The sequence below is a fragment of the Coptis chinensis genome, chromosome 2 (genome assembly GCF_015680905.1).
Source record: "Coptis chinensis isolate HL-2020 chromosome 2, ASM1568090v1, whole genome shotgun sequence".
In the NCBI taxonomy this organism is placed as follows: domain Eukaryota; kingdom Viridiplantae; phylum Streptophyta; class Magnoliopsida; order Ranunculales; family Ranunculaceae; genus Coptis; species Coptis chinensis.
In genome coordinates, this window is record NC_141457.1 from 71,002,943 (window position 1) to 71,064,026 (window position 61,084).

The following is a 61,084-nucleotide window of genomic DNA, read 5'->3' on the forward strand; positions in this document are numbered from 1 at the left end:
TATCAACTGCAATCTCCAAATCAGGACACTCACTAGAGCCGCCAACTCACTAGCGCAAGAAGACTCACTTGGGTCCTGACGCCCACCTAAGTACCACGCTCACTTAAGCTCATAGGATTCTTAGCATCTATAGTTTTTACTAGTTGATGACCTACGACTCTAGGATCAACTCAGGGAGAATGCTCTCCGCGAGCAACAAGCTTTCTTAAACTAACACGCTCTCCGCGAGAAACACGCTTTCTTAAGCTAACATGCTCTCTGTGAGCAACACGCTTTCTTAAGCTAACACGCTCTCCGCGAGCAACACACTTTCTTAAGCTAACACGCTCTCCGCGAGCAATACGCTTTCTTAAGCTAACACACTCACTCAAGCTCATATGCTTCTTAGCCTCTACAGTTCTTACTAGTTGATGACCTACACCTCTAGGCTCAACTCAGCGAGAACGCTCTCCGCGAGCAATATGCTTTCTTAAGCTAACACGCTCTCTACGAGCGACAGTCTTTCTTAAGCTAACATGCTCTCCGCGAGCAATACGCTTTCTTAAGCTAACACGCTCACTCAAGCTCATAGGCTTCTTAGTCTCCACAGTTCTTACTAGTTTATGACTTACACCTTTAGGCTCAACTCAGCGAGAACGCTTTCCACGAGCAATATGCTTTCTTAAGCTAACATGTTCACTCGAGCTCATAGGCTTCTTACCCTCTACAGTTCTTACTAGTTTATGACCTACACCTCTAGGCTCAACTCAGCGAGAACGCTCTCCGCGAGCAATATGCTTTCTTAAGCTAACACGCTCTCCGCGAGCGACAGTCTTTCGTAAGCTAACACGCTCTCCGTGAGCAATACGCTTTCTTAAGCTAACATGCTCACTCGAGCTCATAGGCTTCTTAGCCTCTACAGTTCTTACTAGTTAATGACCTACACCTCTAGGCTCAACTCAGCGAGAACGCTCTCCGCGAGTAATATGCTTTCTTAAGCTAACACGATCACTCGAGCTCATAGGCTTCTTAACCTCTACAGTTCTTACTAGTTGATGACCTACACCTCTAGGCTCAACTCAGTGTGAACACTCTCTGCGAGCAACACGCTCACTCGAGCTTACAGGCTACACGACCCATCACTTCTCGCTAATTGAGTACCTACACTTCTAGGATCAATTCAGTGCAGAACACTCTCTAAGAGCACCAGGCTTCCAGGGGCCACATCGCTCACTCGAGCAGAACGCTTCCATAAGCGCTAAAAGGTCCATTTACCTACGCTCACTCGAGCAGAACGCTTTCATAAGCGATAAAAGATCCCTTGACCTATGCTCACTCGAGCAGAATGCTTCTATAAGCGTTAAAAAGGCCTTTGACCTACTAGAGCAGAACACTTACATAAGCGCTAAATGGTCATTGGGCCTACGCTTACTTGAGCATAACACTTCCTTAAGCACTAAGGGTCCTAGACATACGCTCACTAGAGCAGAACACTCTCAACGAGCCGAATGCGTAATCAAACTAAAACACTCTCATGAGTTCAAACGTTCTCAAGCACCAAATGCTTTTTTGAGCTCCAACAAACATCAGTTCCTCATACAACAAACATCGTCCTACGTAACACGGTTGGTATTTATGATCACGTCTGTTCACCTTTTCACATATGCTAGCCACGCGCCACCATTCTCTATCATCAGATCGCTTCTATATACAACACGACCTAATGAGAAGGGGCTGTGTGAGGGAGTAATATTCACATATAATGAATATTAGGCGCATGTCCAGGATAAACAAAAATATCCTACCGACCTCATGTCCTCGTCATCCGAGCTCGCTTCATAAGCGACTCACCTCATGTAGGTGATCTACTTCGACTCGTACTACAAGCAATAACACCATCACCCAATCTAAAATATTCGTCCTACGAGCTCGCTCCAGGGTGACATAATTTGTCAGTGTGAGGGAGTAATATTCACATCTAATGAATATCAAGAATGTGTTCAGCATAACAGTAATATCACACCGACCTCTGACCTAGTTCCCCGAACTACGTCTGGAACGACCTACATCATCAAGTTACATCCATGAGTTGCTACATCATTCTATAACAGATCGACTCGCACATCTTTACATAGAACGTTCTACCTCATGACTCAGTCTATCTTCTAGAAGCAATCATTACCAAAGCCTTACTGCAAGTTACGAACCACTGTAACTGCTCCCCATCATTACAAACTTCCTACCAACACCATTCCAACACTCCTTCTCAATCTTAGCCCTACATTTGTGTAGATCAGCACACGTGTCAAAGGGATCTTCACTTTCACCAGCTATAAATACCTCCCCTATGAACTACGCCAGACCTGATTCTTCTCTCCCCCCAGAATCGAGAGATAGATACGTAGGCAGTTCGCTCAACAACGAACTTGGTCTTTCCCATTTCTAAACCCCTTCTCCTCCTTCTTATTTGTAAGGGATAACTAAAACGACCTTTACAAAATCGTTATTCAATTGGCAGCAGTTTCCTGCCATTCATCGTTCCTCTAAATCAACTCGCCACAAGCTATATGGCACATAAAAATAACTTATAGTAAATGCATAATATCATAAACATATATAGACATTCAAAGCTTTATCTATAGTCTACACCATATATAAACTTGTTCTACATTACTATCAAGTATCAAGGGCTGATGGTCCTATACTCCTATTACTGAAGAGGGACAAGAATAAATCTCATGCGTAAAAATAGAGTTCTGGACTTCTGGTACTAGGAAGTAGGAAGCACATAATTGAACCGTACGTTTTCATTTTAGAACATTATTCAGTACCAATGCTCCGTCTAGCACCCCAGCCTAATCGACAAGATCTTGTAGTTTCAGGACCAAATTGTCAATGTAAGAGGAATCCAAGCTTTCTTGCGACAAGAAGTCCTTCCACTTGGTTTTATTAGCTTTTATTTCAGTTCCAACCTTGTTATCTTCATCCATCACCATCTTAATTGCCTTGAACACACTTTCCGGATTGAACCACCTATCCTCTTCCCTCCTCTCTATTTCTACACCAGCCTTCAAATATGTACTAATCCTTCTTGCAGACACAAAGAGTTCTGTTCCTTGTGGTAAGAGCACAATCAGACACTCGTTAAGCAAGGCTTCCCATAAAGATGAAGACCCATAGTGGCTAATAAAACATCCAACTGAAGGGTGTCTTAAAATCAGTTGTTGCTGCACCCAACCACCATAAACCACCCCTCTTCCCTCCACCCTCTCTTGAAAACCTTCTAGCAGGGCTTAAATCTCTGATTTTAGCTCCAAATGGAGGTTTCAAAGCCACCAAGAATGGCAAACCTGTCAACTCAAAACCCAACAACAATTCCTGGAACTTGTCCTTCTCTAAGACGCATTCACTTCCGAATGCATAATACACAACAGAACCAATCTTGAAACCATCTAACCAATTAGCCCATCTCTCCTCCAAAGTAGAAGAGGCCGGCTATAACACCCCGGCTTTTTCTTTTGTTTTCCTAGTATCAAAAAATAATAATAATAATAAAAATTGATAAAATGGATAGATGATAACTATCAGTTAAGGATAAAAGTCCCGTAAGTAATAGATAAGTGTTGTCCTTGTTTTTCGGTGAGTTTTCTCACGTAGAGTTTTTGAGGGAAAAACACAGCGAGAATTTTAGAAGAAAAAAAGGGGGGAGTTTTACTGAAAGAAGAAAAGAAAAGTTTTTCTTGTAGCTGGCTGATAATCGGAGAGCGCTACAGGTGAGTAGTTAATTTTTCTACTTCACCGGTATACAGAAATAGTTTTATTGTTCATTCTTCTTCGTCATGTCTCGTTATTAGTAAACTAGTTAAATATCGGTATATTGTTTTGAGTTATTATTTGAACTGTTGCGGCTTATTGGGCTGTTGAAGCTCGAAAGAGCGTCAATGGAGGCGTCGCAAGTCCAACAGCAAGAAATTGCCAGTATTTCTATTTGAACCTTTATTATTATGTTATACTGTGTTGTGTGTGGGTTGGTTTCGGATTGGTGGTCGCGATTTGGAGGAAGGGTACAGACCTAAATCAGGTTGATTGTTTTGGTGGGTGATATGGGTTTAGAATCGGTTGTGAGGAGCTGTTCAAGCTCTGACGGTGCGTCAATGGCGTCGCCTGCCCGTTTTTATTTTGAACTATGGTAGTTGTAGTGATGTTTAATTGGTTGGTTTGAGTTTGGGTATTGAGGTTGGAATGAGGGTCATCGAATGGGTCTTTGGAAAGGGTGAAGCTCGAAAGCTCCATTAATGGCGAAGACGCCTGAGGCGATCCTTGATGATTAATTCTAACCATTTTTGGTTGATTTTGTTGGTTGATTGATAAAGGGGTTGAAGTTGCTAGGGTAGTGTGTGTAAAGGCTGCAAATGGTGGTGGTGGACAAGGCCCAAAATTTTGATATTGGTTAATATATCGGTGTACTAAAAAACCGAGATATATCGGATATCTCGGATTTTTTGGTGACCAGTCCAAAGTTTCTAAAATATCGGATATCTCACCGATATATCTCGGATATCTCGCCGATATATATATGATATTTCGGAAATTTCAATATTAAGTTATTAACAATTGGTCAAAAAGTCAACTGATATATATCGATTATCTCGGAAATATCGATTATATCGGCGATATAAACTTTCATATCGGAAATTCCGATATATCTCGGAAAAAAAGGGGTTCAATATTCGGTGGATATATGTCGGAAATATCGATATCGGTGTACCAATTTACCGAGATATATCGGCGAGATATCGGATATCTCGGCGATATTTTGGGCCATGGTGGTGGAAGCTTGAAAACAAGCTGTTAATGGCGGCCAGAAACATCACAGATCTACTTTGGAAGAAAGGGATTGTTTTAACTAATTGAAGCTTTCGCTTTTGTTAAAGTTGGTTGGGTTTTTATGTGGGTAAAAATCGATATGATGAAGTGGGAGGAGGAGGAGAACCCGATTTGGTAGCTGGTGGTGGAGGAGGTTGCTGGAGCTGGTGAGGGAGATGACCCTTGGTTGGGTTTAAGATTGGGTCGTACCCCTCATAGTGTTGTTTGAGGTCAAACCACGAGTCTTGATAGATGGCCGGTGGTGGCTGGAGGTGGAGGAGAGAGTCTTTGTGAGGAAGAAAGAAGATGAAACAAATGAGGGTTGTTTTGTTTGGGCTTGGGCCGAACTTAGTGGCTGGGCTTGAGTGTTTTGAATTTTGACATTTCAATTTGGGCTTAAGTTATGTTAGATTGGGCCTGTGAAAGACTAAACCCTTTGGGCCTTAGTCTTTGGGGTTTTGACCAGAGTTGACTGTTGACTGTTGATTGTTGACTAGAGTTGACTATTGACTAGAGTTGACCTTGACTATTGACCAGGGTTGACTTTGACCAGTTGACCCAGATTTGACCTTTTAACTCGGATTATGATTCGGTCTATTAAGATAGGTCTAGGGCTATTAGTATGGTTGGCTTTAGGCTAAGACATTTATATATACGTGTGTATGTGTATTAACTACTATGTGATATTTTAGTTTTTATGATATGCAACGTTATGACACTTAGACATCAATCTAATTAATAACGCGTAAACAATTTTGATAATATTTTATTGCTACATTTGTCCATATTCTGAAATATGTGAAAATCTTGAAAAAGTCAACCTTCCACAGTCAACGGTCAAAGGTCAAAGTCAAAATCAACACGTCATGGTCAAAGTCAACGGTCAAAGGTCAAAGTCAAACTGTCATTGTCAAAGTCAAACTGTCGTTTCCATGTTCGACAGGTTCAGGGTCCTAGCCATGGTTCATGGCTAAGGTCAAAGGTGCATGGCTCATGGGCTCATGACCAAGATAATGGTTCGGACCCAACTGACCAAGCCCAAACCTTAGAACCTGAAAGTCTAAATGTTGAAAGACCCATTGGGATCTCTATTTTAAATCCTATGGACTGGCCCCAAACAATATTAGAAACTGGCCAAAAACAGTTAAGTGGTTCTGTCCAAAAATTGAACTGAACCCGGCCCAAAAACTTTAAATTAAACTGGCCCAAACTAAACAAATAAGATCGGGCCCAAAGAAACTAATTGGAAAAGGCCCAAACAAAATAAAATAGAACTGGTCCAAACTTAACAAAACTGGTCTGGCCCAACAACTAGAACTAAAGCCCAACAATTTAAAACATAACCGGGCCCAACCAAACAACCCAAACCCAAGAGAAACCGACCCAGGCCCAAGCCCAGCCGGTCATCTTCTTCCTCATGCTTCTCCTCCACCAGACCACCAAAAATCGACCACCACAACCTCCACACACCACCCTACACAAACCCACCGATTTTAATCCCCATAATAAACCAAACAACATTAATAAAAACAAAAACCCCAAATCATTCAATCCCTATACTTCATCAAAACTAGATCTACAATATTTCGATCTCCATTAATGGTTCCTCAAGCTTTAACAGCTGCCCCCTCACTCTACTATACTCCCCTACTTCAACCAATCATCAATTCACCACACAAACCATCGAAAAATAGTTCAATACATTTTACTGGAGTGTTTGGGCGAGCCGCCATTAACAACTTCCAAGGTTCAGCAACCCCCATCCTTCAGTACACGACCCAATCACAGTTTAAACAACACGCTTCACCCATCCACCCCGACAGTTTCACCATCGATTTCAATCTCGACAGTTTAACCATCGATCACTCACCCTCCACCAAATCGCGAAGACGCCATTGATGGACCGTGCAAGCTTCACAGCCACCCCCAATATCAATAACCAACCTCAAATCCACAAAGTAAAAAAAAACCTAAAGACAAGGGTTCAAATAAAAAAGGTCTGGACAGGTAACGCCATTAATGGCCCATCAGCTTCGACAGTTAAAAGTCGAGTTTCCGAGTCTCAATAGAGTTTAATCTAATAATATGACACGACGCCGAAAATAACCAGAGAATGAACAGTAACAATGGACGGAAACATTTGACAGACAAAAATGTCTGTATACCCGTAAAACTAAAATATATGTTCGATGAAAAAAATAATAACATAACTACTCACCTGTATTAAAACCCGACGAATCCCTCATCGTCCGAATCGTCGCGCTCCACCCTCCAACAATCCAGCTTCTATCTCTGCCTCCATTTTTATTATATTTTATTCTCTAAAAACCCTATTCTCTAGAACAATGTGATTATATACTTGGGTTTGAAACCCAAGCCCAACACAGACTCGGGCCCAGAAACCAGGCCCACATATCTCAAATCCAATCCAGCGAATTTAATATAAATAATTAAATAAATAAATAAATAAATACGTATTTTAAATACGGGCGTTACAATACACGTACACCGTTGGAGTGTGATCTAGTGTGCATACCACACATTGTTGGTGTTTGATCCTATGTGATGGTAGAGAGTTAGTATGCATCGTTGGTGTGTGAACCAGTGTATACTTGCATATCGTTGGTGTGTGAGCAAGTGTGCATGCATCACATTGTAGGTGTTTGATCCTATGTGATAGTGGACATAGTATAAGTCGTTGATGATATGAATCTGTTGAACTATGAAAGAATGATTTTAATTAAGTGTTGGTAATTGAAGAAAACTAATTACGTTACGTTTATTCCTTTTAAGGTGTGTATACTTGCGTATACACATATGTCTCATTTTTATATGGGTGTACTATGATTATTGGGTGCTAGCTGTAAATGATGTGTTTAATTTAATCTCCCTACAAACCTGTTCTACATTATTAAAGTTTAGTTGTGGGGATATAATTAATATATTAACTTTATACTCTATAAAGATTTATTAGTTGATGTACTGTTGTTTGGTTAATCTACACTCTACCTTGAATCTCGGGACGAGATCCTTTTAAGGTGTGTATATTATAACACCCCGGCTTTTTCTTTTGTTTTCCTAGTATAAAATAATAATAATAATAATAATAATAATTGATAAAATGGATAGATGATAACTATCAGTTAAAGATAAAAGTCCCGTAAGTAATAGATAAGTGTTGTCCTTGTTTTTCAGTGAGTTTTCTCACGTAGAGTTTTTGAGGGAAAAACACAGCGAGAGTTTTAGAAAAAAAAAAGGGGGGGAGTTTTACTGAAAGAAGAAAAGGAAAGTTTTTCTTGTAGCTAGCTGATAATCGGAGAGCGCTACAGGTGAGTAGTTAATTTTTCTACTTCACCGGTATACAGAAACAGTTTTATTGTTCATTCTTCTTCGTCATGTCTCGTTATTAGGGTTTAGGGTTAGTAAACTAGTTAAATATTGGTATATTGTTTTGAGTTATTATTTGAACTGTTGCGGCTTATTGGGCTGTTGAAGCTTGAAAGAACGTCAATGGCGGCGTCGCGAGTCCAACAGCAAGAAATCGCCAGTATTTCTATTTGAACCTTTATTATTATGTTATACTGTGTTGTGTGTGGGTTGGTTTCGGATTGGTGGTCGCGATTTGGAGGAAGCGGTACGCACCTAAATCGCCGATTGTTTTGGTGGGTGATGTGGGTTTAGAATCGGTTGTGAGGAGTCGCTCAAGCTCGACGGTCTTGCCAATGGCGTCGCTCCGCCGTTTTTTTTTTGAACTATGGTGGTTGTAGTGATGTTTAATTGGTTAGTTTGAGTTTGGGTATTGAGGTTGGAATGAGGGTCACCGAATGGGTGCCGAAAGGTTGTTGAAGCTTGAAGCTCCATTAATGGCGCACGCCTTGCATCGCGTCTTTCGAGATTAATTCTAACCATTTTGGTTGATTTTGTTGGTTGATTGATAAAGGGGGTTGAAGTGGCTAGGGTAGTGTGTGTGAGGGCTGCAAATGGTGGTGGTGGAAGCTTGAAAACAAGTCGTTAATGGCGCCAAAACATCACAGATCTACTTTGGAAGAAAGGGATTGTTTTAACTAATTGAAGCTTTCGCTTTTGTTAAAGTTGGTTGGGTTTTTATGTGGGTAAAAACCGATATGATGAAGTGGGAGGAGGAGGAGAACCCGATTTGGTGGTTGGTGGTGGAGGAGGTTGCTGGAGCTGGTGAGGGAGATGACCCTTGGTTGGGTTTAAGATTGGGTCGTACCCCTCATAGTGTTGTTTGAGGTCAAACCACGAGTCTTGATAGATGGCCGGTTGTGGCTGGAGGTGGAGGAGAGATGCTGTGAGGAAGAAGAAGATGAACAGTGAGGGTTGTTTGGGCTTGGGCTTGGGCCGAACTTAGTGGCTGGGCTTGAGTGTTTTGAATTTTGACATTTCAATTTGGGCTTAAGTTATGTTAGATTGGGCCTGTGAAAGACTAAACCCTTTGGGCCTTAGTCTTTGGGGTTTTGACCAGAGTTGACTGTTGACTGTTGACTAGAGTTGACTGTTGATTGTTGACTAGAGTTATTTGATTTATTGACCGAGTTGACCTTGACTGTTGACCAGGATTGACTTTGACCAGTTGACCCAGATTTGACCTTTTAACTCGGATTATGATTCGGTCTATTAAGATAGGTCTAGGGCTATTAGCATACTTGGCTTTAGGCTAAGACCTTTATATATGCGTGTGAATGTGTATTAACTACTATGTGATATTTTAGTTTTTATGATCTGCAACGTTATGACACTTAGACATCAATCTAATTAATAACGCGTAAACTAAAAATACAAGAAACAAGATACTCCTACGTTCTCTGAAATAGGATATGCAATAAAGTTCAATAATGCGTAAACAATTTACCGCACTCTTTTAGAACTCTCCACGCCTCAAGTTTTGGAATTGAGTTTTATGACCGTTGATGTCATATGTTAGGTGGGCATTTATTGAATGTGTCATAAATGGCCCGTTATCGTTATCTATGGGTATTCATTGAATGTGCCATGAATGACCATATTCTTTGAACTGCCCTAGAGAGGAACTAAGGTATTCGCCTTGTGGGTTAGTTGTATTCTTTGATTATACGAGTGTTTGAGTTTACTTTTGAATACCTAATATAATATCTACATATGTTATATAGAAGTTCTAACTTTCTTTTGCAGGAGGGTAGGACTTAATAACATTTTGTGCAGGGACGCGGTCCTACTCTTATACAGCAGTGGATATCGGTAAGTTTTAATTCAATGATTTAGATATTAAAACGAATTATTAGAATGAGTTAATATAATGAAAGTTTTGCTTGGGAAGAAACTATGCCGGTTGAAATGACGGAACTACCTGTCTTCCAAACTGAGAATGATTAAGTTATGGGAAAATATAACGTGATTGTTTGGATAATTAAAGTATGATAATGGTTTTATGTGGTTAGTCTACTCATACCAGCAAATTCCATTTTTACTGACCCATGTTTGCTTTGTTTTGGCAACGTGGGTGTGTTCTTGGGAACATAGGTAGAAGGCAGTGGAACCGCGGCGTTTCATTTGGATTTGATTTGGAGCAGTCCGTTAGTTCTTTTATTAGGTCTGTTCTTTTTGAAAGTATGTAATAACGTAGTTTCATATTCATCATGGAATGAGAATACGATGTTGAGGACCTATTATTCTTAGAATGTTATATTGATGATTTTTGGATGGAAGATAGACTTTCATAAAATAATAAAGAGAATTTTTGGAGATTATTGTTGTTGTTAAGATTCTTTATGATGTGGGTTTTAGGTTTTGACATGTGTTGTATCCACTCCGTCATAGTCTGGATTTTTAGATAATTGAACCGAGTGATGTTTGATATATTTATATTTCAAATATTCATTTTTTTTAATTGTTTAGAAATTCGGACTGTGACACCGGCGGAAAGTCTATAACTGGGCCGGCTAGTACAAATTGTTTCTCATAATGGGTCTCAAGGCAGTCAGAGAAGGCTCAATCAATCTCTCGACAAGTCCTAAAACACCAAGCATCACACTCTTTCACACACTTCCTTACAAACTCAAGAGTCGTCATGCCGCTTATGAATTCCTTGTAATATTCCAACAATTCACGAGCTTCGTGAAGATGGAGGTATATCGAAGAGTCTGGAAAACAAGGTGGTGGTTGCAATAGAAAAGTCTCATCTAAATTTTCGCCTTTCGGGAGCTGAAGCTCCCGTACTGGAAGAAAAAGGTAAGCAAATGCTACTGGGTCGAGAATGGTATATAAAATGGGTTTGGCACCAAGGGGGCGCGCTAACGACGGAATCCAATGAAAGAAGTCGTAGAAGACAATATTAGGCTTAAGATCGCGTAAAACAGCTTCGACCTGGTCTGACATTTTGTCTATCACTTTTAAAAACAAAGGAGCCATGGAACGCGATACATCGGCCATAGTCTCAGTACCTAGTGGAAGTCCATCTGTGTGAGGAACAGTAAGGGGAATGAAAGTGATGAGATTTGGGTGGAGGTTATATGGTTCAAATTTGAGCTTGGTTTTGTTGGTCAAGAGAAAAGAAACTCTGTGACCTCTCTGTGCTAACTTGTTCGAGAGTTGTAGGAATGGTATTTGATGACCACCAGCCAAAAATGGGAACATAGCAACATCAAGAGCAAGGTTACTGCTTCTCTGGGAACTAGACATCTTACAATATAATAATAATGTGTGTCCGAAGTTCGAAGGTTCATATATAAGAAAAAAACAAGGTAATATTTTTGGGATTTGATTTAGGAGAACCTACTGATATCCGCATAAGTAGGACCGTTATGTTGTGGTGAATCTAACAGATCCCATACAATTGAAATGAGGCATGAAGAAGACGACCGGAACTTGTTTTTTTTTTTTTTTTTTTAGTAACTTACGATATATTATATATTAGGATGTGAGCCTGTACAGGTGGGGGTGGTGCCTTTGTCTCCACTAGCCACAGAGGAGGATCTCCCTCCCATTGATTGATTGATAGGGGTCTTTTAGCAGTATGGTTTTATGAGATAATATGTCACTTTTAATTTTTTCCCATATTTTCCCCTTTTATTTCCCTTCAGTTTTTTACTTTTTTATTTGTATGCAGATCTGTACTCACCACAATCTAACTATCGGTTGTCCTATGCGGAGTTCGGCAGGAGAGAGAAAATTGGGGAAAAAAATCAGTAAGGATGAGTAGCAATAGTAGGCCTAAGGCTGAGTCCAATGGCTCCCTATCCCTTTAAAAGTAGAGCTAAAGTCAATAAAGTAGAGCTAAAATCAACATATTTTACTCTCTATCTATTTTACTCTCATATATAGAGAGTAAAATAGAGATAGAGAAAATAAAATCCTTTCAGATATATACATAGAAAAATAATGATAGAGTAAAATATGTTGACTTTAGCTCTATTTTGTTGACTTTAGCTCTACTTTATTGACTTTAACACTACTTTTAAAGGGATAGGGAGCCATTGGACTCAGCCTAAAACGGTACAGTTTTTTGTTTTGGGGAATTGGGAGGGACCAAGCGAAATAAATGGGAAAATGGCAACGAGCTATCAGGACCATTTCTAAGCAGAAATTGAATACGAATAGAAGTATATCGAATTGTTTTCGATGAGAGGGAGAGGTCCGTCTTCCTCCGCACGTACACAGTGGTTCATCTTCGTCCTCCTCGCACTGCCTTCCTATTTGTTTTTAGGTTTAGTTTTGGTTTGTCGGTTATCTCATTTTCTTTTGTTTTTTTCTTTTTATTATTTGGAAATGATCGTTTTGAGTGACGAAACCAATCCGCTGACTTTTTTAATCTAACTTCAGACCTTCAGCAATTTCTAGAAGAAAAAACAACTAAAAAAAGTATCAAACTTTACAAATTTTGACAATATGGGACCAAACTTATTTTCTTGACAGTTTGTTTGATTTTTGCAATGTAGGAACTTCCGTCAAATTTCTCTAACACCGTTTATAATTTGTATTAATTTTCATTTTATAAATTAATACAAATGAAAATTAATTTGTAATGTTGAAAAAAAATTAATATAAATTAATTTGTAATGTTGAAAAAAATTAATATAAATTTTCTAATTTGCAATGTTGAAAAAAATAAATTAATTAATACAAATTAAAAACGGTGTTAGAGAAATTTAATGGAAGTTCCTACATTGCAAAAATCAAACAGTTTAGTCCCCAAACTGTCAGGAAAAAAAGTTTGGTCCCCATATTGTCAAAAAGTGTAAAGTTTGATACCCTTTTTAGTCGTTTTTCGTTCCTAGAATTAAGCTCTTGAAACAATATAGATATTTGAATAGAACTACCTCTGTAAACCAAAAATACTACTCCCTTTTTGTCTCTAATTATACAACCAAATCCTTATTTATCTGGTGACAAAACACCATCAAAGTTTAACATCGCAGCAGGTAGTAAAGGCTTATTCCATATGCATTGTTGCAATATTTGTGGCTTCATACGTGTTTGAACACCAAGATGCTACAGAAAGGATTAGTAGAATTGTCAGAGGCCTCTTTTACAACTTTCTGAAGATATACCTTCATCTTTCTCAAAATGTCATTTGTAGCTTGCAAGGTGGTGTGACTCTTATGCTTGAATCTCCTACAATTCCTCTCATTCCATATAGCATAGACAGTTGTATTTATCATTGCTCTTAAAATTTCAGAATCAGTTGTAGAACCTCTGGTCCTTCTCATAAGAGTGTACCATTAATGATTAAATTCCTTAACAAAAGGATCCAATCCCATATGCCTCTTGACTTCAGATCAAATGGTGTTAGTAAACTGACAGTTAAAGAATAAATGATGAGAATTCTCTCTATCATTATTACATAAGCAACACTCTGAATGATGTAAAATATTCCTCTTTATAAGCCTGTCTTGAGTAGATAGACAACCACTAAACAATTGCCAAGTAATAAAAGAGTGTTTTGGAATGGTAAGCTTCCCCATACCAGTTTGTACCATTTAACTTTCTCTCTTATCTTTTCAAGACTCATGTAGGCAGATTTAATGGAAAATAACCCAGTTGAAGTTTCAGTCCATACCACAGAGTCCTCAGTAACCAAATCATTAATCACAACACTCATAATGAGATTTTTCAGCTCTCCAGAAGATAAGTTTAGAACTAAATCATTCTAGTGCCCATCCATGATCAGTTCACTAACCTTTGCATCATCAGAAAGGGGAATAAGATGTTTTGCTTAAGAGTTGTTCACTAGAAGCTAGCTCCTCATAACACTAAGGATGATGCCACACACTAGTCTTTTCACCATTTGCTATAGTGTACCTCATAAATCTAGCCGCAGACTTTCTTGTTTCAAGATACATCTCTATACCCAAGAGCAATCTTGAGGAATCTTCATAGACCAGAAGTTCTTACCTCTAAGATGATATTCCCACACCCATTTAGTCCATAGAGTGTCCTCCCTTGATGCAACTTTGAAAATCAAACCACAGTAGGCAGCCACATTCCAAACGTTTAGATCCACAACATTCAATCCACCCTCCATCTTGCTATACCTTATAGTTCCATGACTAGCCTTGTGCAATTTTCTGTCCATACTAGGACCAGACCAAAGAAACCTATTCGTTATCTTGAAAACATAATTTACTACTCCACTAGGCAACATAAAGGTTTTTGCCCAATAGGTATGTAAAGAAGAAAGATTCGATTGTATTAACTAAAGTCTACCAACAAAAGTGAAGACCTATTCTTCCAATTTGTTACTCTACCTGTAATCATTTCTATCAGAGGTAAACAGTCTTGAGGTCCAATTCTTGATGCCGAAAAAGGGATCCCAAGATACTTAACAGGAGGTGTAACATGTCTAAACCCAAGAAAATTTGAGAAGGTTTTACTAACATCAAGGCTAATACTTCCCGTGAGCAAGGTAGTATTTGAGACAATTAGTTTCAGACCTGTGAGATTTGAGAAAGAGTTCAGTACTTCACTAATACCTTGCAAAGAAGCTCCTTCCCTTTTACAAAAAATAAGAACATCATTAGCAAAGCACAAGTGCGTAACTAGCACTCTCCTACACTTTGAATGGTAAGCAATACTTTTATCAGCAACTGCTTGCTTCAGAAGACTGCCTAACACCTCCATTATGAGTACAAACAAATATGGTGACAGGGGATCACCTTGTTTGATACCTTTCATACTATCAAAATATCCTTGAGGGTAACCATTAACAAGTATAGAGAAACAAGGAGAAGTGTAGCACATTTTCACCCAGCCTATAAACTTAGAAGGGAATCGAAATCTGAATAGAATATTTTCAATAGCATCCCAACTCAGAGAATCACATGTTTTATGAATATCAATCTTAATAGAGCATCGAGCAGCACCATGTACTATATTATAACCTATAAGGAGCTCATGAGCAAGAAGAAGGTTATCTTGAATTACTCTACTGAGCACAAATGCAGATTGATTTAAGCCAATTAGAGCTGCTATATGAATCTTCAATCTATTACTGATCACTTTGGAGATGCATTTGTAAATTACATTACAACATGCAATGGGCCGAAATTCATCAATCCTGGAAGGTTTATGCAGTTTAGGAATGAGACATAAAAAGGTAGAATTAGTACCTTTATGAATGTGGGTTTGCATAAAAATAGAGACTTGACAGCCTTAATGAAATCATCACCTATGATATTCCAAACTTTCTTGAAAAAATATACATTATAACCATCAGGCCTTGGTGAACTATTCTCCTTCATAGAGAATAAAGCTTCTTTTATTTCTTCATTCCTAATGTCTTCACATAGTTCCCTTGCCACAACTTCATCCACTTCATTTCTCAACTGTAAATCTTCCAGTTGAGCATAGTCGCATATAGAATCTGAAACCTCTCCCAGAAAAGACTTATAATAACCTATGAAATCTTGAGAAATATCTTCCTGGCCTTTTAATCTATTGCCTGAGAGATCCTCCAGTGCTCATATAAAATTTCTATGCTTATTCTCTTTAATAGTATTGTGGAAAAAGACATTACATTTGTCACCATATATCATCCAATTATATTCAGTTCTCTATTTAAAATCCACTTCTTCCATCTCTAAAAGTAAAGTCATCTTGGTCCCAGACTCTCTTTCCTGAAGTACAACGCTGAATTCAAAGGTTGTTGTTGTATCATATTCTGAATTTGCTTAAGGTCATCTCTTGCAACATCAAACCTTTTCTGCAAATCTGATAGGTATCTCCTCGCCCACCCTTTCAATTTGGACTGGACAATTTTCAGCTTATGAGTTAAAACATACATATGATTACCATAAACTTCAGTGTCCCAACACAATTGTATAGTCTGTAGAAAATCAGGGTGTAATGCCCAATAATTGCAAAACAAAAAAAATATAAAACAACAAAATCTGTTGAACACCAAAACTTACTCACGTCCCACCTACTCCCCGTTATACATGTGTCCACACCTATTTACATCTCCCAAAACATAGAGACCCACCATGTTGATAAATTGCCAAAAAAAAATATATTTTAAAGATAAACACATGAAATGCAAATTCTTATTACCATTTTCTATATAGGTTATTCAAGAAATTGGGTTGAACGCCCCTCGATTTAATCCTCCTACTCTAATAGGACACGGGTATACTTTTTTTGTAAAGCAGGTCCCTATAATTAATTTGGTTTCCTCGTGCCATCTCTTCTCAATTTGTTTAAACACGTCACTTGACCGCGATTTCGATTATTTCTCTTTCTACTTTGCCCTTTCTTTTGTTTCTCTTCCCAATTTCCTATTTTGTGCAGTAGATTCGAGGACCAACGAAATCAATACGAAGAAAATAAAGAAGGAGAAGAAGATTCAAATTTGTTAATTTCTTCATGATTTCAAACTTTTAGATATGTGAATCTCCCTATTATTTTAGATTTGTGAAGAAGAAAAAGTTTGGTGCTTGAATTTGGATCTTCGTTTGAATTTGTCTTTAATCTTCGTTTTCAAGAAAAAGTGAAAGAACAATGCAATTTAAATTTGTTCTTCTTTGATCTTTGAATCTACAACCGCACATTTATGTTTCCACACTAAAAACGAATCTTATGTTTACATTGTATTTAAGTAATTGAAGTTGTAGATTGATATTTTATGAGTTTGGTTAGATCAAAGTTAGAATTGTTTTTAGTGGGGTTTTGTTTTTTCATATGTTAGTTAGTTGGGTTTCATTTATTTGATTGATTTATATGTGGATGTTGTTGTTTTCATTGATTTAGCTTGGTTTTGAGATTTGTGTGTTTGTTTTGTTTGAAATTATTATTTAGTTTTAGGTCCTCCCAATAATAAGGGCATTTGCGTTGGATCTTATTTTTTTTCGTTTATTAGTTTTAGGTCCCTTCTACCGTTTTGACCCCGTTTAGTGTCATTGACCATATTTGACCATCTGTTCTTGTGTGTACGGTGTCACAAACTTTCAAAATGCCCTAACTACCACTCAGGCTTTGTGCATACTGTCTAAGTGTCCACACAAAAAACTCAAAATCTTGATTCCGATCAATTTACCTGGGCACGTATTGTAATCCTAGCTCCCCAATCCAATGGCTGTTAAAATTCCAAAGAAAAAAACATAAAATTAAATTAGAACAATTTCATAATTGAGTCGACTCAACTCGTCATCTTCTCCAATTGAAAGAATTCAAGGACCCATGAACAACACCATTAGTGTGGGGTGATCTAAACACCTATAATCGATGATTAAATCCCCGAAATCACATTTATATCTAATTCCACAACTCTAAATAATCACATCTCGGCTCTAAATCAACATAATCCGGCAAAAAGAAAAAAGTCGTTTTGAAGAATGAACGGATTGTTGAAAGTGGTAACCATTTTGAATTGATAAGAATGGAGTGTATGCTACTCTAGTGAGTCTACAGGTATCATTAAATAACAATGACCCCATCCAGAATATATATTCTTTTTGGAAAACAAGTTTTATCACAGTATCACACCCACTAATACAAAATAAAACTTCTCCTGAGTAATAACAAAAAATGTAGAAATAGTAGCCAAAGTATGTTCCTAGTAGAGGCCTTTCCTCACTCCTTTTCCTCTACTAGTATGTTCAACTCAATTCATTCTTTGTGGCTTTGTGCTGCTTCCTGCGCTATGAGCCTTTCCTTTGCTCCAGCTCCCCATTTCTTGTGGTAGTCGTCGTACTTGTCATTAAAGTTGGCCTTAATTGCCTCCACAATTTTGCTGAATTCCATCTTATATATCTTCATTTTTCACCGATGTTAAGCACATAACTGATGCTGCTTTCTTGTGGACAATCGATCCAAGACAAGCCTTCCCTTCACAATTGCATGTATAAGGAATCTCCATTTTGCAGGCAACCAAACAACTAGCTCAATCGGGCCCACATCATGAGCAATAACAACCAGCGTTTAGAAAACCGGAACGGACCGGTGGTTGAACCGGGGTCCGACCGAACGGGTAAATTTTCGGTTCAGTTAAAACTTGAGTTTTTGGTTGGACCCTCGGTCTAAGCTTAAACCGTGGTTGAACACTAAACCGGATCACCCATATTATATATATATATATATATATATATATATATATATATATATATATATATATATATATATGGGTGGGGATACAGCCACAGGTACTGTAGCCACATTGTGGACACAGCCGATCCAGACCACCGATCTCTTACCAATCCAACGGATATGAGATAGTCTTTGATAGCCAAATTCGAAATACATGAAATTTTGGGAAATAAAATTTTTTGAAACATAAAAACGAAATAAACAAAAAATCGATTGAACCTTCTTCTCCAAAATTAGATCGAGCAAAATTTTCTCTGAAACACTTTCTCTCCAAAATTCACGAGTGGGTTCTCTCTTTCGACTGTGTGCTTCTTTGAGGTAATTTCTCTCCTCCTTTGTAAGATCTTTTTGTCAGACATTTTCTTGATTTCTTCTTTTTGTTAATAATGGTGGGATAAAGAAAAATCAAGAAAATAAGTCTATGATAGAGGTTACAAAAATGGAGGCCGAACCACTCGTGTAGCCCTCGTGGGTGGAAACCACACTGCTTCCAGATTTGGTACCCGCTAAAAATTCACTAATCTGCTTTGATTATTTCTCTTCTTCTTCTTGATTTTTACTAAATCAAAGATCGATGATGGTACTTCTCTATTAACGTATTGTTACTAAATCAAAGATTGCAGTGAAGTTTTTGGAACTTGGGCTAGTGTTGTTTTTAGTTATTATGGTGAGAAAAAGTTTACTGATATATGATTTGGAGTTGGAAATTTGAGGATGGTGTCTGTTATTTTACTAGTTTAGAGCTTCTTTTTTTGAGTTTCTGAGCTACTTGTTTGTTTCTTTGTATTTGAAATAGGGTCTATAAGTCAGATTATTGTGGAGCCTTTTGTATTGGATTGTTTTTGTTTTTGGTATTAAGGTGAGAAATTTTGAAATGAGTGTCTGTAAATTCTTTAGTTGAGTTTATGAGCTTCTTATTCATTTTCAAAAGAGAGTTTCTTTGGTTTGTGTTTGACAGAGAATCGGTTAAGTTGAAGCTTATCGCAGATGATCATTGCTGTTTTAAATATTCAAGTGAGAAAATTTGAAATTTCGCTTAATTTCCCACTGTTCTGGTTTGATATGTTTGTGTTTATATTTTTTTGGTGATTGTTAGAAATGTTCATATGGAAATATTGACTGATTCTTAGGATTGTTCTTTTCACTTCTTCAAGGTTTTACTTCAAAAAGTTAGCCCCCAAACTACTGAAACAGAAATATGTTTCTAATTTATCTATCTTGGAATAGTAAATGTGCATTTCTATTTTGCTTTTAATTAGATAATAATAACCCATATCTGATAGGAGTAGATGAGTTGTTGAAGTAGTCGCTGAATCTCGAAAGCAAAGATACTTATGGTATAGCAAACCATCGCTTTGTGATATATGTCCACAATATTTGGATAGATCAGATTATAGACTGATAATTTGGATATTTTGAACCATCCTGGTGGGGAACGTTTAGATGATTGCAGGTTATCGATTTTAGAGAAAGTTTCTGGTCTTGATGGTATAAAAGCTGCCGACATTACAGCTAGAGCAGAGTTATGACGATGGTTTTTAGTCTCGTTCTTTTCCTTTTCTCACTAACCCCTGAATCTTGTTTCTGTTGTATCAGGACTGAGAAAGATATTACTCCCATTTGTGGGCTCCCTCATTATGGTGTGGTGAAGGAAGACTATCTGCTGATCAAGGCATGTTGTGTTAGGCCCAAAAAGAGGCTCTCCGTCAATCCCAAATTGAAACAAGGCTCTCCGTCAATCCCAATTGAAGCAAACATCTCGTCTTGCCTTTGAGGTTGTGGCTTCTTAGTTAATGAGCATTTTGGTTTTCTCTAGCTATATTATTATAGAATTAGAATCAATTGTAATGCTTGTATAAGGTAAATGTACATTTGAGTTCAGTATAAGGTAAATGTACATTGGAGTTCTGATGTAATTTAAAGTGCTTGTTAAGAAAATGCAATCTCAGTTGTCGCATCAATAAGGCACTCAATAAGTTGAGAAAGGAAAAATAAAATGAGTATTAAGCAGGTATGTAGTCAGGCACTGTATGTGAAGGCCAACAACTTAAGCGTTTGGAGTAAATGTTTGTACTCTTGTTTGTGTGAAAATTAAAATGGGATACAGCTTAATTTGTTCATATTAGAGGTTGGGAGGTCTTTCCCATTCATGCTTTGGACTTGGGAATAGATGGCATTCTCGGAATTCTCAATCACATAACGAAATTTATTTCGACAAAGTTAAAATGAACAAAATTTCTGACAGAACTTCACATAACAAAATGAACTTCCATTTTCCTCACAAAACTAAATAGAACAGCCTATGAATCCTGCTCTCAACCAAAGTCAACCAAAGTCAGAGAATAAAAGCTAAATATAAGCTGTCAGAGAACTAAGCACAGAATCAAACCGAACAATTTTAGGCTACAATATCAAAGAACTAAGCTACCACTTTCCAACCAACCACTAAAACCGAACTAAGCTACAATATAAAAGTTGTCAGAGAACTAGCAAATTTGACGGCATTTACCATTTTATTGAGAGTACAGGGAATGCATATTATTTATTTTGTTCTTGGTAGACACTGCGATTATTAGTATTTAGCTTAATTATTAGTATTTAGCTACAATATAAAAGCTGCGATTATTAGTATTTAGCTTAAATAAAAGCTAATTAAGCTAAATAAAAGCTAAATAAAAGCTGTCACAGTTCCTACAACTTAAATAGTTTTGCTGTCATAAACATAAAGATAAACAAGTTTCTACAAGCTGTCAGACTTCCTACAAGCTGTCAGAGAACAAGTTTTGGTTCGAAACATTGGTCCGAAACATAAACAGTTCCTACAAGCTGTCAGAGTTCCTACAAGCTGTCAGAGTTCCTACAAACTTAGTGGAGTAATTGTTTCCACTCCCTGCTTCAAGATCGGCTTCTCCTTTGATAATCGGGTCCTCCTCAACAAGAACTTTGACATGTTCCTTGCCTAGTCCTGGCATATCAATCTTTAACTGCATTGCTTCATCCTCATCCTTTCTGCTCCAGTTCTTTCCCCGTGGTTGATCGGCGAGCTCACCCAACATGCCAAAAAACTCGCCTATGCTCCTAGGTGTGGAGACAGGCTCAATGACATCTGCATATAGTAAGGAAGGAGATTTATAGAGTTCAAATCTTACACAAGAAACAAATATAATAACTACCCAGAAGCATAACAACATAAGCCATAGATGTTGAGAAACAAAAACATTTGAAGTAGATAAAAACAACCCCAACATCAGAAAATATGATACAGCCCCACCGTCCCCACATAATCAAAATCAGAAAAGAAGCATTGATGAAGTCAACCCCAAACACCCATCAGCATAGCAAGATGACAGATAGAGTTGCTACTTCAACAATGGAGAACCAGATAACTAGTCCATACAACTCTTTTTTATGAATAATTCAGATATTCACATCAATTCTAGTTCAAATAACTTCTTTTCGCGGTATATAAAATATTCAAGGCAATAGATATGAAACAACATCACTTAGACTGCACTGCAAGTCTTCGGGGATGGTTGTATAAGAACCAAGAAAAAAAGGGGTGTTTTTTTTCCGACAGATCTGTTAAAAGATTAGTAAGTGTATAACTATTCTCATTTAAGATCCGATCGATAGAGTTTAGATTAATAATGTGATACTGAAATCAGCACTAAAGCCTAGGTGATCAAGACAATCGGCTTTCAAGAAATGTTAAGTGGTCATAGAGTCATCCGACAGTTTTTATCTTGTAGAAGCAAACTTATATCAATGAGTTCGCCACACACACACACAATCGGCAGAAAAAATCAAATTCCCCTTCAGATTGGGTTTCATGTTAAAAAAATCATTAATGAGCCATTAACCAACCAATCAGTTACAAAACGTTATCACTTAGTTAAGTTAAACGCTAAATTGTCTCACTACATATATGAATTTTCCATGGCCTACAAACAAGCTATACTGATACAACCAAACAAGCATGTGACTGCTAAACCCGCACATGACCCTAATAGCATGTAACTTGTGTAGAATAATGCCACTTATAATGTTCATAATAATGATTATATAAGCAGCCTATGAAGCTAGATTATCAACATTTACAGTGACATCAAGGACATATCACATAGGTTTGATAGAGATTCTCACTTATTACACGCAAACTAGCAAATTCATAACAATCATATGTCCTCACAAAGCACATAACAATCATCACAAAGCACAAAGCACATAACAATCATCATAACAATCATCATTATATGGAGGCAAAACTATAAAAGAAGGCTTGACTTTGAAAAGTGGAAGCGAAACAATGAAATGAAGATAGATTCCAAAGTTTGGGCTATTCCTTAAGTTTTCTATTTTTGGTTAGCCTTTTTATCTCTCTACGTTTGTCTAGCTTTGATTGGGTACACAGAAAAGGCAAAGAACATTTACAACCAATGAGAGAATGAAACGTGGATACCTCGTCAGAAGCAACTATTGGTCTTATACTTTCTCTGTGTAATTTAATTATCTTCTACTTTGCATTGTCATTTGACTCATTTCTAGGTGGAAAGTAAGAAAGACACGGGTTGGGTAAATCCATGCCGTCGCGCTTTTTCAGTTTGTTAAAAGATTGGAAAATTCCGCTTTTGGGCTTTATTCGAACTCTTCATCCGACTTTTCAGGAATCTTTAGACCTCACGGGTTTGCTCAATTGTTTACTAGTCTGTCTACTAACAAAAGCTAGTCGATCACAAAGATAATGCCAGCGGTTCAAGTTGTATTAGGTCCGTTTGTTTTGAAAAGCCACGATCTGCACCGAAAGAATAACAAAGATAACCGTAACCTAATATAGAGATCAAGATCGGACAACTTACCTAGCTTGGGCATGAAGTAGTTCCACCAATCACGGGGTTGTCTTGCTTGAACCTTGAGTCAAAGTCACCTGCCGCCATTCAACTTCGTGGCTTCGTCCTTAATAATCTTCATTGCAGTAGAAAATGGACCAGGCCGGTCTTCAATTTCAGGCAATTCATCCGTGCTTGGAGCTGCAACATTAATCTCTTCCTCTTCCTCCTCTGCATGGAAATGAGCAAACTTAGGACCACTATGTTTGGCTACATCTTGGAATCTATTCCTGTCTCCCCTTCTTCTATGTGCTTTTGACCGCACACTCAACCTTGCACGCCTTTGCGCTCGGATTCTCGCAGCTTCCTGCAACTGAATAAGACTAGTAGTCGATCCCGTGGTCGAAGTCCGAAAAATCTTTTGCTGGATTTTCTTCCACAGAAAACAAGTTCAACTCTACAGGATCTACACCGAAGTTTAGGTTCCGGCTGTTCTTCCGGTGGCAAGTTCAAATCCAAAATCCCCTTCCCTTTTTCCTCTCGACCGCTTCCTTCCTCGCCAAGCCCAAGACTAGTTTCCAAAGCATCACCATCTCCGGTTTCACCCGACAAACTAGGCTTAGTTTCTTTATCAACCTCATCAGCATCTCTAACATTAGAAACTAACTCCTCACTTTCATTTTCTTCAACCCTCACTCTTCTTCGCGTGGATCTCCATCCACCAATACTCAAACCCAACGAAACACTCTCAGAATCCTTGTAAGATTTACTAGATATGGTCGATTAGAAAGAGAAATGGTTGAGAAATTTTGGTGAATGAGAAATTGTCGATTTACTTTTCACTAACATCGATCTAATTTTGGAGGAGGAGGATCGCCAAAATATTTTTTCCGAAATTTCGCTAATTTCGTTTTGGTAGTTGAGAATTGAGATGGTCGAGATGGTCCGTTGGATTGGAGATAGATCGGTGGTGTGCATTCATCATGGGCTAATGTGGCTACAGTGAATGTGCCTCTATCCTAACCCTATATATATATATATATATATATATATATATATATATTTTTTGAAATTGATAATGTGGGGAGTTGAACCTAGCACCTAAACAAAGATAGTCCAAACTCCAAACTAGGGTTGTCAATGGGCCGGACTTGAACATTACTCACCTATGTTCAAGTCTCGTCCAAATTATGTTTACATTTAGAAGGTCCAAGTTTCGGTCTAGATCCCCTTATGGACATGATCGGATTCTTTATTATTTCTCTAAAAAAACTAAAATAGAGTGTAGTAAGACGCTAACCCAAGCCTTATATATATGTGGCATTACAATACTAATCCATCAAGCCTCTTAACATTTTATGTATATCAGTAGTTACAAATTTAATAGTACTTATTTGAAAAACTAAAAAAATAACCTTAATTAGTTTTCGGGTCTGGCTTTTATCAGGTCGGACGGGGATATGTCCATAATTGGCCTAATAGTCTTATCGGACAACATTTAAGTTCTAAGTCCTTATTTTATCGGTTTGGATTCAATCGGGCTTCGGGCCTGGCCCGGCCCATTGACAAGCCTCTTAAAGACAAAGGTAGAAAGATCCTACAAACTCTTCTTCTTCGTGAATGCTTATATACCCAACAAAAACAATAATTGTTTCTCATGGTATTTGGTGGAGGCTACCTCTTTCCAACTTTGTCTAGTATCTCATGGGTCAGGCATTCTCAAAGGCAGTTACCTTATTGACTAGAACAAAACCCAATTGGTTGTTATCAATGTTTTGAAAACCGAACCAGTGATTGAACCGATTTTTTGTTAAAATGGTTCAACCATGGTTCGACTCGGTCAGACTGATTAATGTTTATATAGCAATTTTTTTAATAATTACAAAAATAAAATGAATAAATACATGTTTAATTCAATATTAATTGGTAATATATATCAAAATGAATTTTTTATATAATAAACACATAGTAGGATATTGCTCCAAACCAAGCTGCTTGCTCTCATATTTTTATCTTAAGAATACATTCCAAGCTTGCTCTCTGTAGACATATGTTATATAGCCTCTTAAAGACAAGTGTGTTAGGCTTAGAACAAGTAGCAATTCAATATGAATAACCCAGCTCCAGATCAAGTTTATGGATTTTCTAGCAATTTCACAAACGGGGTGCGAGAGCATGTGAAGTTGGGTTGGGACCTAAGATATAAAAAACCATGAATAGAAAGTTGAGCTTGAGTTCTAGGATTGTTGAATGAAGGTGGTAGAGTGCACAAGGTCTTTAGACAATTATTTAGTGTTATTGAAGAAGAGAAGTTGTTGAAGGTTTCTCAAAGCTATTTCTCAACCACAACAGGTGCTATAGCTGGCTTCATCTTTATCCAGCATTCTAGCTCCACTGAAGAAGTTGCATTTTGTAGTGAGAAATTGTTACGTATGTGATTGATGGTATCTAATTTGAGCTAGTTAGTGTCTCCTATTTTTTAGGCATTATATCTAAGTTAATAATATTAGTGGGTTAGTTATTATGAAACTATTAATAGTGGTCAGGTAATTGTAGGTAGGGAATGGACGTAAGGTAGTGGGCAGTTCCTTGTAGTGGTTGTAAGTTACATGGTTACATGAACTTGTATTTAAGACTTGTGAGTTGATAAAGAAGGTAAGCTGATTATTGTAATTGTTTGCACAACAATGTGAATTGGAGGTGGTTCCCTCAATAGAACCAACTGGAGTTTATGGGGTTTTCTCGAATTAATCCCATCCTATCTACCAATTTTCATTTCTTGCATTTTAATTTCCTATACAATCTAGTTTGATTGTATCAAGCATATCGGAGCCGTTTGATCTTTGGCTTGTGGTGATAGAATCTCATTGTTATCTTGTATTTATCGCGGTTCTTGTATCTAAAAAAAAAAAAAAAAAAAAAAAAAAAAAAAAAAAAAGTGAAGAGGTTGTGGTACGGTAGAAATTAGAAGTACATTGGCGAGTTTGAATGAAATCTTTGAATGTTATTGTACTCAATTTAAGGTGACAATGAATGAATTTCGTAAGCAACGATGTTGGTACTTAACGGATTTCATGAATGTTTTCGATGAAAAGGTCGTGGTGATCCGTACCAAACTTCTTAGTTCTACAACATACAATCTATGTGATTTCTTTCCAATTTTTCATGAAGATATTGCAGATTTTGTGGAGCTTGGTTCATATTCAGAATCATCTTTCAATTATTGTTTGTTGCAGCTACAATTTGTGGGTAGGAATTTCAAATCATTTGTACCTTTCATCATCTCACATGTTGAACCGGTTCGAATGGAATTTGATCAACAATGTAATGTGCTTGATTCAATTCCGGATTGTCGCTACTTATGGGATAGTGGAAGATCGAAGTGCAAATATTCAACCTTGAGGACAAGGTTCTTTTCAAGAGGGATGGAGTTGTTACGTACGTGATTGATGGTATCTAATTTGAGTTAGTTAGTGTCTCTTATTTTCTAGGCATTATATCTAAGTTAATAATATTAGTGGGTTAGTTATTATGAGACTAGTAATAGTGGTCAGGTATTTGTAGGTAGGGAATGGACGTAAGGTAGTGGGCAGTCCCTTGTAGTGGTTGTAAGTTACATGGTTACATGAACTTGTATTTAAGGCTTGTGAGTTAATAAAGAAGGTAAGCTAATTATTGTAATTGTTTGCACAACAGTGTGAATTGGAGGTGGTTCCCTTAATAGAACCAGTTGGAGTTTACAGGGTTTTCTCGAATTAATCCCATCCTATCTATCATTTTTCATTTCTTGCATTTTAATTTCCGATACAATCTAGTTTGATTGTATCAGAAATATCTTCTATTGACTTCACCATTTGGAGAGTTGGTTAAAACCCCTTACAAGGTAATCACAGTTTGTTTATTACATTCACCAAACATTTCTTTTAAGTATGGTGCATGTATAATTTGGTAACTTTTGGGCAACCAAATTATTATTTCATTGACGCTCATTTAAGCTTTTGTCATTCCATTCTCAAGTACTTATAATCTCTTTTCTCCCTTCATTTGCATTGAATCCATATGTTTTGTGGATATTGGAAGGGGACATGCCAAGTGACATCGCATATCAACACGGTGAACCAACCTCACACGGATTATTATCGAAGAAAGAGTACTTCTGCAACTACTAGACCATTAACTCGACCTCATCTATATAATTTACTTGCCACACACCTTTATCGTTCATAGGCCATATAATTAATTACTTGTGGAATACTAAGCATGCTATTGATTTGAAAGAATTCTTGATTAACACTAAGAGATTCAAAAAATTCATGTTGCAGTTCTAAATACCAGTGCAACATCCATGTTGCAGTGCTTGATACCAGTGCAACTAACATCCATGTTGTAGTGCAAAGTTCCACTGCTAAATACCAGTGCAAAAATCTGCAACTCATCCTTGATAACTCATTCTGGTCTGTGGGTGATGATTCAAAAATTTCATTTTTTTATGACACATGGCTCTCTCTCAATGGAAAACCTATGCCTTTAGATGATTTCAAACCATATGATACCACCCTTCAGATCATCACCTTTATGTCAAACATCTATCTCATCCTTCCATACTTTATGTCTTGTAATATAATCTTACTAGGATTGGAGAACTATTTCCAACCTTATTTATCAAAAACATCATTAGTAGAATTCATATTAGGCTCAGTATTTCCTTTGATGGTTTAAGAGAGTTGGGCCATTGGAAATGTGAGTTTATAGTTAATAGTGATTACTACCTTATTAGAAAGAAGCCTAATGTTCCACCTTCAATTATTAAATAGTGAAGCAGATTTGGAAGCTCAAGGTTGAAGCTAGTTTGCAACTTTCATTTGGAAGATATATCTCCAATACCTCTCTACTGGAGAAAAACTTCTAAACAGAAATTTTAATGGTGATCGTACTTGTTGTTTATGATATAATCATTTGAAATCAGATGATCACATTTTCTTTGAATGTGAGTGTATTAAAGTTGTCTGGTATGCATCTATTGTTTTTCTCAGGGTTGCATACCACATATACACTAATTGCAGGTAATGGATAGAACTTTTTATTAATTGGATGGAAGCAAATTGTAAGGATCTCAATAGAAGAGGATTGTTTTGTCTTTGTTTTCTATATGATATGGAAACAGAAGAACTATGTGAAATTTGAGAGAGGAGTTCTCAATATAGGGACTATTTGTAACAACGTACACATATAGTACGTGCTTGGAATATTAATATGGTTGCATCTATCTACAAATGAGGAATTTGTAGATATTGTTTATGTTTCTCAGCATAACAATACATTTACTAATTCTTGGACACATATTTTCTATGATGCTGCTAATTCTGGAGCTTTGTGCAAAGATTATCAAGGAGCTATTTTGGGAGCTAGCATTACAAGGTTCAAAGCAAACAATACTATTAAAGCTGAGTATATAACTGTAGAACTCTGATGCAAAATGTTGTAGCAACTTAATTTGTCCCTGTAAGCAATTCTTATCAGTGGAGATAGTAAGATTGTTACAGAAACTATAAAAAACAACCTAACACTTACTGGCTGGAGTTGTAGACCTATTTTGTAGAATATCAATGTTTTAAAAACTTCTTTTGATTTCTTTGTATTTTTTAAATGGATTAGTATGAATTTGAATGGTGAGGCCCACTTAATAGCTAAATGAGCTATGAGTTTTACAGGAATGGAGTCTCCACCACCTTGTCTGTTGAATAAACCTATGTACTTTGAAATTTAATTTATAATAAAGCAGTGATTATCGAAAATAAAAATAAAAATGGATAAAGATGTGGGTGTTAACTGTTGAGTTGAAGAATGGCTGTGGATAGAGAAGTTTGGATTGATATAATGATATTTAAAAGGTGGTCAAACGAGTAATTTAATATAAAAGAGAGGGGTAGTTTAGTAATTTTGAGTAGGAGCCATATGAATTTCTCCTATTCACCAAAGCTCGCTCATTAAAGAAATTAGATTAGATGTTATGCATAAGGGAAATGCGTTTATTTGAACTGACTTTTAATGAGCACCAAAAAAGTGCGAAAGAGACTGGCACATGTATAGATCGCGCGTGCCGGAATACTAGTATGTATAGATGGAATATCATATATTGGGGTGGGGTTAAGTTACAGACAATGTTCTAAAAATTGGTATAGGTGGTCTCTAGGCGCTAGGCGGTGCCCAACGTACCAACTCACCTAGGCTTAAGTCGTTTAAAAATTGGTGGACCGATTAGGTGGGCAAGAGGGACTAATCGGCCTCTAGGAGGTCCAGTCAAACTTTTTTTTTGAATGATTAAATGTCAAAAATTAAAGGCTCAAGTAGGCTTAAGATTTCAATGAGTTTAAAAGACTAAAGTCTAATGTAAATTATATGTCACTATAAGAAATAATATGTTTTTATATGAAGTTGATATTCTTAAACTATTACGCATTTTTGTAATAAGCATTTTTATTTGTGTTTATTTTTTGAGTTATGGTAAATGATTTTCTTCATTTCTTGTAGTATAGGTATGTATTACTATATATATTATAAGATATATTAGAAGAAAAAACTGCCTAGCGCCTAGCCCGTCTAGGCAGCCTAGAAGTCCCAGGCGCTCTCCCACTGCCTAGTGTTTTTTAGAACACTAATTACAGATGTGGGAGATTGGGAAGGGTGGACACAAGCCAAGGGCTCCACCTTTGCTGGCTATGGCCCATGGGGAATTGTGCCTAGTTAGTCATGAGTAGTGACGTTTCTTTTAGCACCTAGGTGATGGTGAGTGGACTATGGGTATTTTTTTTAGGTGAACCATTGTGTGAACCATTGTTTTCTGGCATAGGGAATAGGGATATTGCTTGAGTCAGTAGTTTGGCGCCATTTGCCAAGTCCATGATTTAGTGCTAAACCATGCTTAATATTTTTTAAATTTGCTAGGTAGGATTGAAATTCATTAATGAGAAAAACAGATCGAAAAGAAAAGAATTGCACAGTGTTGGAGAGTATGGAGTGCTAGCCTCCTACATCACCAGTGCACACTTAAGCAAACCTATAGTAGATTTCGTATGGTACATCCCATTTATAGACCCATGGGGGTCTACCATGACATATGTAACTGTTACCGGTACCTAATTCTACTCCAAAATTTGTGGCTTTATCTTTGTTTCAACTGCCATGGAATCACATATGTAACTATAGTACAAACGGTCAATTTGGTATGCAGTTCTCTCTATCTTTGTTTCAACTGCCATGGAATTTTGCTAGAATTTAATGCGGTTACCATTGCCCTTGAGTCGGATTCGACCCAAATGGATGCTCGACCTTTACTGACTGTAATCTCCATGCCTTCAAGTATAGTAGTACACTCGCCCGTGTAGTTTGTTGCAATGCCAATGTTTCTATTGTAGACAAAGGCAAACTCATCATTTGAGTTTCTACCAACAACACCAACAACAGCTTCTCCAGGCCAGGATTGTTCTTTGTAGCTCCATCTGTATTGACCTTAGTCACATTTGCATTAGGCAAATTCCATCTACGTACATGGCATAATGTGTGGAGCATTTCTTGTTTTACCATAAATTCCCCAGTTGTGGAGAACGTCCTTGTCTTGTGGCTTCCTGAAGCTTTTGGAAAGAGAGGCAGTTGTGAGAATCTAGGGGTGGCAATGGGTCATGTTGGGTCGGGTTCGTGTCGTGTCATATATAGCGGGTTTATCAAATTACTTATCGTGTCGAGTTTATCAAATCCAAACCCAGCGGGTTACCCAATGGGTCAATTTCAGATCAATTTTGGATCGGATTCACAGACAACTTGTATGCAAAATATTTAGTATATATATATATATATATATAGGGGTAGGTTCCGTTTACAACACTTTTTATACAACATTTTATACAATACCCCTTGAAAATATGAATTAAGCATTGATTCCTTGTAGATATGATATTCACACCATGGAGATCATCTCCACAAAAATTCAACTCATTTGAAAACTCCTAACGATGAGAAAAATTGCTCTCAACCTATGAATTTTTATCTACGGCTCAGAAATATCAATTTTGTAACCATTTTTGGGCAAACTTAGAAATGTTCAAAGGACCCGATTTTTTATGGAGGTCATATCCATGGTGAGAACATCTTATCCACAAAAAATTAGCCCTTAAAACATATTGAAGGGTCCGGTGGGGGGTATTGTATAAAACGTTGTATAAAAAGTGTTGTAAACGGAACATATATATATATAGCATTAATTCTCAAAAACCATCCATAATTTAATTACATATTAATGAAAATTGAATAATGAAACATATATTTTTATTTTATTGGCAAGCCAGTTTTAAATGAGATAAATAACTCTTTGATGTTGGCGAGGTTTGAGCCCCAGACCTCTGGTATCATCACCCAAAGGTTTTACCGATTTTACTAGTCGATACCTGCATAATGAAACATATCTTTATTGAATGAATCAATATGACAGCTAATCCTTCTCTTTTTAGTCATTTACTGTAGGTAGTTGGGATGATAGATGAGATTTTAGATCAGTTTTAGATCGGATTCACAGACAACCTGTTTGCAAAATATTTAGTATTTCACGATTTTATTTATCAAAAAAACATATTTAAAAAAATATATATGTATTAATTCTAAAAAACCATCCATAATTCAATTACATATTAATGAAAATTGAATAACAAAACATATATTTATCGAATGAATCAATATGACGGCTAATCCTTTTCCTTTTAGTCGTTTATTTTAGGTTGTTGGGGTAATGAAACTTATCTTAAAACAGGTTATACAAGTCACAGGTTGATGACCCGACCCATTAGACTCGAGAACTAATTGGGTCTACTAACGAGTTACTTGGGTTAACATATGTGACCCTAACTCAACTCATTTATTTGACGGGTTCGGCGGGTCAACCCTTAAATGACCCAAAAATCTTTTTTCCCAACCCAAACCCGCTAATTTCGTGTCGTGTACAAAATTGCCACCACTATGAGAATCTGCCTTCTTACACAACTCTTAGAAAAATTGAGACTACTTTGAGAGTTCTCATGAAAAATTTTGTTTATGTTTTTCCACAATGCCACCATACCCCCTAGTATAGCCACCAACCAAATGTTACAAATTAAAGAACTTTAACTATTCCATTTGTCTATAGCATCATTGAAGTTCCAGAAATCTGTTGCGACATGAAATTTTGTTGCTATCCAGTTCCACAACTCGCGAGCCAGGGGACAAAACCACAACAAATGATCAATGTCCTCAGCATAGCACCCATTTTTTTTTTTTTTGCTAGGTAAGCAGAATATATTATAAGAATAAAGAATTACAAGGTTTGTATATATTCACTAGATCTCCCTCTAGTGCAATAGATAACAGCTTAGTCGAAATGAAAGTACACCGCATTTGGGTTCTCCCATTTATGCAAATATGGGGGGATGCCCTCGTACATTAAGACCTCATTCATTTCTAAAGATGCCCCTATTTTGGCTACAGCATCTGTGGCAAAATTAGTCCCTTGCCAAGTGTGAGAGAAAAGAAGTTGTGTAAACATCCTCTTACATCTATCCCCTCCATCTATTTTGCATTTGCCATGTGATGTTATATGAAGTGAATGCTTTGATGGCAGCTTGCGAGTCAGATTCAATCCATAAGTGTCTCCAGTTCCTCTTGATCGCCAACTCCATACTGCCCAGTATAGCCGAGCATTCTACAAAGTAACTATCACTTATCCCAAGGCCTTTACTATATACCAATTTGAAAGCTCCTTCTGCATCTCTGAATGTAGTTCCCCACCCTGCTCAACCCGGGTTTTCCAAACTAGAGCCATCGGTATTTGCTTTCATCATATGGGGGAAAAGGGCTAACCATTGACAAGGCTTTATCTGTGGCGCGTGCCCAAGTTTACAATTGATTCCTCATGAAATGAGAAGCCTTTTGTCTTGGTCTAAATCCCTCAAAAAGCCTTTCGACATATGAGCTGCACATTTAATCTGTGAAAAGACATACCCTTTACAAAACCTCAAGTTCACTTTGGCTTCTTCAAAGTAAATCATGTTCCTGTGTAGCCATAGACTGACTACTCCACCACAAACCGCTGATCCCAAATGTGTTGCATAAATGAGCTTCTGCTTCTAGCCATTTTGATAGCTTGATTGAGAGAAGTGAAATTGTGACTGACCTAAAATTTTTCTGCCATCCAGATCCATAATTGTTGAGCAATATTTGGTCACTCCCATATTAGATGCTGCAGGCTTTCACATGCGTCTAAACATACACAGCACCTCGTCACAGACGAAATACCAATTCTCTACATTTTCTCTCAAGTAGCTGCACAATTGTGCATTAGTTTCCATAAATTCGCTGCTGTTTTTGGGTGGATATGTTTACTCTAGAGTGTTTTGTGCCATGCTATCTTGTTTCTCTTGGCTCGAATCTCCTCGTGTGCTAAAGCAACAGTGAAGTCACCATGTTTTCCAGGACACCACACTCTCTGATCTAGCATCATAGTCACAGGATTGCTGAAAACATCCATTGGTATATTATGTGTTTGTAGAAGCTGAATAAAGTCTGTAGGAAGACTCCATTGTCCCTCATGAATGAGATGGTTCACAGTAGCAGAAACTCCCTTGATAGAAGAGTCGGGTAGATTTATCTTGTTGAATAGACCAACTCCCCATCCAACAGTCTCTCCATAGATCGATACTTTTACCATCTCCCATAATCCACTGTGTTTTTTGGTAAATCTCCTCCATAGCTTATTTCACCCCTGTCCATATCGAAGAGAAGTTATAGTATTCTATGCCTCTGCCCGCTTTGGTGAAGTGTTTAGCTCTCATGAATTATGCAAAAGCATCTGTACCATTCAAAACTTGCCACACAAGCTTCATATTCATGCTCTTGTTGATCTCCTTCAGTCTCTTCACTCCCAATCCTCCCTCATCAGTTGGTTTACAGACTTTATCCCAGCTTACTGTAATTGCCTTTGTTTTGCACGGATCCCCAGTCCATAAGAAATTTCTTAGTAGAGTTTCTGCTTCTTTAATGAGAGAGGTTGGCCATCTGTAAATGGACATGTTGTAGATGGGTATGCTCGACAAAACTGATTTTACGAGGATCGATCTACTTTGAAAAGATAGATGCCTTCCAGCCTAGCTCGTGATTCTCCTTTTTATTTTATCCACCACACCAGATAAGGTGCTCTTAGTAACCCTTCCTTGCACTATAGGTACTCCCAGATAAACTTCAGGAAATTGTCCCACTGATATACCGAGAGTTTGTTGTAGTCTCTCTAATCTTGTCTCAGTAATACCACCTACTAGAATTATGCTTTTCTCTTTGCTGATACATTGCCCTGATGATTTTTCATAAGCTTGGAGTAATTTGGCTAGGTTTCGCACTCCTCGAATGTTGCCATTGAGAAATATGAGAATATCATCCGCAAAAAGAAGATGGCTAGGCCCTCTTAAATTTTTTACCATCACCATAGGCTTGGTATGTCCACTGTCCATCAAGAAATTTATGCCTCGACTAAGAACATCCTCAGCTAAGGCAAAAAGTAATGGGGACAAAGGGTCTCCTTGCTTGAGTCCTCTGCCAATACCAAAATAACCACATCGACCTCCATTTATCAATACAGAGAATTTTGCTGTATTAATTGTAGTAAGAACCCATTTAATCCATATCCTTGAGAAGCCATACCTTATCAATACTGCCTCTAGAAAAGACCAATCCACTGTGTCATATGCTTTAGTGATGTCTATTTTTATGTCAAGATTTCCCCCATGTCTCTTCTTTCGCATCTTATTTGCCATCTTCGACGCTAAACCAATATTACTTTGGATGCATCTGCCATGAATGAAACCAGCTTGTTCTGGGGAAACCAAATTCTCTATGATTCTGTTAAGCCGAAGTTGCATGAGTTTAGTTATCACTTTCATAAGAAAACTGCTGAGACAGATGGGCCTAAACTTAGTGATATTTCTGGAATTCTTGTCTTTGGGTATCATTGTAACGCCCGTATTTTTAAATACGTATTTTTCTATTTTATTAATTAATTAAATTATTTATTTTCAAAATTAAATTCGGACCGGACCGACTCGGATACGTGGGCCCGGTTTTTGGGGTCCCGAAGTTGGGCTTGGGTTTCGACCCAAGTATATAAACACTTTTTCTAGAAAATAGGGTTCCTGGAGAATAGAATATATTAAAAATGGAGGCAGAGCATGAAAGCTGGATTTCTGGAGGGTGGAGCACGATGGTTCGGACTACGGGGGATTCGTCGGGTTTTAATTCAGGTGAGTAGCTATTTGGCTATTTCACCGGATTTATAATTTTCGCATATCTGTATACTGTTTAATATTTCTGTTTTACTGTTCATTATATTTGTTTTGATTCGACGTCGTGTTGTCGAGTTGGTATAACTCTAGTGGTTTCGGATTTGTTTTTAAACTGTTGAACTGTGCCTTAAAACTGTCAAAAGCTCGACAGAGCGATAATGGCGCTGAGCCAAAACAAAAGTTGTTGTTCGTATACCGTTAGAACGGTTTGTGGATTATTAAACACGGTTGATATATTAAATCTTGTATGGGGTCGTTGGTTGATGTCGGGCTGTCGAAGCTCTTTCGAAGCTTCGAGAGGCGCTAATGGCAGTGCTGGTCGATCCAATTTATAGGGTAGTTGTTTTGGTTATATGGAAATGGATCGTTAATTGTTGGAATTTGGGATGGGTGCTGTTATTAGGTGCTATCAAAGCTTAGGAAAAGCTTGGATATGGCAGTAATGGCGGGCTTCCCAAACAACCTCCTCAGATAAAGGTCAGATAAGGGTTGGAACTATTATTTGGTTGATTGTAATGGTTGATGGACGATTGGTTGTAGTAGCTAGTGTAGTGCTGCGATGGTGGGCTGTCGGTTAGAGCTTGGTGGAAGCCATTAATGGCGGCAGAAAACTCTCAGATCTAGTTTTGGGTCGATATGTGAAGTTAAGAATTGGAGTTTTCGGTTTTGTTAAAGTTGTTGGGTTTTTCTTTTTGAGTAAAACCGATTGGTTTGTTTGGGTGGACGATTAGAATTTGGGGTGGCCGGATTTTGGTGGTGGTGGAGGAGAGAATTGGGGAAGGAGAAGCACTGTTGACCGAATTGGGCTTGGGCTTGGGCCAAAGCCAATGGGTTTTGTTTTGGTTGGACCCGATTTGTTTTAAGTTGTTGGGTCAGACCAGTTCCACTAAGTTTTGGACCAGTTTAGATTAGTTCTTTGGGCCGAAATTTCAAGGGTGGTTGGGCCGAAATTTCAGTTTTAGTTTTTGGGGCCGAAAACTTAGTTTTATTGTTTTGGACCAGTTTAATTAGTTTCCCTTTGGGCCCGATCACTTAACTGTTTTGGGCCAATTTCTAATATTGCTTGGGACCAGTCCATAGGACTTAAAATAGATCTACTTGGGTCTTTAAACGTTTAAACTTTCGGGTTCTAAGGTTTGGGCTTGGCCTGTTGGGTCCGAACCATTACCTTTGGTCATGAGCCCATGAGCCATGCACCTTTGACCTTAGCCATGAACCATGGTTATGACCCTGAACCTGTCGAACACGGAAACGACGGTTTGACTTTGACAATGACAGTTTGACTTCGACCATGACGTGTTGATTTTGACGTTGACCATGATGTGTTGACTTTGACCATGATGGGTTGACTTTGATTTTGATCATGATGTGTTGACTTTGACCATGATGGGTTGACTTTGATTTTGACCATGATGTGTTGACTTTGACTTTGACCATGATGGGTTGACTTTGGCTTTGACCATGATGTGTTGACTTTGACCATGATGGGATGCCTTTGATTTTGACCATGATGTGTTGACTTTGACCATGATGTGTTGACTTTGACTTTGACCATGATGGGTTGACTTTGGCTTTGACCGTCGACCATTGACTTTGACCGTTGACTGTGAATGTTGACTTTTCTAGTTTTTCACATATTGGACTATATGGACAAATATAATAATAAAACGTTGTCGGATATTATATAACTTGGTTGGTCATTATCTAATTTAGATTTGACGTGAGTAGTGTGTAAAGCATATATATATATTGGGCTTTGATTGTGGACTGTGGACTGTTTATTTGTGATACGTTTTATGTGTATATTATATGGACACATATAATAATAAAATGCTGTGGAAGCTAGTATATATGTGGTTGTCAATATCTAAGAAAGATTTGACCTTGATGTTATGTATTTTTGACACGTGACGATATTGAGATGTTAGGAGATATTATATTCCTAATACGTTATAATAAAAATGTATGCGATACGTTGAAGCATTGTGACATAATATAATATGTTGAGATAGTTATATTACTGCAATATCATGGAAAAATGTATATACACTCCATTATTTTATATGTGAGATGCTAATATAGTATTGGTGAATATTTGCCCACGGGAGTGTGGTGTAGTGCAATAATAATATATTGCACGTGAAAAATGAAAATGGTTATGAGGTAACTGAGATATTTCTATGTATTGTGGCTTAGTGCAATAAGGTAATTGACCTGCACGTGGTATAGTAGAAATGCTTATGAGTCATAAACGTATGACACCTGAATAAATTACGTAACGAAAATCCTAGAACCTGACTACCACAACTCATGAGATTTGCCTTGTGTGGGCTTATGTGATATGATTGACCCATGTGTTGGGTGTATATATAAGATGTGATTGACCCATGTGTTGGGCAATCGTAGCCGAATAGTGGCTTGATTATTCCGTTCGCAAAATAGAACGATGATGCGCAATATTTTATGCCGCCGAATAGTGGCGCTTGCTTACATAGATTTGGCTTCCGTGTGAGGATTTACCTGGTGTGCGGCATCCCGCTCAGGGTGGTTACGCACGGAGTGGCTCATTATGTAAGGGAGGCATGTGGATGTACATGTTCGGCGTTGGGTTTGCGATTGTGGTAGCCAGGGAAACTAGGTAAGACATAGATACGACGTGATTTTAGGGACACACAAAGAAAGCCTGAAATAATCTAATTATGGTAATATGTTGGTAAAGGATATATCTCTAGATAGATGATTTGTATATGGTTGGCTGGTTATAGTTTAGTTAGAACCTAAGGCGCCTCGATGGAGGAACTACATGCCTTATTTATTATGAGTATAGTTGTTGTGTGGTTAGTGGGAAGTTAAGGCGCCTCAGTGGAGGAACTACCTGCCTAGATTAGTGTACTTAAGAATGTTAAGGCGCCTCAGTGGAGGAACTACCTGCCTAGATTATTGTACTTAAGAATGTTGTATTAGTCGTTGAAAGTTAAAAGCTCGGTGGTGGAGGAACTAACTGCCTTATGGATTGTGTATATATGTGTAATATTATAGGTTGTTTTTAAGGCTACTCACACCAGCATTGTTTATAATGCTGACCCGATTTGCATGTTTGCTTATCGGGTGTGTTCATTAAATGAACATAGTTGATAAGTCTTGACAGGTTTAGTGATGAAGAAGATTGGTTGCTGCTTGGGGTTTGCATTAGTGTTACATCTCCGGATACGTTTTGTTTTTCCCTTGAGGTGATATAGATTTTCAGTTGAGATAAGGTTATTTGCATTTTCATTCATAAATTGTTTTTGGTAATGAAGATGACTGTTGTTTAAGTTAAAATTTTTTATTGGTTTTAATTATCCGCATATTTTAAACTGTTTATGGGCTTTTGGAAGTGGAGAGTGCGTCACACCTCGGAGATCGAAGAGTCGGGGACAAATAATGTTTTTCCCGAATTCTGTCGAAATTCGGGGTGTGACAGGACAATCATGGTAATGAAATTTGAGTTTAGGCCATTCGGTAAAGTACACTCCACAAAGAATGATTTAACCACTCTACAGACATCATATCTTATCACCTTCCATGTGTGTTGATAAAAGGAACCCTGGAACCCATCTGGACCTGGGCTACTGTCTTTGTTCATAGAAAAAACTACTTGTTATATCTCCAAAAAGGATGGCAGTGAAGTGAGCATATCATTATCTTCATCAGATACCAGCTTTGGAATTAAGTTCATCATCTGCTCATCCAGTTCAACATCTTTTCTTTGAAATCTGCCTTCAAAAAATTGAACTATGTAGGCATTGATTTCATTTTGATTCTTCATGAGTTGTCTATTCTCCAATTCCAATGTTGTTATGAAGGATGCTTCTTGTCTGATTTTCAGCATGCCATGGAAATAGCTAGAATTCCTTTCACTCTCTTCATAACCTTTGATTTTACTTTTTTGGTGAAGTAAGGATTCCCTAGTCACTAGTGCATCATTTAATGCCAGTTCCTTATCAATGGACTACAATTATAATCCCTCATTCATCGGATCTTGTTCTGCCAGTGTCTGAGCTTCTAAGAGTTCCTTCTGAGCTTTATAAATGTTGATGTTTATGTTTCCAAACACCTTTCTATTCCAGACCTTGATGTCTTGCTTCAGTCTTTTGAGTTTCTGCATGACCAGATAAAGAGGTGTGCCATATAATTCCTTGTTCCAGCTGATTCTAACCACTTAAGAAAGGATTCATGTTGTAGCCAGCAGTGATTGAATCTAAATGGAATATTACTTGGTTTCGGGACAGAAATGCATTTGCCGAGGATTGGGGCATGATTCGAGTCTAATCTGGCACCCACTTTGTAACTCCAACTTGGGAAAAGATTCTGAAAAGCTTCGTTGGAAAAAGCTCAATCCAGTTTACAGTACCTTCTCCTCACACCTTTTTGGTTATTACACCAAGTAGTGGATAGCCCAACATAGGGACTTTCAAAGAGTTAACAAAAATTTATTGTTTCAAAGAACTCTTTGACAGCAATTCTAAGAGGGGGTTTGCCTCCTATTTTCTCTTCCCCTCTGAATATGGCATTAAAATTGCCTAGGATCATCCATGGGGCAGAAGAGTGAATAGCTTTCATATCTGTCCATAATCCTCTTCTAATGTTGACCGCACAGTTAGCATGCACAAAAGTGATGATCACACCATTGAAGAGAAGTGTGATATGCTGTTTAGAGCTGAAGAGGTGTCTGATTTGCACTCCTTTCTTGTACAAGATCCAAAAGTTGCCCAAGTGCTCATCAGAATTATTGTGTAAAATAGAGGCCAGCCTGCAAATATTTCTAAAAGTAGGTTTGATCTTCGGTTCAGCAATGCATAAGACTTATGGATTATGAACTTTAACCAACTCCTTTATTCTATCAACGGCTACATACAAGTTTCCTTATACCCCTAGCATTCCAAAAGAGTGTATTCATTTATGGAGGTGGTCTTTAAGGTGCACCTTAAGTTTGGATCTAGTACCAGTAGATTGTTTTACACTTTGCATTGGGACTAGTTTCACCTACCTAGCTCAGTTGTCTCACTGCAAGGATTAGTAAGATTAGCCCAACATTTGCTCAGGAATCTTGCCTCCTTACTCACTTGATTAGGTTCCTTTGAAGAATTCATTAATGCCGCAAATGAATTTGAGGTCACCAGGGGATCAGGAGGTTGCTCACAAATGTATGGCATCTGATTTGGTGCTACATCTTTTTCTGCCAATGCATCCTCGAATTGTTCTTCATCAGATTGTTGCTACTCACAAGACTCTTCAATATTGGCTTGAACTGCATTTTGCTAATACACTTCAGTATTCTATTCCTTATAAATAACCATTCTATGATCTGTGACTTCATGTTCTTGTGGTGCTTCAGGTGTACTTCCACTAGCCTCCGGTTCCAAATTGATCACTTCGTCCACCTCAGCTTCTTTAGTTTTCTCTTTCCATGCCTGAGTTGGAGCTTGAGTTCCTTCTGAAAAATTTTCACATTGTTGCTTCCTAAGATTTTTCTTTTGTTTTCTAGACAAATTTGCTTCTACCTCTTGTGCGTTAACCTATTCTGTAGCATTCTATTTGCCTCTTCCTTCTGTTGCCATATCTTTTCTCACAACTCTCCATTCGGAGATAAGATGGCCCACAATTTTGCAATGGTTAAAAAATTTGGGAGTTTTGCCCAGCTGCAGTTCTTGCCATAACTCATACCATGTTTCTTCGATCTCAACCAATATTTGGTCTGGAATATCATGTGCCAAATCAATGTCAACTAATACTTTGGCATAGTATCCATTATCTCTTTCTAAAGAGTTTTCATCAACTCTAATTGGGCATCCCAGAGTTCTACCCATTGCCATCAATATGTCAACTTCCCAGCACTCCAGAATGAGTCCTGGGAATCTTACCCAAACTAACGCCGTAGTTTGTCTGTGTGATTCTATACTGAAGTTTGGTGTCCATTTAGTGAATCTTAGTAGCTGGCCATCAATGAACCACGGCCCCCCCAACCATATTCTGTGTAGATCTTCCTCCTTGACAAAACGGAACATAATGTATCCCTTACCCAAAGGAGAGATCATAACCTCATTACCAAGATTCCATTTTTCTTTTATTTGCTTCCTAATGTCCTCCAGCTTAATTTTCTGCATATCTAACCTTGCTACCAAGGCATAGTTGCAGCCTTCAATACCGTTTCCTACTGATTTCATTAAGATTTTGATAACAGGGGTGTCACCTCGTTTTGTAGGAGTAGGAAGTGAAAAGATTTCCACAGATTGCTTCAGCCTCTGTTTGGCCTTATCTACATATGACGGCTTCGTCGTGGTGGCTACAGGAGCAAGAGTTCATTCCTTTGTGTTTGGTTGCCCAATAATTACCCTTAAACCCCTAGCTAGGGTGGGGTAAAAGGCTTGATTTCTGCCGTTACCTAAACCTATCGGAGTGTTGGTCATGAGAGCCATCTTGTTTTGGTTTCCTTTTTGAACTCAAAGAAAGAGGATTTTACCACACTACACCATAACAGGCATTTTGTAACATCCAGAATTTTACAACAGTAACGGATATTTCTGTTACAAGCTTACTAACGGTTGTATCTGTAACCTATTACTATATTTGTTACTAAATATCGGACAAAAAACTTAAATTATTTGCTAACAATTGTTTAGGGCCTTAAGTGACAATTACTTCCGTAACTAACACTAACAATGAAATATCGAAATATAAAAGATAATGGAATATCGTGTTTCAAACTTTCGATTCGATCCAAAAAAAAAAGTTCCAGCTCTCTTTCTCCTTCTCCTCACTTTGTTAGGGTTCTCGGAGAACTCAAAAGATGGAGACAAACCCGTAAGCCCGACCGTTCTCGCTCCTTTCTCTCTCTCTCTCTCTCTCAACTCAACTCAATACAAAATTTATTTTTCGTAATATCTACGGTTTCTTTTCACTTCAAATTGTTCAACTTCGTTTGGTTGCAATCGCTGTGGATGCTGATGGCTCTCCTGTTACAGTTTCTTGGAGTGGTGATGCACGGAGAAATATCATTGTGTGGATGGATCATAGAGCTGCAAAGCAAGCTGAACGAATTAATTCTAGTAACTCACCTGTACTGCAATATTGTGGTGGTGCTTTATCCCTTGAGATGCAACCTCCAAAGGTACAATGTTCATGTCGTTTAACCGTTCAGTACCTAGCTGTCTCTGTTTGTATCTTTCATCCTTTTGTATGCTGTCCATTATGGTTATAGCTATTCAAAATTGTAAATCAAGGATATCTGTGTTTGAAAAATTTATGTTTGCTTGTACCTGTGTTTACTCTGGTTTAAGGAATTATATGCATTTTATGCTTGGAATTTAGTGATTTAAAAGATAATGGTTGATGGAAAATTCCTGCCCTTGCTTTGCTTTCTCGATTGGCTAGAGTTGTCTTTCTAGGTATGTTCTTACTCCGTGTTTTCCATGGGAACTTATACAGTTTTAATTATGGGTTCTTGTAGTCACCCATTTAAAGAAAGGGTACATGGGATAACTGAGATACTGACTTGGGTTGCTTTGCTTTTAGCTATTTCTCTCAGAGTTGTCATTCTGATTAACCAGTACTTTGGTTATAGCCTGTATTGATAATTTAATTTCACCCATTGTAGATTTATCTTCTACTTTTTTCCCTCCTTAATTTCCTTGTGCCTTAGATGAATGGAGGAAATAGTGAGTTGTTTACAACAGGAGTTGTTATTGTGTTCTAAAAGAATGTTTCTTCATGTTTTACTGATTGAGGTTGTAGTATAAATGAGGACTATTTATTTGATTCTTCTAGGGATAATCGTTGTCGACTTGTTAAATTGTGGAGGTTAAGAGTGCATTTAAAGAGTTGCTTCTATTGTTAGTAAACCGTTGTGTGCCTGTGTATCAATTCTAGTTTTCCTTCATTTTGTTTTTCTTGTAGTTTTATTGGAAACCCAATTAGTTGTGATGGCCTGATGGGGACATTTATATTGGTAGATTAAAATTCAGTTAGCTAGTTAAGGTGTCTTCCGATTTCTGATTGAAGGACAAGTATATTTCATTGTTCGTAGTCATTTTACAGTTTCTTATATATTGTTGTCTTTGTTCAAATACACAATTTATGAACCAATTTTGAGAGAATCATTGTGATCCTGCAGGTATTGTAAAAATATCATGAGAAGACTATCCAAGTTTTTTGGGGTTCTCGGCTGCCAGGTGTGTGTCTATTTCTATATGGATTTGCTAGGGTTGTTGCCCTTTTTTTTATATGGTTGGCAAATTAAGAAAAGTTCTTACTTCTTCGGAAACTTATGTTACCAGGGGATGGGATACCTATGGGTAAATCTTATATACAGTAAGTGGAGATCTTTAATCTTAGTCACTGAGCATTCTCCTTCACTTATATATTTGAAAAGGCTAACCTTAACAAGTGAAATGACCTAAGCCGAAGTTTGCCTCTCTTGCAACTTAGTTTTGACTTAAGTTATTACTGTTATATTTAGGTTTATCATTGTGGATATATGCTGTTTATTCCTTCATTTGTGTCGTGCTTGCTATATTTAAGTTCACCATGGAGTAAACTTAAATAAATAATGAATAATATTTTCTAAAGCAACTATCTTATATGCTTGTGAGCTTCTGGATGAATCTAAACATAGGGGCAAGTGGGCAACAACTGGTTGTTAGATTTGGACACAAGAATAGGTATTGTTAGTATCTTTTACTAATTTCATATGTCACTGATATGACACTTGGTTCCTCTTTCATTAATTAAGGATAAATTATAGGGAAGGGCACCGTGGAGTAAACTTAAATAAATAATGAATAATATTTTCTAAAGCAACTATCTTATATGTTTGTGAGCTTCTGGATGAATCTAAACAACTGGTTGTTAGAGTTGGACACAAGAATAGGTCTTGTTAGCATCTTTTACCAATTTCAGATGTCACTGATATGACACTTGGTTCCCCTTTCATTAATTAAGGATAAATTATAGGGAAGGGGCAATTGGATACGTTTAGTCCTTTTTATATAAAAGGCTTTTAGTACTTATATCTAATACATGTTGCTCTTTTCCTTTTACCAGCAGATCTTACCACACTTCTCGTTGGCCTTACTATATATTGTTAGTTTTTGGTTTCATGTGTTCCACTTTGTTTCGACTTAGTTGCATTTTTACATTGACCGTGTTTGAATGTTCTCTCTTTTGGATAGGTTTTGAAGAAATTTGATAAAGTAGTGACAAGAAAATAGTTTCTGCCCATCTTTGTCAAATCATAGAGATTTATATCTTATGTTCTGTTAAGGTAAATTTCTTCCCTTCATTTTTTCGTTTGTCTATATTAATAACCAATTGTGTCTGTATTTCATAATTTATAGATATTAGAATGTGAGCTTTACCTAATGTAAAGTCCATGATAGAACCATTAGGGATTATTTTTTTTTTCTTTTACATCGATGTTTTGTCACCTTTAGTTGGACTAGCGTGTAATTCTTAGCATTCTAACCATTTTCTTGAAATTTTTGTGCTTAACAACATGGTTTTGTAGTAGAGTTTAGATGTAGCATGTTGTTTAGAGGTGGGCATGTATCTTGTATGGTGAGATTACAAATATAATGGGAAGATAACTTTAAGTGAGTAGTCAGCTTTATGATATTGCTACCATTCTTAGCAAGGTATTGCTACCATTACTTAATTTGGTTGCAAGGTTTAGTTTCAAGTTTCCTTGAGTGGCCAGAAAAGGAAAAAAGCATGAAGAAGGAAGGGATAAGATGCTCTCTCCTAACGAGTTTAACTAATTTGGGAAAGAAAAAAGACATTTGATCACAAAAGTAGTTTAAGTTACGTTACAATTGGTCGCCAAGAATTCGCTCATCAATAGCACCAGTTGGCTTGTATTTGACTCTAAAAACCTATTTTGCTCCAACAGGATTCATGAAAGGATCATATGATACAAGAATCCAAGTGTTGATATTCTGAAAATCACTAAACTCCTCAGCCATAGCATTTCTCTAGTTTGGGTTTTTGATGACTTGGGTATAACAAGTTGGAGTTGAGATAGTATGTAGTGAGAGTGGTGTTCATCACATAATGACTGAGAGGGTATTTTGTAGTTGGTTTGATAATATTATTTTTGGCTCGTGTTTGCATGGTGTGAGCAGCGGATTGAACTAATAAATTGTTGTTTGAATGGCTTGAGTTGGAGTTTGAAGTTAATGCATTTGACGCAGAGGAGGAGGGGTTTAATGAAGATTGGGGACTGTTATTAAGAATAGGTTGGTCTGAAATTTGAGGAATAATAGGTTGTAATACTTCAACGGGAATAGAATGTGTAGTAGAAACCATGGGTGCAGGAAGAGTGGTGACATGTTGAAAAATACGAACAACAACAGGGACTGAAGTAGAAGAATTTGGAACTGTAGAAGGACTTGAAGAAGTGTGACAGGGAAAATTATTTTCATGAAAGACTACATGTCTGAGATGTATACTTTGCCAATTTTAAGATCAAGACACCTATATCTCTTATGGTTCTGGTTATATCCAATGAAAATACAATGCATACTTCTGTTTTGGAGTTTATTTGAAATTTATGGTTTAATCCATGGATAACAAGAGCAGCCAAAAAATTTGAGAAAACTGTAATCAGGTTTTTGGTTAAAGAGTTTTTCAAAAGGAGAAGAATTTGAAAGAACTTTAGAGGGAAATCTGTTAATGAGAAAGATTGAAGTGTAAAAGACTTCAACCCAATACACAAAAGGGACATTGCTTTGTGCAAAAAGTGTTCTGCTTAGATCAAGGATGTGTCTATGTTTTCTTTCAACAATGGAGTTTTGCTCTGGAGTATGAGGGTAGGAAAACTGGTGAAAAATGTCTTTAGATTTCAAGAAATTTATAAAGACATGACTAATGAATTCACCCCCTGCATCAGTTCTCACTATTTTGATGGTGGTGCTTAACATGTTTTCAACCAAAGAAGTAAAAACCAGAAAAGCATTATAAAATTGAGATTTAGATGTAAGAGGGCAAATCCAAGTATACTTGGTATAGTCATCAACAAGACTGACATAGTACCTATATCCAGAAATGGAATAGCAAGGTGCAGGACCACGTAACTACCCTAATAACCTTGACTTACAGTGACTGAGTCAATATTTAAACTAAGGCATTAAGCATTACAGAGTTAATACTCGATCGATCTATTAAACTTAACTATCCAAGTTTCTGTGTTCTGCAATGATATTGATGTCTGCGGTTTGCCGAGATTTTAAAATGGTTATAGTGCAAAATTGCAAATAGACCCATGCAATTTTAACATATATATGGACATGGTATATAATACTTAAAAGACAGAAATATCCACAATACCAAATATAGTAGAGCATTCCCAATACAAGCAACAACTTGTTACCTCTACATAGGCACCACATAGGACTATTTTCCCTCATAGTTACCTTTTTGGTGAGAAGTTATTAGGGGTCGCCCAATACAAATGTGACTTTAAAATTTAGACAGAATGTTTTATTCCGACTGAATGTCAAAAAAAAAAAAAAAAATCGAAAAAACACACAAGACGGAATAAAAGGTTCCGTTCGAATATCACAAGTCGACAACTATCTTAGTAGCAAGTGCCAGGGCCAGCTCTGAGGGCAGGCCAACTAGGCAGCCGCCTAGGGCCCCCAACTAGAACTTAATAGGCTAATACCCAATGGACTACAACCAAAAGTGTTACCCTCATTGTAACTTAGTGAAAAACTACCCTCAGCTCATTGTAACTTAGTGAAAAACTACCCTCATTGTCACTATTGCATTGGGCCATTGTTTTTGGCTCATAAGGGTGACAAGTTGCTATTTCCCCTCAAAGTTGCTTGTATTGGGAATGCTCTTACTAAAAAGAAAATTGGTTGCGAAGAATAACAACCAATTGTCCATAAGGGAGCTATGAATTGGAGTAGAGGTGTTACTTTTAGTTTTAGTGTAAATTTACAGATTTCACTCTAAAACATATTGAAATCAATTGGGTGGAAATTACCATATCCCCTATATACACCCAATATCAACAAATGAGAGGTTTTATTCTATGGACAAACGAGACAATAGTGAGTTATTGGTCAAAGTTTTTTACCAAGCATGTAACAAGTACATACTAGTAGCATTTTTTCTGGTTGGAATCGAGGGTGAGCCATGGCGTACTCTGGACCCCCTGGCTCCACCACTGTTGATAGGCCTCACGATATAGAAGAGAAGTTTCATCAACCTCTAGCACAAAAAAATAATTTTTTTTTTAAAACTAATAGAAAAACAAATTTATCAAATGAATACTTTTTCACACTATCATCCATCCGTCAACGGAGCAAACCTTTTAGGGGTGTAAGAATTTGTTATTTATCTTCTGATCCCTCTCACAATAAAAAAAAATGAGATTGATATATATATATCTGCCGAAATTTAAAAATGATTACAATGCAAATAGACCCGTGATATTTTATCATATATCGACATGGTTTCAAAGAGACAAAATTTCAAGACCGAATAATTATTTTTCTCGTGTTATAATAATTGTTTTTTTTTCAAAAATTATTTTTCTCACATAAGGAGAAAGGATGTATAGAAGGGTGATTATAGGTTAACTTGGATTTTTTACACTTTTGAACTCCATTTCTCTAAATGATTTAAGTGGGTTAAAATTTTCGATTTTTTTCCTTTTAAATTGGAGATTATGGATAACAATGTATTTTTTTTCTCAACTATGCTCCTATACTAAATTAATTTCATTTATGAAACTAATGAAACTCTATGGAGATCAAAACTAAAGAAGCCATAGCATACAACATCCATAGCACACAACATGTATAAATATATATATATATATAAAATACTCTATTAAAATATGAGTCCTATTAGTGACAGACCCCATATTGTGTTGGGCAGATCCCAAAAAACAATTATTACAAGTGTGTCATTGGTCCCAAAAAAAAAAATTATTACAAGTGTGTCATTGGTCCCAAAAAGTTGAATTCCAAAACCCCAAACTTAAACGACCCAGTTAGGTTGTTCATTGTGCAAAACTTAACGATATGGCCACATCGTTTGGACTAAGTTCAAATGATTGGCCACTTACCGTTTGGGACTTAGTCAACGATGTGCCCATTACCACCAAGAAGAGGCCAAAAACGAGGAACTTTATATTTTTTCTAAGTTCAAATCCCAAACGGTGTGGCCATATCGTCGTTGGGGACTTAGTCCAAACGGTGTGGCCACATCACTTGGACTAAGTTCCAAACGACTTAGCCACACCGTTTGGGACTTAGTCCAAACAGTGTGGCCATATCGTTGGAGATTTAGTCCAAACGGTGTGGCCATACCGTTTGAGATTTGAGCTTTGAAAAAAATATAAAGTTATGTTTCTTGGCCTCTTTACCGGTGTGGGCACATCGTTTGGACTAAGTCCCAAACGGTGTGGCCAAGTCGTTTGGAACTTAGTCCAAACGGTGTGGCCATATCGTTGGAGACTTAGTCCAAACGGTGTGGCCATATCGTTGGGTTTCCACAATGAACGGTCTAACCGGATTGTTTAAGCTTGGGATTTTCGAATTCAACTTTTTGGGACCAATGACAGACTTGTAATAATTGTTTTTTTTTAACTTTTTGAAACCAATTACACACTTGTAATAATTGTTTTTTTTTTTTGGGTCTGCCCAACACAATATGGGATCCGTCAATAACAAATATCTAAAATATTAGTAGTAAATTAAAGCTGTTTATGTATAGTCAAAAAGTTTAGGTAAAAAATGGAAAGAATTTTGGAGGGAAAAAAGGGAAGTTGTTATAACTAGCTAATTTAGTAAGGAAACCTTGATTTATTTGGTTTCAACTAGAGTTAGCCAAGCTGTAACATGGTAGTGGTTAAAAGCAAGGGAATCAAATTAGGAGCTAGACTTTTTGGTCCTTTGCGCCACAGAGCGAATTGAATTTTTTCTCAGATGGTTGTGTATTACTCTAAAACCCTCTTGCTATCGCATTTCCTAAAATGAGTAGAATTTTTTTTCCGATAGTAGAAAATGGAAACTAAACGTGTTCACATATAAAAGTTTCAAAAATGGAAAATAAATTTATTACCGAGAAAAGGAAAAGGTAAACTAAATGGAATTTCGGTATCAAACTTAAACGGTAAAAATTAACAATCCCTGGGAAATAAATACAACAAGACTGGCAACTTTTAGGAAAATGAATATCGCAACCACGGAGAACGAAGTTATTAAGGACCGCAATTTAAATATGTTCACTGTGTATCTTGGTTATAAAGGTTACTAGACGATTTACAACCTTCAATCGGGGATTACATTTCTAGTGGTTTGGTGCTCACTAGTATTCCGTTCTTCAGTCCACTACAATTTATCTTGTTCTTTGCCTTGCTCTTGCTCGAGGATGGCCTATCTGAAGTGGTATAAATGTTGCAGCCACCAGATTCCACTGATCCCACAAACGAAATCAATTGTGTGGGCCAATGTTTTGAAAACCGAACCGGTGATCGAACCGATTTTTTGTTAAAATGGTTCAACCAGGTTCAACCATGGTTCAACTCGGTCGGACCGATTGATGTTTATTTAACAAATTTTTTAATAATTATAATAATAAAATGAATAAATATATGTTTTAATTCAATATTAATTGATATTATATATCAAAATAAATTTATTATACAAGAAATACATAGTAGTATGTTGGTTTGGAGTTTGGATTATCTTGTTTAGGTGTTAGGTTCAACTCCCCACATTATCAATTTTTCAAAAAAAAAAAAAAAAATTATATAAGGGTGATCCGGTTTAGAGCTGACCGGTTCAACCGGTTCGCCGGTTCAACCACGGTTTAAGCTTAGACCGAGGGTCTAACCATAAATTCAAGTTTTAACTGAACCGAACCGAAAATTTACCGGTTCCGGTCGGACCCCGATTCAACCACCGGTCCGGTCCGGTTTTCTAAACACTGGTGTGGGCTACCACGGATTCAAACGACATTTTTTTTTCCCGCTAAAAGAATAAAAGATGGTTGCATTCACAGCGAAAAAAAACAGTAGAGTACAAAGTTGTAGTGTTGCAATTTACAAGTGTTTTTTTGAGACATTGCTTTGCATTTATGAGTATGTCAACCTATTTACATCAGTTTAAGAATCTTTAGTAAGGTCTTTCCTTTCCACAATTCCACTCTTTGTAAGAAGTCTGGTTTATTTGTTGCTCCACCATTTTGGCATTCCAAGCACACTCATCAGCTGCTATATGTGCTTCTCACCATGAAGCTAAAATGTTGATCCATTGAGCTTTGGTCCTGAGTCCTGACATTGTCAGTTTGGCCTAGCAGAATTTGGCCTTCAAATGCACTGCATTGGAGCTGCTATATGTGCTTCTCACCGTGAAGCTAAAATGTTGTTCCATTGAGCTTTGGTCCTGACTTTGTCAGTTTGTCCTAGCAGAATTTGGCCTTCGAATGCACTGCTTTGGACTCAAAATATTTTACTGCTGCCGTAGAGTCTGAGATGACCCTTATATTCAGCTGCTTTCATTATACCATGAATAATAGCAAGTATTTCTGCCACATAATTGGTGTCCCACCAATGCCTCCAATGTAGACTCCTCCAGTGCTACATCAGTTGTGGCTAAGCACAACTTCCCAACCTGCAATAATTCCAGGATTACCACCAGGTGAACCATCTGATTTTATTTTGATAACTCCTGGTGGAGGAGGATCCCAGTGGACGAAGGTACATAAGTTGATTGAAAACCACAGTAGCAAAATCAGATGAAGATAACGATCCTCATTTGCTCAAACAAACGTAGTCGAAGAACCAAACCAAGCAAATAAAGCCTGAAGTCCCATCACTGCAGGCTCTGAGACTTTGCATAAAAACTATCAAACAATTGTTTATTAGAAATTATAGTTGATTGAACACTACAGACTTATTGGACGATTATTGTTTTTATTTGTGCTGTGCAGTGACAAAAATGCTGCAGAACATGATATTTGCTGAAACTTCCCAATTATCCCTATATTGAGGTAGTTAATATCAAGCATAGTTTCTTAAGCCAACTCGTGAAATCTCAGCACACATTGATATGCTAACACCACAAAGGCGATAGTAGGCTTTTCCACATATCACACGCCCACATTAAAGTTCGCAAATCTCTCAGATATTACAATATATTAACGAGGCAACGACATACAATTCACCCAAGGGACAAAAAATACAAATGGAAATGCATAAAGAAACCAACTCTTTTGCATGCAATCAATTAATTTAATTTCTTCATCTCTTCTACTCTCACCTCTCTTATCTAGACTCATGAAGTCGTCCTTATAGCATATTATTCGATCAAAACACTAAGATGATAAATAATAATTTTAAGGATAATAAGTCAGAACTATCACAGAAAAATGAACCTAGTAGCAGACAAAGCTGCTAAGAGTTTGGAGCAAACCTGGATAGCAATGACATGATAGTTGTACTAGGAAAACATACATGGGCGAACTGATGGGAGATACCCTATCTAACCTCTTATAGGTTTACTGACAGGTAGCATCTTGTGTGGAGTCCTGATATGTTACTGTGGAATGCACCTGTAAGCATTACCCAATAGGTGAGTTTTATGTAAGTAGCTAACAATGTATATCCTTCTTTACTAATAAATATAAAATTTGCTGCTGACTTGGCAAAAAAAAAGTCAGAACTATCACAAGAACCATCACCAATCATCAGTATAAGACATATCTTTGATACTGAATATACTTGACTATTTGATAGCAAATGATGGGAAAATTATAAATTGGAGTTTCTCTCAATATAGCCAAGTGATACACCTCACTGCGTTCCTTAGTAGCAAAACATGCACCCTGACAAAACTTTTACAATATAATTAAAACAAACTCAACAGTGCAAATTTAGTAGTGGACTTCTCTACCACTATAGTTAACTGTAAATTCAACTTGAAAGTTTTAAATTAGTAATAATTTAATAAAATAATTTGTGTATCCACTATCCATTAGTTATAGAGGTTCAACGATCAAACAAAAGCAACTGGCCTGGTTATGCAGAACAACACTAAATTGAGCAATGAGAACTGTCAATTAAGAGAGTACAGAGAGTGGAAGAGCGTTACACAATTAAGAGATACATCTAAATGCAATGTCGCAGCCTCATTTATTTTATTTTTTCTGAATGAGCAAAATATATTATTGGAAAAAACATAGTTACAAGGGTTTAGTACTAGGCTGCCATGAGACTTTCTAGACTCGTACAAATCTAAAATAGGTAGCTCCTGGTGTCTCCCATTTGGTTATCCATGGGGGGCCAATAAATTAAACACTGAGAAGGAAGTCTTATAGCATGCCTTATTACCTGATCTGCAGAGAAGTTGGCTACTCACCATGCACTTCAAATGAAACAATGCCCCAGTTCCTTCATACACTTCTCCCACCTTGGTTTCACACTCCAAGGGAGTTGAGATGACCCAAATACTGTGACAGCCACCACTTAGTCAGACTAGATCCACAACCTCTTCCAACCTTTCTGAATTGGATGCTCAATGCTTTCTAAAATAGCCATGCACTCTGCCCAGTAACTAGTATTGATACCAACAAACCTGCAAGTGACTAGCAGAATCTGACATGTGTCGTCTCTACATACTGCTCCATATCCTGCTCTACCTGGATTAATCAGCATGCATGCATGCATCATACACAATGATGTAGCCAGTTTTTTTTTGAATGATACACAATAATGATACACATGCATGCATGATGTAGCCAGTTACATAACCACCAATCCATCATTAAAACTCCATGGATGCTGCAATTAGTATCATTATTTAGAGGGGGAAAAAAATACGATAAATAAGAAGAAGATATCTTCCAAGTTCTATTTCAATTCATAAGTAGGAAGAAGATAGCTCCAATAAATTCATAAAAAGAATTTGATGAAAAACATAAATAAAAGAAAGCGGCTTATAAATATGTAATGCATTTCAGCCCCACTTAGAATCCTTTAGCTAACTAATGTACAAATACAAAATCAAAACCAAAAAAAAAGTAAGTGAACAATCTACAAATTATTTCAAAAGCAAAAAAAGAGTTTGGGATTGAATACGTACCCTTTTCAAGGGAAGTTGCAAAGATACGTTAATCAGGTAAAACTTCTGCTGACCCGAAGAACACCAACTGCACTAAAGATTCCCCCAAAAAGAATCATAAATCAAGGACTAGAAAAGGGGGTTTAGACAATTCATGTCATTGAAGCACGTTAAAACTAAATAATGCATCTATAATTCTAGTAATCTTCTCTACATGTCAAACTTTTGCTGTGTTAGGCAGCCACACAGCCAGTTGTTTCAACTTTCAAGTCCCATCTGCACTTTCATTAACCGCTAGAGACAACCACATAGTGTTACCACCAGTACACAGACTTATAAACTTCAAAATTGTTGTTAGGATATGCTTTGCTGAAGCTTATGTCCCAGAAACCAAAGTAAAGGCTATGGCAATATCACTTCTCTTATCCATTATATTTGTCTCTTCATAGGTGTTCCATTTTGGGTTCCTCGCATGACACGCCCCTACCGCTAAATAAGCAAGCGAACACCCATTAGAACCAACCAAAGGTACCTCAGGATTATCTATGTTGTCAGGGTCACAAAGATAGGTTTATCAACAAACACTGCCTCCCTTTCACGTTGCCTCAGGACACCTTTGACCGCCTTGGTGTCACGGACACGCTTGGATGTAGTGCGTACCGTGCGGCACTTGGGCATAACTTGTCCCAAACAAGCATGTTATTTGAGTGAGTAGTGCAAGCTAGTGGTGTTTGAGTAAATAGTAATCAGATCACAATTGTACAAAGTGAGTGGAAGCGGTTCATAAGAAGGCAACAGTTCATAAGAAGGCATCAAATAACTTTCATTCAAGTAATCAACAGTACAATTGTGGCAAGCGAAGGCAACAATACAATTCCTACAACCAAGATTGTTGCCTTCGCTAACCACAATTGTATTGTTGATTACTCGAATGAAAGTTATTTGATGCCTTCTTATGAACTGTTGCCATCTTATGAACTGTTTATTTATTGCTTCCGCTCACTACGTACAATTGTGATCTAATTACTGTTTACTCAAACACCACTAACTCGCACTGCTCACTCAAATAACATGCTTGTTTGGGACAAATTACGTCCAAGCGCCGCACGGTACGCACTACATCCAAGCGTGTCCGTGATAGTTAGTATCAAAGCCAAATTTGGCTCCCTTGATATTTGTCAATCATGGCGAAAGGAAAAGAACTGTTGTCCCTGAGATCGACAAAATGGATCTTGACCTAAACACCATGCAAGCAAACAAAGAACGCCTCCAGGCATTGGGTTAAGGCACATGGCTGCCATTGCCAAACTTCCATATGGTATTAGCGGATTGGAAGAACAAGTTTGCAGCATGATGGATGATCATGAAGAAGTAAGAGGGACGGTTACCTCCCTCCAGCAACAAGTGGAGGATCTCACCTCCAAGTTGAACCTAGTTATGAAAGGTATTGGTTCACATGACCACGCATCATCAAGGGTCAGGGTGACAGTTTGGATGAATACAAGCTTGTTTTTCAGATATAAAAGAGTTGATCGCTTGAAATGTTTGAGTCAAGTATTGAGCCAATAGGTGGCAGATATGGATGAACCAAGATGGAACACCTGTACAATAAAAGAATTGTTCTCTCGATGAGGATGTCGAGAATTAAGTGGGGTAGAATGTGACAGGGTCGCAAAAGTGAACTTATATATGCCAAATGGAAGGTCCAAACCTATCCACACATCACAGGCCAAGAAAAGTCAACAAAAGTCAACTCATGGTCAAACCATGAGTTGGGTGCTCCCAATTACCATTCCATCTTTTAGTACGTTTCGATATAGATGGTCAAATGTCTAATTCCGAGCACCAAGCTAGGAGTTATGCCTGGGATAAGTTTACACCTGGATCTATGTTCCCTTTTGGTTCTAGTGGAAAATCTTTATTCACTATATTAAGGAGGTATGAGTTCCCATCACTCCTCATAGTCTCCAGACTATCAGCTAGGAACTTCCTTGGTGCAATACCAGGGCTAGTTCATGACGACACTGAAGGGTGTGTCATGGATTCTTGACGACTCTAGGACGGGTCTAGAGACATCGCATTGGAGCATGCATACGTGGTACCATTGGGAAAAGAGGTTGCCAAATACCACGTCCTAGCGTTTTGCGCTACACTTAGTTGATTGATTGTGGGAACATCTAAATACTCGTCCCAATGGTGTATTCAACTATCCAGTCTCAAAGATATGGACAGGTGTGCTTAGTCTCCTCTCGGACATATCCGAGGATCCAACTGTGGGAAAACGGAGTAACCCTCAGTCTTGACTATCCGTGAGCTACTCGAGTATCGAATGTTTATCAGGCTTTGTGCATAATCGAGGTGCACGATCATGTATACTGCACGGACCCCTCTCAGCACATGTCCGTGACACATGGCCACTTTGGGCATGAGGTGCAGCCACTAAGTTTGATTATGTCAATTGCTTACAAATTGCCACAGTGAATATAAATATTCTATTTACACACTATACTCCTAATAATAAGAACGAATACAAATTTATTGGAATAGTTTTACTGTTGCAAAGATTTTAAAGAAAACAATCAACAACCTAGAAGATTTTAGAGAAAATAATGTTGCATCATGAATCTATCATTAAAAAGTTCAAAATTAGCACCTCAAGTACATTTACAGGTGAATTGACATAACTGAATTTCACAAACATGAATCTGCTCAATCTTATCCAATAAAAATGACATTGTTAAGATTCGTATGTAGATATATATAGAAAGGCAGTATGCCATTTCTATACTTTAGAGTACTTTAACACCATTACTAATCGATCTATTTATAAGGTGGATGCAATTTCATTACTTTACACAGCTTTAGCAGTTTAACAACAATACTTCTCTTTTTACGTTGCTCCTTACACATTAAAACCTCGGCATAGTAAATGTAGCTAGGGATTCTCTTATTTAATTTACTGTCTGTTTCACCTTAAAGTCTATCTTTGTGGGTTTTATATAAGCAAGTTCAAACTTATAATAACTTGTTCATCCACCAATTCTCCTCCAATAATAATGGTCAATGACATTACCAGAATAATTGAATAAAGCGTCACAAGCAATGAAGCAAGTATTTTTTTTTTTAATCCACACTAGCATACTGGCATGTAGATAACAATCGTGATTTACTAGAAATAGAGCTAAGGAGCCTCAGAGCCATGACGTCCCAACGTACTAAAATAAACAAACCAAGCAAATGAGACTTAATCTCAGAGTCCCACCATCTGAGACTCCGAGACTGCATAAATATATGACATGGAACAGTTTTTTTAATATAACTAGTTAATCAAATGAACCGTACAGACTACAGACTCAAGTCTGAAATATCTAATCAAGGTATAAGAAAAAGTAGCAAAACAGAACAAAGGACCTCACAGTTTGAATCTGCAATTGTGCCAAAGGACCTCACTTCTTCGCAGTAGAAGTTCACCAACTGTAATCTGCATTCAAGATTGAGAGAGAGTATAATGCTTAGCGTAGCTGTGTTGATGGAGAGATAGGTGAGAGAGAGAGAACAGAACTGTAACTATCTAAAGCTAAATTGTTATAAGAGTAGTGTCCAATTTTAGATTTTTTCTTGTTTATAGATTCTATTGATCTGTTTTTTCATTAGTGGTAAGTCTTTATCCTTTTTAACAGCAATCAGCTATCATACTCACATATTGTTGTTATTGGTGCTGTGCAATGAGAAAAATGCTGCAAAATGTTCCAAACATGATAGCTGCAGAAAACTCAGAAATTGACATCTATATATCGATCGAGGTAGCAATACGAAGCATAGTTTTTAGATGCCAACAGGCCGTGAAATCTCATCATACAACAATGTGCTATCACTACAAAGCCGAAAGTACGCATTTCCAATAGATTGCCACTACAAAGTATGCATTTTTCTAAGATTTGAGCAGATAATACAACATATTACAGCATTTTGTATGTACTACGATTATTAAGAACACACAGTTTAAACAATTGATTTCTTCATGCACCTTCTATTCTCACAGACTCCCTTTTCAAAAGTGTTGTTTAGCATACTATTTGATAAAAACACTAAGATGATAAATTGCTTCACAACTTTAGTATTTGTCTTGAACTCCCTTGGGCGAATCTTGTCTTTTCGGCTCCTCTCTCCCAAATTCCCCCATTTTTCCTATCAATTTCATCCCACCATTCTGTTTGACTGGAAGTCAGATCCTCTCACAATTTTTCTACCTTCCACTTTTCACCATCCTTCCCACTGCAACCCCACCTCTCTCTCTCTCTCACTGCCACAAATCATAATCCACAATGACCCGGAATCCGTTCATGCATTTTTTTTCAATTAAAATGTTTTGATCACAAACACAAAACTTACAAAAGAGAAGAAACATTATCTAAATTCCAACGTTTTTTCTCTTAGATATAGGACTCCTCTAGCATCCTCATCTATTATCCTTACAAGTTCTATAGGAAATTCATGGGGGTGTAGTATTAATTCCTCATCTACAGATATTCTAGATAAGAGATCAGCCGCCCTATTCGTCTCCCTAAAAACATGCTTAACATTCCACCCTAAAAATTGTCCTAATAGAGTCTGAATATCAATAATACAATCCCTTACTATTATAGGGCAATAAGACGCAGTAGAATAAATGTAACTTACAGCGATACTAGAATCAGTATCGACATTGATGAATCGGACACCATTAGATAAAGCAAGCTCCAATCCACGCCGAATTGCCCAAAACTCCACTGCATAGACATCCATATCAGGGCATATATTAGCAAAAGCTGCTATAAGGGATTCACCAATTGAATTTCTAATTATCCCTCCAATTTTAGAACCATTCTTAGAAACAGAACCATCAGTGTTTAAAGTAGAATAACGGGCTAATGGTTTAGCCCATCTGTAGTAACGGTTTATGTAATAGGGACCACTATTAGAGCATGTAGGTGGAGGAGGTGGTGAAGGTAATATTGGTAGTGGACGCTGGTTGTTAGGGAAATATAGGAGAGGAGGTGGTGGTGGTCGGTAGGGAAGTGGAAGTGGAAGTGGAGGAGGTGGTGGTGGTCCCTATGGAGAAAAACTAAAACTAAATGGAACTGGTCTTAGGAAACAACCTTCCATGATTAACAAACCGTGTTTTGTTGATAGAAGGAAAGTACCCAAAAAATCACTGAAGGTAAAAAGGAAAGTTTGCTTTGTTTATAGATGGAATCGAAGTAAACTTGTGTGACTTGAGACATTTGCCTTCGCTCTTTATATAAAAGGTTATCCTGTTTTAGAAAGAGTTTCGGAATCGGTAATCATAATATCTTTAGGACTCAGATTACGCGTTGTTTCTAATTCGTTGGGTTTTCAAGAAAAAATGTGGACACATAATGCTGCCATCAAAATGAAAGAACAAATTCATCTTAGGAAGTGCGCGTACTAGGATGAGAGATCTTTTAGGGAGCGTTGAACGTTGAACGTTGGAGCTTGGATGGTCATAGGGGATTTCAACATAGTTACTAAACTCTCAGAAAGAAGAGGTGGTAGATTTCCTTGTAAAATCGTCATGAATGAGTTTGTCGAATTTATAAATGCCAATGCTTTGCTGGACTTGACAACTGTTGGAATGAGATTCTCTTGGACTAGCAGAAGAAGCGGCGATAAGAGAATGATTCAAAAGATTGACAGAGTTCTTGTTAATCAGAATTGGCTCAACTCGCCGGGAGTTTGGAAGAGTAGAATTAATAAAAGGAAATTTTCAGGTCATTCTCCTGTCGTTGGGAGTTTGGGAGTTTAAAGCAGTTTGGTGCATAAGCCATAAAGAAAGTCGTGGAACAGAGTTGGTAAGAGCCATTGTACAATGTGCCTATTCAGAAAGTTGATGAAAATACTGAAAAGATTAAAAGCGGCTCTGAAACATTGGAGTTGGGAGGTCTTTGGCAAGCTAAAAGCGAACATGAAGCTGTTAGCAGTGGAGCTGGAACAGGTTCAACTGGACTTGGAGGAGGATCCTTTTAACAGAGTCATGCACCAACAAGACTCTTTAAAAGAGCAACAGTTAACAGAAATGAAAGAGATTGAGATGGAGGGTGGAAATAGAAATCAAGGGTGAAAGACGCATTTGAGGGGGTAAGAAATACTGCTTATTTCCATGCTCTTACTAAGAACCAGACGGCTCAAAGCCCAGATTGTGGAATGCAATGATGAAGTTGAGCTTTTGAAACAACAAGAAGATATCAAATCATTCATTTTCTCAGCATATGAAACCAAGTACCAGCACCATGAGGTACACTTGAATTCTGAGCTTATGAGTTTGATCCCCCAGCTGGTGAGGGATGAGGAGAATATTGTGCTTACAGCTGTTCCGACTCATCAGGAGGTCGAGGATGCAGTGTTCAGCATGGAGGCCAACAGCTCCCCTGGACCTGACGGATTCCAGGGTATATTCTATCTTACTTTTTGGAGCATAATAGGACAAGATGTGAGTAATGCTATTGTTTCTGTTTTCAAAGACAACAAGCTGCCTAAGGGAATGAACTCAGGTTTTCTTGTTCTTATTCCTAAGGTCACTAATGCTATAAGGGTGAACCAATATAGGCCTAGGGATCCCATAGGCCTATATCTCTTAGTAATTTTCTTTTCAAAATTATTACTAAGATTTTGTCCATGAGAATAAAGCATGTTGCAGATAGATTGATCAGTAATGAACAGCTGGCATTCATACAAGGCAGAACTGGGCTCACTGGTATAAGCTTAAGGTTAGCATCAGAAATAATGAATGAGCTGGACAGAGAAGAGGGGGCAATTTAGTGTTCAAGCTGGATGTAGCTCAAGTTTGGTTTCAACAATTAATGGTGCTCATGGATGCGAACTATTCTTAGTAGTGCAAAGATGTCAGTTATGATCAATGGAGGACTGAGCGGATTTTTTGTTGTTGGTAGGGGTTTATGTCAAGGAGATCCTCTTTCTCCAATTTTATTTGATCTAGCTGAAGATGTTTTGAGTAGAGGAATGAATTTTTTGTTCAACAGTGGAGCAGTAAAACATATGGCATTGGAAATCAGGTGCACAGGACCTTCTCATCTGCTTTTTGCCAATGACATCTTCGTATTTGCAAACGGGCATATCAGAGGACTAAGGACGTTGTGGGACAAGCTCTATATGTACCAGCAGGCAGCAGGACAATTGTTCAATACTTCCACGAGCAAGTTGTTCTTAGGAAACATGGATAACCAAAAGGAAGCAGCCCCTGGTGGATCTAGGATTGCCACTCAAGGGGGGTTGTTATTACTAACACACTACTAATATTTTTTTTTGGGTGAATTATACACTATTATAACTACTATTTTTTTTCCGTCGGAAC

The 61,084-nt window shown here is 37.4% G+C and overlaps 2 protein-coding genes and 2 long non-coding RNA genes across 48 annotated transcripts in view; 2 read left to right on the forward strand and 2 right to left on the reverse strand.

The window, feature by feature from the left end:
• Window positions 1-2,771: 2,771 nt before the first annotated feature.
• Window positions 2,772-11,961, reverse strand: LOC147517547 (cyanidin 3-O-galactoside 2''-O-xylosyltransferase FGGT1-like). Its single transcript, XM_086593630.1, has 2 exons — window positions 10,851-11,961; window positions 2,772-3,259 (listed from the first exon to the last, which is right to left on the reverse strand). The coding sequence occupies exons 1-2, from the start codon at window positions 11,521-11,523 to the stop codon at window positions 2,835-2,837; spliced, it is 1,098 nt and encodes a 365-aa protein (XP_086449756.1). The 5' UTR covers window positions 11,524-11,961; the 3' UTR covers window positions 2,772-2,834.
• Window positions 11,962-18,475: 6,514 nt separating this feature from the next.
• LOC147517548 (uncharacterized) lies at window positions 18,476-20,403 on the forward strand. The gene is made up of 4 exons (XR_015213897.1): window positions 18,476-19,087; window positions 19,217-19,279; window positions 19,379-19,434; window positions 20,017-20,403. It is a non-coding gene; the product is annotated as an uncharacterized LOC147517548 (long non-coding RNA).
• Window positions 20,404-42,486: 22,083 nt separating this feature from the next.
• On the forward strand, window positions 42,487-46,164 carry LOC147517549 (uncharacterized). The gene is made up of 3 exons (XR_015213898.1): window positions 42,487-42,749; window positions 43,752-43,809; window positions 44,809-46,164. It is a non-coding gene; the product is annotated as an uncharacterized LOC147517549 (long non-coding RNA).
• Window positions 46,165-50,601: 4,437 nt separating this feature from the next.
• Window positions 50,602-61,084, reverse strand: part of LOC147517550 (uncharacterized) — a 12,668-nt gene continuing 2,185 nt past the window's right edge. For 9 of the 45 annotated variants that reach the window (XM_086589728.1, XM_086589726.1, XM_086589724.1 and 6 more), the window contains 6 exons: window positions 58,393-58,481; window positions 57,129-57,193; window positions 53,734-53,800; window positions 52,983-53,290; window positions 52,066-52,204; window positions 50,604-51,321 (listed from right to left, as the gene is read on the reverse strand). In XM_086589728.1, coding sequence (XP_086445854.1) covers window positions 53,237-53,290; window positions 53,734-53,800; window positions 57,129-57,193; window positions 58,393-58,481 — 275 coding nt within the window. In that variant the 3' untranslated portion in view covers window positions 50,604-51,321; window positions 52,066-52,204; window positions 52,983-53,236. Of the gene's footprint in view, window positions 52,205-52,761; window positions 53,806-57,123; window positions 57,194-58,392; window positions 58,482-61,084 lie in introns of those variants that run through there. The other 36 variants (XM_086589727.1, XM_086589725.1, XM_086589707.1 and 33 more) reach the window with 32 other exon arrangements.

What these genes read in the sequence shown, in the direction of transcription:
- LOC147517547 (XM_086593630.1), bottom strand. Translation starts at nt 11,523, where the DNA reads ATGTCTAGTTCCCAGAGAAGCAGTAACCTTGCTCTTGATGTTGCTATG. An exon ending in TGCTTGGTGTTTTAGGACTT is followed by an intron (nt 3,260 to 10,850) that starts GTCGAGAGATTG and finishes CCCTGCTAGAAG; the next exon opens with GTTTTCAAGAGAGGGTGGAG.